At 43.2% G+C, this 72,089-nt stretch overlaps 3 protein-coding genes across 3 annotated transcripts; 2 read left to right on the top strand and 1 right to left on the bottom strand.

Moving 5' to 3' along the window:
- The first annotated feature begins 23,282 nt into the window (after positions 1-23,282).
- LOC127308607 (uncharacterized) lies at positions 23,283-26,410 on the top strand. The gene is made up of 5 exons (XM_051339472.2): positions 23,283-23,490; positions 24,955-25,019; positions 25,324-25,368; positions 25,876-25,973; positions 26,070-26,410. The coding sequence occupies exons 2-5, from the start codon at positions 24,966-24,968 to the stop codon at positions 26,140-26,142; spliced, it is 270 nt and encodes an 89-aa protein (XP_051195432.1). The 5' UTR covers positions 23,283-23,490; positions 24,955-24,965; the 3' UTR covers positions 26,143-26,410.
- Positions 26,411-29,401: 2,991 nt separating this feature from the next.
- Positions 29,402-32,761, top strand: LOC127308608 (eukaryotic translation initiation factor 3 subunit F). The gene is made up of 6 exons (XM_051339473.2): positions 29,402-29,731; positions 29,860-29,939; positions 30,599-30,828; positions 32,095-32,216; positions 32,302-32,415; positions 32,499-32,761. Exons 1-6 carry the CDS (start codon positions 29,486-29,488, stop codon positions 32,586-32,588), a joined length of 882 nt encoding a protein of 293 aa, XP_051195433.1. The 5' UTR covers positions 29,402-29,485; the 3' UTR covers positions 32,589-32,761.
- Positions 32,762-41,725: 8,964 nt separating this feature from the next.
- Positions 41,726-43,832, bottom strand: LOC127310679 (E3 ubiquitin-protein ligase SINA-like 10). Its single transcript, XM_051341330.1, has 2 exons — positions 43,764-43,832; positions 41,726-42,310 (listed from the first exon to the last, which is right to left on the bottom strand). Exons 1-2 carry the CDS (start codon positions 43,830-43,832, stop codon positions 41,726-41,728), a joined length of 654 nt encoding a protein of 217 aa, XP_051197290.1.
- Positions 43,833-72,089: the final 28,257 nt, after the last annotated feature.

Here is a 72,089-nt window from a genome sequence, read left to right as displayed (position 1 = left end):
TTTCTTCATGCGTTTCACTCCAATATGACCAAGACGACAGTGCCACATATAAGTAGAATTATCATTAAGTTTAATTCGCTTAGCATCAATGTTATGTATGTGCGTATCACTACTATCGAGATCTAATAGAAATAAGCCATTCTTTTGTGGTGCTCGACCATAAAAGATATTATTCATAAAAATAGAACAACCATTATTCTCAGACTTGAATGAATAACCGTCTTGCATTAAACAAGATCCAGATATAATGTTCATGCTCAACGCAGGTACATAATAGCAATTATTTAGGCTTAAAACTAATCCCGAAGGTAGATGTAGAGGAAGTGTGTCCGATTGCGATCACATTGACCTTGGATCCATTTCCAACGCGCATCGTCACTTCATCTTTCAGCAGCTTGTCGTTTATTCTTTAGTTCTGTTTCGAGTTACAAATATGAGCAACCGAACCAAGATCAAATACCCAGGTACTAGAACGAGAACTAGTGAGATAAACATCTATAACATGTATATCAGATATACCTTCTTTCTTCTTCTTGACAAGGCCGCTCTTCAGATCTGCCAAATACTTGGAGCAATTACGCTTCCAGTGTCCCTTCTCCTTGCAGTAATAGCACTCAAGATCGGGCTTAGGGCCGTTCTTAGGTTTCATAGGAGGCGTGGCAGCTTTCTTGCCACCCTTCTTGAATTTTCCCTTAGACTTGCCCTGTTTCTTGAAATTGGTGGTCTTGTTGACCATCAACACTTGGTGCTCTTTCTTGATCTCAATCTCAGCAGCTTTTAGCATGCCAAAGAGTTCAGGTAACTCCTTGTTCATGTTCTGCATATTGTAGTTCATCACAAAGTTCTTGTAACTTGGTGGCAGTGATTGAAGGACACGATTAATCCCCAGTCTGTTAGGAATCACTATTCCCAAGTCACTGAGTTTCTTCGCATGCCCGGTCATGGCGAGCATGTGCTCACTAACGGAGCTGCCTTCTTCCATCATACAGCTGAAGAAATGTTTCGATGCTTCATAGCATTCCACTGCCGCATGAGTCTCGAATATAGCTTTCAGCTCATTCATCAACTCGTGAGGATCATGGTGCTCAAAACGTTTTTGAAGATCGGATTCCAGACTGCACAGGATGGCACACTGAACTTGAGAGTACCGAGTTTTCCGAGTCGCGTAAACAGCTTTTACTTCATCGGATTCATCTTCTGCAGGAGGGTCACCTAGCGGTGCATCAAGCACAAATTGCAGATTTCCGCCAGAGAGGAAGATCCTCACATGACGGAACCAGTCGGTGAAGTTGCTACCGTTGCTCTTAAGTTTCTCTTTCTCTAGGAACTGATTAAAAATGATTGGGGACGCCATCTCTACAACATATATTTGCAATAGTTTAGACTAAGTTTATGACATATTGAGTTCAAATTTTAATTCAACATAATTAAAAACCTAAGTGAACTCCCACTCAAAACAATATCCCTCGCATTGTCTTAGTGATCACACGAACCAAATCCACCGCACCTAAACCCGATCATCACGAGAAAAAGGTGTGATTTCAATGGCGAACACTCAAAGTGTTCATCATATCAACCATATGATTCATGCTCTACCTTTCGGTATCACGTGTTCCGAGACCATGTCTGTACATGCTAGGCTCGTCAAGGCCACCTTAGTATCCGCATGTGCAAAACTGTCTTGCACCCGTTGTATGTACTTATCGAATCTATCACATCCGATCATCACGAGATGCTTCAAACGATAAGACTTGATAACGGTGCTACTAAGGATGAACACTTTATTATCTTGAGATTTTAGTGAGGGATCATCTTATAATGCTACCGTCGCGATCTAAGCAAAATAAGATGCATAAAAGGATTAACATCACATGCAGTTCATATGTGATATGATATGGCCCTTTTGTTCTTGCGCCTTTGATCTTCATCTCCAAAGCACGGATATGATCTCCATCATCTTCGGGCATGATCTCCATCATCGTCGGCGTAGCGTCAAGGTCAATGGCGCCGTCTTCATGATTGTCGTCCATGTAGCAACTATTACAACTACTTTGAAATACTACTCAACATGAAATTTAAAGACAACCATAAGGCTTCGCCAAGTTGCCACAATACAATAATGATCATCTCATACATATTCATCATCACATTATGGCCATATCACATCACCAAACCCTGCAAAAACAAGTTAGACGTCTCTAATTTGGTTTGCATATTTTACGTGGTTTAGGGTTTTCGAGAGAGATCTAATCTACCTACGAACATGAACCACAACGTTGATACTAATGTTTTCAATAGAAGAGTAAATTGAATCTTTACTATAGTAGGAGAGACAGACACCCGCAACGCCTCGTATGCAATACAAGTTGCATGTCGAACGAGGAACAAGTCTCATGAACGCGGTCATGTAAAGTTAGTCCGAGCCGCTTCATCCCACTATGCCATAAAGATGCAAAGTACTCAAACTAAAGATAACAAGAGCATCAACGCCCACAAACCATTGTGTTCTACTCGTGCAACCATCTATGCATAGACACGGCTCTGATACCACTGTTGGATAACGTTGCATAGAAAACAAAAATTTTCCTACCGCGAACACGCAATCCAAGCCAAGATGCAATCTAGAAGACGGTAGCAACGAGGGGTATCGAGTCTCACCCTTGAAGAGATTCCAAAGCCTACAAGATGAGGCTCTTGTTGCTGCGGTAGACGATCACTTGCCGCTTGCAAAGCGCGTAGAAGATCTTGATCACGATCGGTTCCGGCGCCACGAACGGGCAGCACCTCCGTACTCGGTCACACGTTCGGTTGTTGATGAAGACGACGTCCACCTCCCCGTTCCAGCGGGCAGCGGAAGTAGTAGCTCCTCTTGAATCCGACAGCACGACGGCGTGGTGTCGGTGGCGGTGTAGAAGTCCGGCGGAGCTTCGCTAAGCTACGCGGGAAATATGAAGTGGAGGAGCAAAGCTAGGGTTTGGGAGGGTGGCCGGCCACTCAAGGGGGCGGCCAAGCTATGGTCTTGGGGTGGCCGGCCCCCTCCCTTGGCCCCTCATTATATAGGTGGATCCCAAGTGTTGGTGTCCAAGTCTTCGAATAAGACCCGAAACCAAAACCTTCCATAGGAGGGGCCAAACCTAGCCCAACTAGGACACCCACCCAAAGGTGGGATTCCCACCTCCCATGGGGGGGGTGGCCGGCCCCCTATGGTGGAGTCCCGTTGGGACTCCGCCGCCACTAGGCTGGCCGGCCATGGAGGTGGAGTCCCTTGTGGACTCCACCTTCCTTGGTGGTTTCTTCCGGACTTTTCTAGAACCTTCTAGAACCTTCCATAGAACCTTCCGCGACATTTTATTCACATAAAATGACATCCTATATATGAATCTTATTCTCCGGACCATTCCGGAACTCCTCGTGATGTCCGGGATCTCATCCGGGGACTCCGAACAAATATTCCAACTCCATTCCATATTCAAGAACTACCATTTCAACATCCAACTTTAAGTGTGTCACCCTACGGTTCGAGAACTATGCGGACATGGTTGAGTACTTACTCCGACCAATAACCAATAGCGGGATCTGGAGATCCATAATGGCTCCCACATATTCAACGATGACTTTAGTGATCGAATGAACCATTCACATAAATTACCAATTCCCTTTGTCTCGCGATATTTTACTTGTCCGAGGTTTGATCTTCGGTATCACTCTATACCTTGTTCAACCTCGTCTCCTGACAAGTACTCTTTACTCGTACCGTGGTATGTGGTCTCTTATGAACTCATTCATATGCTTGCAAGACATTAGACGACATTCCACCGAGAGGGCCCAGAGTATATCTATACGTCATCGGGATGGACAAATCCCACTGTTGATCCATATGCCTCAACTCATACTTTCCGGATACTTAATCCCACCTTTATAGCCACCCATTTACGCAGTGGTGTTTGGTGTAATCAAAGTACCTTTCCGGTATAAGTGATTTACATGATCTCATGGTCATAAGGACTAGGTAACTATGTATCAAAAGCTTATAGCAAATAACTTAATGACGAGATCTTATGCTACGCTTAATTGGGTGTGTCCATTATATCATTCACACAATGACATAACCTTGTTATTAATAACATCCAATGTTCATGATTATGAAACTAATCATCTATTAATCAACAAGCTAGTTTAAGAGGCATACTAGGGACTTCTTGTTTGTCTACATATCACACATGTACTAATGTTTCGGTTAATACAATTCTAGCATGATATATAAACATTTATCATAAACATAAAGATATAAATAATAACCACTTTATTATCACCTCTAGGGCATATCTCCTTCAAGAAGTCCCTAGTATGCCTCTTAAACTAGCTTGTTGATTAATGGATGATTAGTTTCATAATCATGAACATTGGATGTTATTAATAACAAGGTTATATCATTGTAAGAATGATGTAATGGACACACCCAATTAAGCGTAGCATAAGATCTCGTCATTAAGTTATTTGCTATAAGCTTTCGATACATAGTTACCTAGTCCTTATGACCATGAGATCATGTAAATCACTTATACCAGAAAGGTACTTTGATTACACCAAACGCCACTGCGTAAATGGGTGGTTATAAAGGTGGGATTAAGTATCCAGAAAGTATGAGTTGAGGCATATGGATCAACAGTGGGATTCGTCCATCCCGATGACGGATAGATATACTCTGGGCCCTCTCGGTGGAATGTCGTCTAATGTCTTGCAAGCATATGAATAAGTTCATAAGAGACCACATACCACGGTACGAGTAAAGAGTACTTGTCAGGAGACCAGGTTGAACAAGGTATAGAGTGATACCGAAGATCAAACCTCGGACAAGTAAAATATCGCGTGACAAAGGGAATTGGTATCGTATGTGAATGGTTCATTCGATCACTAAAGTCATCGTTGAATATGTGGGAGCCATTATGGATCTCCAGATCCCGCTATTGGTTATTGGTCGGAGTGAGTACTCAACCATGTCCGCATAGTTCACGAACCGTAGGGTGACACACTTAAAGTTGGATGTTGAAATGGTAGAACTTGAATATGGAATGGAGTTCGAATATTTGTTCGGAGTCCCGGATGAGATCCCGGACATCACGAGGAGTTCCGGAATGGTCCGGAGAATAAGATTCATATATAGGATGTCATTTTATGTGAATTAAAATGATGCGGAAGGTTCTATGGAAGGTTCTAGAAGGTTCTAGAAAAGTCCGGAAGAAACCACCAAGGAAGGTGGAGTCCCGGTGGGACTCCACCTCCATGGCCGGCCAACCCTAGTGGGGGAGGAGTGTAGGATAACGTTGCATAGAAAACAAAAATTTTCCTACCGCGAACACGCAATCCAAGCCAAGATGCAATCTAGAAGACGGTAGCAACGAGGGGGTATCGAGTCTCACCCTTGAAGAGATTCCAAAGCCTACAAGATGAGGCTCTTGTTGCTGCGGTAGACGATCACTTGCCGCTTGCAAAAGCGCGTAGAAGATCTTGATCACGATCGGTTCCGGCGCCACGAACGGGCAGCACCTCCGTACTCGGTCACACGTTCGGTTGTTGATGAAGACGACGTCCACCTCCCCGTTCCAGCGGGCAGCGGAAGTAGTAGCTCCTCTTGAATCCGACAGCACAACGGCGTGGTGTCGGTGGCGGTGTAGAAGTCCGGCGGAGCTTCGCTAAGCTACGCGGGAAATATGAAGTGGAGGAGCAAAGCTAGGGTTTGGGAGGGGGTGGCCGGCCACTCAAGGGGGGCGGCCAAGCTATGGTCTTGGGGTGGCCGGCCCCCTCCCTTGGCCCCTCATTATATAGGTGGATCCCAAGTGTTGGTGTCCAAGTCTTCGAATAAGACCCGAAACCAAAACCTTTCCATAGGAGGGGGCAAACCTAGCCCAACTAGGACTCCCACCCAAAGGTGGGATTCCCACCTCCCATGTGGGGGGTGGCCGGCCCCCTATGGTGGAGTCCACTTGGGACTCCACCCCCACTAGGGCTGGCCGGCCATGGAGGTGGAGTCCCTTGTGGACTCCACCTTCCTTGGTGGTTTCTTCCGGACTTTTTCTAGAACCTTCTAGAACCTTCCATACAACCTTCCGCGACATTTTATTCACATAAAATGACATCCTATATATGAATCTTATTCTCCGGACCATTCCGGAACTCCTCGTGATGTCCGGGATCTCATCCGGGACTCCGAACAAATATTCCAACTCCATTCCATATTCAAGAACTACCATTTCAACATCCAACTTTAAGTGTGTCACCCTACGGTTCGAGAACTATGCGGACATGGTTGAGTACTTACTCCGACCAATAACCAATAGCGGGATCTGGAGATCCATAATGGCTCCCACATATTCAACGATGACTTTAGTGATCGAATGAACCATTCACATAAATTACCAATTCCCTTTGTCTCGCGATATTTTACTTGTCCGAGGTTTGATCTTCGGTATCACTCTATACCTTGTTCAACCTCGTCTCCTGACAAGTACTCTTTACTCGTACCGTGGTATGTGGTCTCTTATGAACTCATTCATATTCTTGCAAGACATTAGACGACATTCCACCGAGAGGGCCCAGAGTATATCTATCCGTCATCGGGATGGACAAATCCCACTGTTGATCCATATGCCTCAACTCATACTTTCCGGATACTTAATCCCACCTTTATAGCCACCCATTTACGCAGTGGTGTTTGGTGTAATCAAAGTACCTTTCCGGTATAAGTGATTTACATGATCTCATGGTCATAAGGACTAGGTAACTATGTATCAAAAGCTTATAGCAAATAACTTAATGACGAGATCTTATGCTACGCTTAATTGGGTGTGTCCATTATATCATTCACACAATGACATAACCTTGTTATTAATAACATCCAATGTTCATGATTATGAAACTAATCATCTATTAATCAACAAGCTAGTTTAAGAGGCATACTAGGGACTTCTTGTTTGTCTACATATCACACATGTACTAATGTTTCGGTTAATACAATTCTAGCATGATATATAAACATTTATCATAAACATAAAGATATAAATAATAACCACTTTATTATCACCTCTAGGGCATATCTCCTTCAGTCTCCCACTTGCACTAGAGTCAATAATCTAGATTACATTGTAATATACCTAACACCCATGGCATTCTGGTGTTGGTCATGCTTTGCCCTAGGGAGAGCTTTAGTCAACGGATCTGCTACATTCAGATCAGTGTGTACTTTGCAAATCTTTACTTCTCCATCTTCGATGTACTCGCGAATCGAGTGATAACGCAGCTTGATATGCTTCAGCCTCTTGTGTGACCTTGGCTCTTGTGCATTGGCGATGGCACCCATGTTATCACAGTAAATGATTAATGGGTCCAATGCACTAGGAACCACACCGAGCTCTACAATGAACCTCTTCATCCATACCGCTTCTGATGAAGCCTCTGAAGCCGCTATGTACTCTGATTCTGTTGAAGATTTCGCCACCGTGCACTGCTTCGAGCTTGCCCAGCTTACTGCAGCACCATTCAATATAAACACGTACCTGCATTGTGACTTAGAGTCATCAGGATCAGGTGTTCCAACTTGCATCGGTGTAACCGTTTACAACGAGCTCTTGGTCACCTCCATAACAAAGAAACATATCCTTAGTTCTTTTCAAGTACTTCAGGATATTCTTGACCGCTGTCCAGTGTTCCATCCCTGGATCACTTTGATATCTGCTAGTCAAACTAACAAAGCATGTGCTATATCCGGTCTAGTACATAGCATGGCATACATGATAGATCCTCTGCCGAGGCATAGGGGATGTTACACATCCTTTCTTTTTCTTCTCGTAGCCGGTCCTTGAGTTTTACTCAATACCTTGCCTGGTAACATAGGTAAGAACCCTTTCTTACTTTCGTCCATTCTAAACTTCTTTAGAATCTTGTCCAGATATGTACTCTGTGATAGCCCTATTAGGCGTCTTGATCTATCTCTATAAATCTTGATGCCTAATATATATGATGCTTCACCAAGGTCTTTCATTGAAAAACTATTATTCAAATAACCTGTAACATCGCTTAATAGTTCTATATCATTTCCGATCAATAATATGTCATCTACATATAATATCTGGAATGCTACAGAGCTCCCACTCACTTTCTTGTAAATACAGGCCTCTCCATGACACTGTATAAACCCGAAGTCTTTGATCACCTTATCAAAGCGTCGGTTCCAACTTCTTGATGCTTGCTTCAGTCCATAGATTGAACGCTGAAGTTTGCATACTTTGTCAGCATTTTTAGGATCGACAAAACCTTTGGGTTGTACCATATACAACTCTTCCTCAATGTCACCATTAAGGAACGCCGTTTTGACATCCATCTGCCAAATCTCATAATCGAAAAATGCAGCTATTGCTAACAAAATCCTCACAGATTTTAGCTTCGCTACAGGTGAGAAAGTCTCATCGTAGTCAACTCCTTGAATTTGTCGGAAACCCTTTGCGACAAGTCGAGCTTTATAGACAGTAATATTACCATCAGCATCTGTTTTTCTCTTGAAGATCCATTTATTCTCGACAGCCTTACGGCTATCAGGTAAGTCTACCAAAGTCCATACTTTGTTATCATACATGGATCCCATTTCGGATTTTATGGCTTCTTGCCATTTGTTGGAATCTGGGCTCATCATCGCTTCTTCATACGTCGCAGGGTCCTCATCATTGTTATCCACAATCATGACATTTAGACAAGGATCATACCAATCAGGAGTGGCACGTTCCCTTGTCGATCTGCGAGGTTCAGTAGTTTCCTCGTTCGAAGTTTCATGATCATTATCATTAGCTTCCTCTCGTTGCCGGTGTAGGCGGTACAGTACAACTTCGATCGCGCTACTCTGATCAACGAGTATAGATTCATCAATCTCATCGAGTTCTACTTTTCTTCCAGTCACTTCTTTAGTGAGAAATTCTTTCTCAAGAAAGGTTCCGTTCTTAGCAACAAAGATTTTGCCTTCGGATCTGTGATAGAAAGTGTATCCTATAGTTTCCTTAGGATAACCTATGAAGACGCATTTCTCCGCTTTGGGTTCTAGCTTGTCCGGTTGTAACTTCTTTACATAGGCTTCGCAACCCCAAACTTTCAGAACGATGACTTAGGTTTCTTATTAAACCATAATTCATACGGTGTCGTTTCTACGGATTTTGATGGTGCTCTATTTAAAGTGAATGCGGCTGTCTCTAATGCATAACTCCAAAATGACAACGGCAAATCAGTAAGAGACATCATACTACGAACCATATCTAAGAGAGTTCGATTACGACGTTCGGACACACCGTTTCGTTGAGGTGTTCCCGGCGGTGTCAATTGTGAAAGTATTCCGCATTTCTTTAAATGCATGCCAAACTCATAACTCAGATATTCACCTCCACGATCAGATCGTAGAAATTTGATCTTCTTGTTACGTTGATTTTCTACTTCACTTTGAAATTCCTTAAACTTCTCGAAAGTTTCGGATTTATGTTTCATGAAATAGATATACCCATATCTACTCAGATCATCTGTGAAGGTTAGAACATAACGATAACCACCGCGCGATGCTACGCTCATTGGTCCACATACATCAGTATGTATGATTTCTAATAAGTCAGTAGCTCGCTCCATCAAACCAGAAAATGGAGTCTTTGTCATTTTTCCCATTAGACATGCTTCGCATCTGTCAAGTGACTCAAAGTCAAGTGATTCAAGTAATCCATCAGTATGGAGTTTCTTCATGCGTTTCACTCCAATATGACCAAGACGACAGTGCCACATATAAGTAGAATTATCATTAAGTTTAATTCGCTTAGCATCAATGTTATGTATGTGCGTATCACTACTATCGAGATCTAACAGAAATAAGCCATTCTTTTGTGGTGCTCGACCATAAAAGATATTATTCATAAAAATAGAACAACCATTATTCTCAGACTTGAATGAATAACCGTCTTGCATTAAACAAGATCCAGATATAATGTTCATGCTCAACGCAGTACATAATAGCAATTATTTAGGCTTAAAACTAATCCCGAAGGTAGATGTAGAGGAAGTGTGCCGATTGCGATCACATTGACCTTGGATCCATTTCCAACGCGCATCGTCACTTCATCTTTCAGCGAGTTGTCGTTTATTCTTTAGTTCTGTTTCGAGTTACAAATATGAGCAACCGAACCGGTATCAAATACCCGTGTACTAGAACGAGCACTAGTGAGAGAAACATCTCTCACATGTATATCCGCGATACCTTCTTGCGTCTTCGGGACAAGGCCGCTCTGCAGCTCTGCCAAATACTTGGAGCAATTACGCTTCCAGTTGTCCCTTCTCCTTGCTTAATAGCACTCAAGATCGTGCTTAGGGCCGTTCTTAGGTTTCATAGGAGGCGTGGCAGCTTTCTTGCCACCCTTCTTGAATTTTCCCTTAGACTTGCCCCTGTTTCTTGAAACCGGTGGTCTTGTTGACCATCAACACTTGGTGCTCTTTCTTGATCTCAATCTCAAGACTTTTAGCATGCCAAAGAGTTCAGGTAACTCCTTGTTCATGTTCTGCATATTGTAGTTCATCACAAAGTTCTTGTAACTTGGTGGCAGTGATTGAAGGACACGATTAATCCCGATCTGTTAGGAATCACTATTCCCAAGTCATCGAGTTTCTTCGCATGCCCGGTCATGGCGAGCATGTGCTCACTAACGGAGCTGCCTTCTTCCATCATACAGCTGAAGAAATGTTTCGATGCTTCATAGCATTCCATCGCCGCATGAGTCTCGAATATAGCTTTCAGCTCATTCATCAACTCATGAGGATCATGGTGCTCAAAACGTTTTTGAAGATCGGATTCCGCATCGCACAGGATGGCACACTGAACTTGAGAGTACCGAGTTTTCCGAGTTGCGTAAACAGCTTTTACTTCATCGGATTCATCTTCTGCAGGAGGGTCACCTAGCGGTGCATCAAGCACAAATTGCAGATTTCCGCCAGAGAGGAAGATCCTCACATGACGGAACCAGTCGGTGAAGTTGCTACCGTTGCTCTTAAGTTTCTCTTTCTCTAGGAACCGATTAAAATTGATTGGGGACGCCATCTCTACAACATATATTTGCAATAGTTTAGACTAAGTTTATGACATATTGAGTTCAAATTTTAATTCAACATAATTAAAAACCTAAGTGAACTCCCACTCAAAACAATATCCCTCGCATTGTCTTAGTGATCACACGAACCAAATCCACCGCACCTAAACCCGATCATCACGAGAAAAGGTGTGATTTCAATGGCGAACACTCAAAGTGTTCATCATATCAACCATATGATTCATGCTCTACCTTTCGGTATCACGTGTTCCGAGACCATGTCTGTACATGCTAGGCTCGTCAAGGCCACCTTAGTATCCGCATGTGCAAAACTGTCTTGCACCCGTTGTATGTACTTATCGAATCTATCACATCCGATCATCACGAGATGCTTCAAACGATAAGACTTGATAACGGTGCTACTAAGGATGAACACTTTATTATCTTGAGATTTTAGTGAGGGATCATCTTATAATGCTACCGTCGCGATCTAAGCAAAATAAGATGCATAAAAGGATTAACATCACATGCAGTTCATATGTGATATGATATGGCCCTTTTGTTCTTGCGCCTTTGATCTTCATCTCCAAAGCACGGATATGATCTCCATCATCTTCGGGCATGATCTCCATCATCGTCGGCGTAAGGCCAAGGTCAATGGCGCCGTCTTCATGATTGTCGTCCATGTAGCAACTATTACAACTACTTTGAAATACTACTCAACATGAAATTTAAAGACAACCATAAGGCTCCTGCCGGTTGCCACAATACAATAATGATCATCTCATACATATTCATCATCACATTATGGCCATATCACATCACCAAACCCTGCAAAAACAAGTTAGACGTCTCTAATTTGGTTTGCATATTTTACGTGGTTTAGGGTTTTCGAGAGAGATCTAATCTACCTACGAACATGAACCACAACGTTGATACTAATGTTTTCAATAGAAGAGTAAATTGAATCTTTACTATAGTAGGAGAGACAGACACCCGCAAAGCCTCTTATGCAATACAAGTTGCATGTCAAACGAGGAACAAGTCTCATGAACGCGGTCATGTAAAGTTAGTCCGAGCCGCTTCATCCCACTATGCCATAAAGATGCAAAGTACTCAAACTAAAGATAACAAGAGCATCAACGCCCACAAACCATTGTGTTCTACTCGTGCAACCATCTATGCATAGACACGGCTCGATACCACTTTGTAGGATAACGTTGCATAGAAAACAAAAATTTCCTACCGCGAACACGCAATCCAAGCCAAGATGCAATCTAGAAGACGGTAGCAACGAGGGGGTATCGAGTCTCACCCTTGAAGAGATTCCAAAGCCTACAAGATGAGGCTCTTGTTGCTGCGGTAGACGATCACTTGCCGCTTGCAAAAGCGCGTAGAAGATCTTGATCACGATCGGTTCCGGCGCCACGAACGGGCAGCACCTCCGTACTCGGTCACACGTTCGGTTGTTGATGAAGACGACGTCCACCTCCCGTTCCAGCGGGCAGCGGAAGTAGTAGCTCCTCTTGAATCCGACAAAGCACGACGGCGTGGTGTCGGTGGCGGTGTAGAAGTCCGGCGGAGCTTCGCTAAGCTACGCGGGAAATATGAAGTGGAGGAGCAAAGCTAGGGTTTGGGAGGGGGTGGCCGGCCACTCAAGGGGGGCGGCCAAGCTATGGTCTTGGGGTGGCCGGCCCCCTCCCTTGGCCCCTCATTATATAGGTGGATCCCAAGTGTTGGTGTCCAAGTCTTCGAATAAGACCCGAAACCAAAACCTTTCCATAGGAGGGGCAAACCTAGCCCAACTAGGACTCCCACCCAAAGGTGGGATTCCCACCTCCCATGTGGGGGTGGCCGGCCCCTATGGTGGAGTCCACTTGGGACTCCACCCCCACTAGGGCTGGCCGGCCATGGAGGTGGAGTCCCTTGTGGACTCCACCTTAATTGGAGGTTTCTTACGGACTTTTCTAGAACCATCTAGAACCTTCCAAACAGCCATCCCCGACATTTAATGTCACATAAAATGACATCCGATATATGAATCTTATTCTCCGGACCATTCCTGAACTCCTCGTGATGTCCGGGATCTCATCCGGGACTCCGAACAAATATTCCAACTCCATTCCATATTCAAGAACTACCATTTCAACATCCAACTTTAAGTGTGTCACCCTACGGTTCGAGAACTATGCGGACATGGTTGAGTACTTACTCCGACCAATAACCAATAGCGGGATCTGGAGATCCATAATGGCTCCCACATATTCAACGATGACTTTAGTGATCGAATGAACCATTCACATAAATTACCAATTCCCTTTGTCTCGCGATATTTTACTTGTCCGAGGTTTGATCTTCGGTATCACTCTATACCTTGTTCAACCTCGTCTCCTGACAAGTACTCTTTACTCGTACCGTGGTATGTGGTCTCTTATGAACTCATTCATATGCTTGCAAGACATTAGACGACATTCCACCGAGAGGGCCCAGAGTATATCTATCCGTCATCGGGATGGACAAATCCCACTGTTGATCCATATGCCTCAACTCATACTTTCCGGATACTTAATCCCACCTTTATAGCCACCCATTTACGCAGTGGTGTTTGGTGTAATCAAAGTACCTTTCCGGTATAAGTGATTTACATGATCTCATGGTCATAAGGACTAGGTAACTATGTATCAAAAGCTTATAGCAGATAACTTAATGACGAGATCTTATGCTACGCTTAATTGGGTGTGTCCATTATATCATTCACACAATGACATAACCTTGTTATTAATAACATCCAATGTTCATGATTATGAAACTAATCATCTATTAATCAACAAGCTAGTTTAAGAGGCATACTAGGGACTTCTTGTTTGTCTACATATCACACATGTACTAATGTTTCGGTTAATACAATTCTAGCATGATATATAAACATTTATCATAAACATAAAGATATAAATAATAACCACTTTATTATCACCTCTAGGGCATATCTCCTTCAAGGAGTCCCAAGTGGACTCCCCCTTAGGGGGCCGGCCACCCCCCCATATGGAAGGGGGGAATCCCACCCCAAGTGGGATTCCCACCCTAGGTAGGTTTCCTTTTCATATGGAAGGTTTTGGTTTCGGGTCTTATTCGAAGACTTGGAGTCCAACACTTGGGGTTCCACCTATATAATGAGGGGCCAAGGGAGGGGGCCGGCCACCCCAAGACCACAAGCTGGCCGCCCCATTGAAGTGGCCGGCCACCCCCTCCCAAACCCTAGCCGCCCCCCTCTCCTCCACATCTCCCGCGTAGCTTTAGCGAAGCTCCGCCGGAGTTCTCCACCGCCACCGACACCACGGCGTCGTGCTGTCGGATTCAAGAGGAGCTACTACTTCCGCTGCCCGCTGGAACGGGAGGTGGACGTCTTCTTCATCAACAACCGAACGTGTGACCGAGTACGGAGGTGCTGCCCGTTCGTGGCGCCGGAAGCGACCGTGATCAAGATCTTCTACGCGCTTTTGCAAGCGGCAAGTGAACGTCTACCGCAGCAACAAGAGCCTCATCTTGTAGGCTTTGGAATCTCTTCAAGGGTGAGACTCGATACCCCCTCGTTGCTACCGTCTTCTAGATTGCATCTTGGCTTGGATTGCGTGTTCGCGGTAGGAAATTTTTTGTTTTCTATGCAACGTTATCCTACACTATTACCACAACTAGTAATGCTAATGCTTCACATGTTGCTGCACCTCCTACTATCAATGGTAAAATAATTGGTGTTGGCAATGTTTCCACTTCTAATGCAAAGCGTGAAAACTGAAACTGCCCGTGATAAAACTGCTGAATTTTTTTCTAATGTTGGGGATAATGATCCCATTGCTTTAGATCATAATGGTTTAGATTTTGATGATTGTCACATCTCTGAAGTTATAAAGTTCTTACAAAAACTTGCTAAAAGTCCTAATGCTAGTGCTATAAATTTGGCCTTTACAAAACATATTACGAATGCTCTCATAAAAGCTAGAGAAGAGAAACTAAAACTTGAAACTTCTATTCCTAGGAAGTTAGAGGATGGTTGGGAGCCCATCATTAAGATGAAGTTCAATGACTTTGATTGTAATGCTTTATGTGATCTTGGTGCAAATATTTCCGTTATGCCTAGGAAAATCTATAATATGCTTGACTTGCCACCATTGAAAAATTGTTATTTGGATGTTAATCTTGCTGATAACTCTACAAAGAAACCTTTGGGGAGGGTTGATAATGTTCGCATTACGGTTAACAATAACCTTGTCCCCGTTGATTTTGTTGTCTTGGATATTGAATGCAATGCATCTTGTCCCATTATATTGGGAAGACTTTTTCTTCGAACTGTTGGTGCTATTATTGATATGAAGGAAGGTAATATTAAATATCAATTTCCTCTCAAGAAAGGTATGGAACACTTCCCTAGAAAGAGAATGAAGTTACCTTTTGATTCTATCATTAGAACAAATTATGATGTTGATGCTTCGTCTCTTGATGTTACTTGATACACACTTTCTGCGCGTAGCTGAAAGGCGTTAAAGAAAAGCGCTTATGGGAGACAACCCATGATTTTACTACAACACTTTTGTTTTATATTTGAGTCTTGGAAGTTGTTACTACTGTAGCAACCTCTCCTTATATTAATTTTGTTGCATTTTTGTGTCAAGTAAAGTCTTTGATAGTAAGTTTCATACTAGATTTGGATTACTGCGCAGAAACAGATTTCTTGCTGTCACGAATTTGGGTTGAATTCTGTGTAGGTAACTCAGAAAATTCTGCCAATTTACGTGAGTGATCCTCAGATATGTACGCAACTTTCATTCAATTTGAGCATTTTCATCTGAGCAAGTCTGGTGCCTCTTAAAATTTCGTCTTTACGGACTGTTCTGTTTTGATAGATTCTGCCTTTTATTTCACATTGCCTGTTTTGCTATGTTTGATGGATTTCTTTATTCCATTAACTTTCAGTAGCTTTGTGCAATGTCCAGAAGTGTTAAGAATGATTATGTCACCTCTGAACATGTGAATTTTGATTATGCACTAACCCTGTAATGAGTTGTTTTGAGTTTGGTGTGGAGGAAGTTTTCAAGGATCAAGAGAGGAAAATGATACAATATGATCAAGGAGAGTGAAAGCTCTAAGCTTGGGGATGCCCCGGTGGTTCATCCCTGCATATTTCAAGAAGACTCAAGCATCTAAGCTTGGGGATGCCCAAGGCATCCCTTCTTCATCGACAACATTATCAGGTTCCTCTAGTGAAACTACATTTTTATTCCGTCACATCTTATGTGCTTTACTTGGAGCGTCTGTATGTTTTTATTTTTGTTTTGTTTGAATAAAATTGGATCCTAGCATTCATTGTGTGGGAGAGAGACACGCTCCGCTGTTGCATATGAACAAATATGTCCTTAGGCTTTACTCATAATGTTCATGGCGAAGGTTAAAACTGCTTCGTTAATTGTTATATGGTTGGAAACGGGAAATGCTACATGTGGTAATTTGTAAAATGTCTTGAATAATTTGATACTTGGCAATTGTTGTGCTCATAAGGATCATGTTTAAGCTCTTGCATCATATACTTTGCACCTATTAGTGAAGAAATACATAGAGGTTGCTAAAATTTGGTTTGCATGATTGGTCTCTCTAAGGTCTAGATATTTTCTAGTAAGGGTCGAACAACAAGGAAGACAGTGTAGAGTCTTATAATGCTTGCAATATGTTTTTATGTGAGTTTTGCTGTACCGGTTCATACTTGTGTTTGCTTCAAATAACGTTGCTAGCCTAAGCCTTGTATTGAGAGGGATTACTTCTCGTGCATCCAAATCCTTGAGCCAATAACTATGCCATTTGTGTCCACCATACCTACCTACTACATGGTATTTCTCCGCCATTCCAAAGTAAATTGCTTGAGTGCTACCTTTAAATTTCTATCCTTTGTCTTTGCAATATATAGCTCATGGGACAAATAGCCTAAAAACTATTGTAGTATTGAATATGTACTTATGTATCTTATTTCTTATTAAGTTGCTTGTTGTGCGATAACCATGTTCCTGGGGACACCATCAACTACCCTTTGTTGAATATCATGTGAGTTGCTATGCATGTTCGTCTTGTCTGAAGTAAGGGCGATTTACCATGAGTTGAATGGTTTGAGCATGCTGATACGCGTACAGCACGCGTCCGTTGGGAACCCCAAGAGGAAGGTGTGATGCGTACAGCGGCAAGTTTTCCCTCAGTATGAAACCAAGGTTTATCGAACCAGTAGGAGCCAAGAAGCACGTTGAAGGTTGATGGCGGCGAGATGTAGTGCGGCGCAACACCAGGGATTCCGGCGCCAACGTGGAACCTGCACAACACAAACCAAGTACTTTGCCCCAACGAAACAGCGAGGTTGTCAATCTCACCGGCTTGCTGTAACAAAGGATTAGATGTATAGTGTGGAAGATGATTGTTTGCAGAAAACAGTAGAACACTATTGCAGTAGATTGTATTTCAGTAAAGAGAATTGGATCGGGGTCCACAGTTCACTAGAGGTGTCTCTCCCATAAGATAAACAACATGTTGGGTGAACAAATTACAGTTGGGCAATTGACAAATAAAGAGGGCATGACCATGCACATACATATTATGATGAGTATAGTGAGATTTAATTGGGCATTACGACAAAGTACATAGACCGCTATCCAGCATGCATCTATGCCTAAAAAGTCCACCTTCAGGTTATCATCCGAACCCCCTCCAGTATTAAGTTGCTAACAACAGACAATTGCATTAAGTATTGCGCGTAATGTAATCAGTAACTACATCCTCGAACATAGCACCAATGTTTTATCCCTAGTGGCAACAGCACATCCATAATCTTAGAGGTTTCTGTCACTCCCCCAGATTCACGGAGACATGAACCCACTATCGAGCATAAATACTCCCTCTTGGAGTTACAAGCATCTACTTGGCAAGAGCATCTACTAGTAACGGAGAGCATGCAAGATCATAAACAACACATAGACATAACTTTGATAATCAACATAACAAGTATTCTCTATTCATCGGATCCCAACAAACACAACATATAGAATTACAGATAGATGATCTTGATCATGTTCGGCAGCTCACAAGACCCGACAATTAAGCACAATGGGGAGAAGACAACCATCTAGCTACTGCTATGGACCCATAGTCCAGGGGTAGACTACTCACACATCACTCCGGAGGCGACCATGGCGGCGTAGAGTCCTCCGGGAGATGATTCCCCTCTCCGGCAGGGTGCCGGAGGCGATCTCCTGAATCCCCCGAGATGGGATTGGCGGCGGCGGCGTCTCTGGAAGGTTTTCCGTATCGTGGCTCTCGGTACTGGGGGTTTCGCGACGAAGACTATTTGTAGGCGGAAGGGCAGGTCAAGGGGCCACACGAGGGGCCCACACCACAGGTCGGCGCGGCCAAGACCTGGGTCGCGCCGCCCTATGGTCTGGCCACCTCGTGGCCCCACTTCGTTGACTCTTCGGTCTTCTGGAAGCTTCGTGGCAAAATAGGACCCTGGGCGTTGATTTCGTCCAATTCCGAGAATATTTCCTTACTAGGATTTCTGAAACCAAAAACAGCAGAAACAAAGAATCGGCACTTCGGCATCTTGTTAATAGGTTAGTTCCAGAAAATACACAAATATGACATAAAGTGTGCATTAAACATGTAGATATCATCAATAATGTGGCATGGAACATAAGAAATTATCGATACGTCGGAGACGTATCACATGCATATTGTTAGAGAAGAACATTGGGCCGCTAACTAAAGCCATGATCCATGGTGGAAGTTTCAGTTTTGGACAACAATCCTCAATCTCTTATGAGAATATTATTTTGTTGCTAAATGCTTATGCATTAAAGAGGAGTCCATTATCTGTTGTCTATGTTGTCCCGGTATGGATGTCTAAGTTGAGAATAATCAAAAGCGAGAAATCCAATGCGAGCTTTCTCCTTAGACCTTTGTACAGGCGGCATAGAGGTACCCCTTTGTGATACTTGGTTAAAACATATGTATTGCAGTGATAATCCAGGTAATCCGAGCTAATTAGGACAAGGTGCAGGCACTATTGGTAATCTATGCATGAGGCTTGCAACTTGTAGGATATAATTTACATAACACATATGCTTTATTACTACCGTTGACAAAATTGTTTCTTGTTTTCAAAATAAAAGCTCTAGCACAAATATAGCAATCGATGCTTCCCTCTGCGAAGGGCCTTTCTTCTACTTTTATGTTGAGTCAGTCTACCTACTTCCTCCCATCTCAAGAAGCAAACACTTGTGTTAATTGTGCATTGATTCTTACATACTTGCATATTTGCATTCATCATATTACTTTATGTTGACAACTATCCATGAGATATACATGTTACAAGTTGAAAGCAACCGCTGAAACTTAATCTTCCTTTGTGTTGCTTCAATACCTTTACTTTGAATTTATTGCTTTATGAGTTAACTCTTATGCAAAACTTATTGATGCTTGTCTTGAAAGTACTATTCATGAAAAGTCTTTGCTATATGAGTCAGTTGTTTACTCATTGTCTTTACCATTGCTTTGGATCGCTGCATTCATTACATGTGCTTACAATAGTATTGATCAAGATTATGATAGCATGTCACTTCAGAAATTATCTTTGTTATCGTTTACCTACTCGGGACGAGTAGGAACTAAGCTTGGGGATGCTTGATACGTCTCAAACGTATCTATAATTTCTTATGTTCCATGCTACTTTATTGATGATACCTACATGTTTTATACATACTTTATGTCATATTTATGCATTTTCCGGCACTAACCTATTAACAAGATGCCGAAGAGCCAGTTGCTGTTTTCTGCTGTTTTTGGTTTCAGAAATCCTAGTAAGGAAATATTCTCGGAATTGGACGAAATCAACGCACAGGGGCCTATTTTTCCACGAAGCTTCCAGAACACCGAAAGGGAACCGAAGTGGGGCGACGAGGCGCCGCCACACTAGGGCGGCGCGGCCCAGGGGGGCCCGCGCGGCCATAGCGTGTGGGGCCCCCGTCAGCCCTCCGACTCCGCCCTTCCGCCTACTTAAAGTCTTCGTCGCGAATACCCAGTACCGAGAGCCACGATACGGAAAACCTTCCAGAGACGCCGCCGCCGCCAATCCCATCTCGGGGGATTCAGGAGATCGCCTCCGGCACCCTGCCGGAGAGGGGAATCATCTCCCGGAGGACTCTTCACCGCCATGGTCGCCTCCGGAGTGATGTGTGAGTAGTTCACCCCTGGACTATGGGTCCATAGCAGTAGCTAGATGGTCGTCTTCTCCTAATTGTGCTATCATTGTTGGATCTTGTGAGCTGCCTAACATGATCAAGATCATCTATCTGTAATGCTACATGTTGCGTTTGTTGGGATCCGATGAATAATGAATGCTATGTTATGTTGATTATCAATCTATCATCTATGTGTTGTTTATGATCTTGCATGCTCTCCGTTGCTAGTAGAGGCTCTGGCCAAGTCATTACTTGTAACTCCAAGAGGGAGTATTTATGCTCGATAGTGGGTTCATGCCTCCATTAAATCTGGGACAGTGACATAAAGTTCTAAGGTTGTGGATGTGCTGTTGCCACTAGGGATAAAACATCAATGCTATGTCTAAGGATGTATTTATTGATTATATTACGCACCATACTTAATGCAATTGTCTGTTGTTTGCAACTTAATACTGGAGGGGGTTCGGATGATAACCTGAAGGTGGACTTTTTAGGCATAGATGCATGCTGGATAGCGGTCTATGTACTTTGGCGTAATGCCCAATTGAATCTCACACTACTCATCATAACATGTATGTGCATGGTCATGCCCTCTTTATTTGTCAATTGCCCAACTGTAATTTGTTCACCCAACATGCTCATTCTTATGGGAGAGACACCACTAGTGAACTGTGGACCCCAGTCCATTCTTTACATCGAATACAATCTACTGCAATACTCGTTCTACTGTTTTCTGCAAACATCATCATCCACACTATACATCTAATCCTTTGTTACAGCAAGCCGGTGAGATTGACAACCTCACTGTCACGTTGGGGCAAAGTAATTTGGTTGTGTTGTGCAGGTTCCACGTTGGCGCCGGAATCCCTGGTGTTGCGCCGCACTACACTCCGCCGCCATCAACCTTCAACGTGCTTCTTGGCTCCTACTGGTTCGATAAACCTTGGTTTCTTACTGAGGGAAAACTTGTCGCTGTACGCATCACACCTTTCTCTTGGGGTTCCCAACGGACGCGTGCTGTACGCGTATCAAATACCATTCAATGGCGTGTCGAATGTGTACACGGAAAGGAGCAAATTGACCTCTTCGTGTAGGTCTTTGGCCCGAGCTCGTTTCATTGGGCCATGAGGAGGGCTTGTCGGTCTTGAGGCGGAGGTGTCCAAAAGCCACCCTGTATCAGAATGAAATTTCGCTGAATTTCCGAATACAAGGAATCAATCCATCTCATCTCTCTCGATCGACGACTGCGCACACCCAACTAAGTCGTCGGTCGCCGGCAGTGGTGGCAGCCAAGCCCTCAGCCGGAGAAGCTTCTCGCGCGCTGCCTCGTTGAAGAGCTCCTTCTCGTCCTCCTCCCAAAAAATCTTATGCTCTGACGTGCCTATTTAGTGTCATCCGAGCTCTCTCCATGTCGGGTACATGCCTCGCAATCTCGCACCTCACATACATCATACATGAGAGGGAGAGGTTTTGTCACTCCATGGTGCTGTCGTATAAGACAGAATGAGGGAGAGAAGATGGGCGATTCTAGTTCAGGTTAGGAAGGACCGAAGGACGGCGTTCCTGGACAGGGGGAGAGGATGAGGATTTGGAATCAGGTTGTTAAGGATGTTTCACGCAATTTAGAGGCACGTTGAGGCTCTTTTTGCAATTCTTCCATCGTCCCGGGTCAAATATTGCATCTTGTCCTTCCCTTTCACATCCAATGGCTCAAGTATGGCCGGTGCAGCTGGTTCACCAGTTAGTTTGTTTCATAGGATACGTTCTCTAAATAGAGGTACTTAAAGATTTACCTTCTACCGAAAAACAAAAATCTTCCTTTTTCGGGAGTGAACCAAAAATGTGCGCAATGATAGAAGTGGGTTTTTCCTTTTTAAATGGTAATAAGGCCTAGAAGGACCTGAGTCTGTATTAAATATAATTATAGGGAGAGAAAGGAAAAAAATATAACTTTATCCTCTTGTTTTACAACCAACGCGCCATCGAGAATCGCAGAACATGGTCAAGTACAAATGTAACACCCATGATCATTGACCCGCTGACGTGGCCGCCGTAGCCTCCACCATGAACAAGGCCACTTGGGGAAGCAACATCAATGATTGCCACACCAAGGTGAAGGAAGATCCTCCAGTGAAGGAGGAAGAAGGAGCTCGTGCACCGAAAGCCGAGCGTAGCAGGGTCACCCCTCTGGTTGGAGATATAGCCACATCGAGAATGTGTCATTGCTTGGAAATTGTTGCGAGGATCACAGACTCCATAGGTCCCCACCACCACCAACCATCACCTCCAAACCACAACGCCAACACAACCAGCCACATCCTCTTTGTTGCCACCATGGCCATCCCAGAGGAGTTGCAGAGGAGCAAGCCACCGCTCTAAAGGTGGTTGCGCTTAATGACAAGGGGGCTCACCACCGAAGGAAACTCCGACACCTTCCTCCATTGAAGCATGTCGGGAAGCTTTGGTAGTGACTTCCCAGCGCCGCGCAGATGCGCTGCAGAAGAAGACCCCCACCCCCCCCCCCCCCCCCCCCCGATCCGTTGATGTCACCGCCGCACCCCCTTCCCCTCACCTCCATGACCTGCCAGAAGGAAGAGGCACATCATAACAACAACCCAGATCGAGAGGCGGCAAAGTTTAACCCTATTGATGGTGATTGCTGTGATGGAAATACTTTATCTTTCCGGCTACACAAAAAAAATGTGATAAATTTTGGGGTTAAAAAATGCGTGTTCACCGTACTAAGATCCACATTTTTATTATTTTTATGTAGCCAAGAATATAAAGTATTCCTATTTAACATTTTCCATTTGCATGTTTGTATGACAGACCATTGATTACGTCCAGAAGTTTTTCAGAATCGTTTGAAACTTTGAAATGGAGTTTTTAAAAATTATCAAAATACCGAGCTATAGCTCCATTTCTAAACCACCACACTCACGTCAAGAGGTCGCCCATCTTCTCCCCTGTGCGGCTGTGCCCGACGAAGCCGCCGCCGGAAAGGGGCTCGCCACCGACTCGTCCTCGACCTCGCATCCCCGCCTCTCTATAGCCGCCGCCGGCCTCCGTACCCTCCCCTCCAGCGACCCCGACTTGTGCCGCCATCAACACCCCCCTCCGTCGGCAACGTGAGGCCAACTCCTCCCTCCCTTTCTCTCTCTATTGGATCTGTTTATGCATATATGTTGGTGTATGCTTCGAGATCATGTGCATACATCGGATCTGTTAAGTTCCACATTTTCTGTATCGGGTGTGGCAAACCGTATGGAGCGGTAATATGCATATATTGGATCTGTTAATGTCTGCAAGGATATTGCCATATTGGATCTGTATGGTGTATAATCGCTATAGTAAACCATCTTAATGTTCGTATGAGATTCCTAAAACCATCAGAATACTAGAGCTAATTAGTCAATTATGTGCAGTGTAGTTGCTTCCAATTTTATCCTAGTGTTCTTTAGACCTGTAACTTCAATGGTCCAAATTATAATGCAAGCCTAGTGGAACATCTATTTCAGTCGCCATTTGCTTTGTGTGTGTGTGTGTGTGTGTGTGTGTGTTATGTGAGATCCTGTGGGGGCATGGGCACTGCAATCTGTCTGCAACTTAGCCACGGGGCCACTAAGCCAAATACTCCAAGCTCATTAGGATTTAGGATGGCTAGTCTGCCTCATATCGTGGATATATATAATGAACTGTTAAGTATCATACCACAACTTTCTCGTGGGGTCGTGCCTGGGACCCCCACCTCTCCCATGTTGTCAAAATAATGGCAGAATTTTTTCACGGTTGGGGAGATATGGGGAGATATGGTGGAATCAGGATCTCTTGTGCTCTTGGAAATCCCCCTAGAGGGTTGGAAATCCTACCTAGCAACCAAACATGCCCTAAATGCCCCACCGTCCCATTTCCCTCAGCCTGGGGTTCTGCTGGAAGAAGCAGGGGCTGCAGTAGCTGCCGAATCTTCTACTGGTACATGGACAACTGTTTCTTCATGAAATGTTTGGGGGTCAGTAGTTAATAGTTATTGTCAGTTTTCAGTGTTCACAAATCGATGGAAATTATTTGAGGAAGAAAGGTATCTTCATTAACAAGTGTCCAGAAGACCTTGTAGTTTTGCTCTTTGTTTCTTAAGTGCAGCCTAGGTAACTGCATAAACGTTTAAATTTGTTGGTCTAGGAGGTTTGTGTTACTCAATAGAGGGGCAACTGAGGCCCGATTACAGTTTGGATGGTCCTTGCATTTGGAATGCTGATACACTCATGCAGTCTTTTACTGTACTTGCTATTGTCCTTAGGGTGATTGTAAGGTTTTATCATATTTGGACAAGTTTTTTCCTTGTATTTTTAGATGAATAGGGACCTCTCCCCGGTTCCCTGGTTCCCTAGTTCATTGTTTTTTTCCCCTTGTTTCAAATAACGTTCTTGATAATTAGGTGTATAATGTGCATGTGTAGGTTCCTGACTTCCTGTCTATACTCTTTTGTGTGCTAGTATGTTATACTTGTGTCCATAGGTTAGGTGTACAATAAGGCATTGGGATTTACATGTTTAAGTAAAGCAATTGATCTTACTGTTCATTGACGATCTCAGAGTAAAGGAAGATGCCTTCACTTCAAAAAGCTTTACCTCCAGAACTTGCTGATAATGCGCTCAGAGTAAGGTTCCTTTCACACCTTTCTAATAGACATGAACTGACCCTCAGTATGACTTGTACTGTTGTTCATGGTAATGAGTAGTTAGTTCTGAAATTTGACCTCTGAAGTCGTAGTAGCTCTATAGGTGACTTCACCCTTTTAGCTTCAGCTTTTGCAAATCATATCTAGTACTCCTAGTGCAGCTCAACTCTTCATTATTATGTTTACAATGAAAAATTATCAAGAAAAGCGGAAAAATTGAGATCATGGCATCTAAGGAAAAAATGTTACATTGCTACTTATCATCTCTTTTGTCGTGCTGTAGTTATACCGCGAGTGCTTAAGGAGGGCTAAGTTCATTGGTAGTCAGGTATGCATGTTTTCTTTTGGAATATCTTGTTATCTTGTATATATATTGTTTCTTAACACGAACCCAGCTTGCTCTGTTCTACTCAGTGGAGGGTACAAACTGGGTATCTTATCTTGAGAATTATCTGGGAGAAATAACAGTCTAATTGCACCGTAGTCAGTTCCTTTGTCATTTAAGTATCTGCAAATAATTTATTGAATTAGTTCTCATTGTTTTCTTTTGATAAAATCTGCTCCAAGGAATCACTGTTTCTCTAGCAGCATTAAGTGTAAGGGGGCTTATTTGTTTTCAGGTAGTTTCTAGTGATCTTACTAAAATACAATGCATCCGGAACATCCAAATTGTGTATTTTTGGGTACATGATGAAGGAGAATCAGTTCCACAGCATGGAATGAGAAGTCATCACAACTACGACTAATTAGTCCTTTTCGCCCTTGATTTTATGTCATATTTGTATAACCGTGTGAACATGCATGTTTGATGGAGCTGTTGTCTTTGTTGACCCAGCAACACAACACCGGGCTTCTTGTTTCTATGGTGAGGCAGCAGTTCAAGAAAAACATGCACGAAACTGATCCAGAGAAGATGCAGAAAATGAAGGATGAGTAAGTTACCGCTCCGCGGGCAACTTCAAGTTTTGGCTATCTCGCCTTTTTATTCTCGTCGCAACAGATGTTCTGAAATTCTTTCTCGGTGTGCAGTGCGGCAAGGGGACTTATCAACCACATTATATACGAGTCCGAGAAGATGACAGGGCGCAAGTTCTCGGGTTAAGAAAGCTGGAAGTAGACTCCCAGAATATGATGTACGAATAATGTAGGACCAGCTAATGATCCGCTTTGTTGCTGTCTTGCTGACTCATTAAACTGTTATTTCCAGTTTACTGTGGTTCTGGGATATAGAGATATAGTTGACACACACCTGCTGAGTACTATCTGGTTTTGTTGCTGGCTCGTTAAAACAGTGATTGGATCATCTGTATTTCACTGTGGTTCTGGATGTAGTTGACCCAGAGATGTTATGCCTTGCATGGTTTGGTTCATCTTTTCCTAGCTTGGATATGGAGATCTTCACCAACATTTTAATGCTTTGAACTGTACGTGTTATTACTTGAGAAACCTTTTCTTCTCATGATGTATTGGGGCAGTTGTAGAACCGCAGATGTTCGTGCCAACGTGTCTTGTTCCCGTGATGATGATGGAAGTCGGTAGTCCGCACTACTTGAAGTTAGGCAGTCCTTTTTGCTGATCTTGCTGTTTGCTATCAGTAGGTGCTATGTGCAGGAGCTGATATAGTTTGAAGAGTTTCAAAATGGGATTGTTCTTTGTAGCAGTTCGTGTAGGGACTTCACCGTTTTCAGTGTTGAATCTTCTTTAGATGAGGGGAGTTTGGTCTCTATGCAGTGATCATCCAAGTCTACTCCAACCGGGTAACAATATGTTTCACTGCTTTTCTTCTAGGACGTGATTCGAACAGATTTTTGGAGGCGTTTTCATAGGCTCGAAACGAGACACGAGATGACTGCTGACGGAGGAGGCATGTCAGAGTAGTTGTCATGAGGTGGGGCCATCGGCGATGTTGGAGTGAAGACGACATCAACGATTAGAGTAAAGAGAGCACGTTTAGGCCGGAGGTGAAGATGGAATCGCAAAAAACAAAAAACGCCGGAGGTGATGATGATACAGATGCAACATTGTCGACAGTGGCAGCCATTTGACCGAAAGAAGAACAATAAGATGATGAACGGAATTCTCAAAAAAAAAAAAAAGATGATAAAGGGACCACCAGATATAAATCCAACGGCTAGACTAAATCGACAATTACCATTTTTAAGTTTACGGTCCCCTATACAACTACAACAAGAGCGTGTTTGGTATATCCTGGGCTTCATTTGGGGCTCAATGGTACAGTAATGCGAGATATTTGCGTGTTCGGGGTTAGAATTGACATGTTGTTTACTTGCTCGGCTGCATGGTTTAGGCCAAAAAGCCTCTTTTGTTTGTTTTCCAGCCGCCAACCCCAAATATCGATGGAGATGGAACGACACATGTTTGATTCCATCCAGGCAAACATAAGGTCACTTCCTTTTTACACGGGTAACCTTATCATACTATCACCTCCCATCATGGAGAAATCACACTTCATCAGTTCATTAATTGCACACTTACGAACCTTAGCATTTCATAAATTCATCCCTAGCTACTACGAATGGTAGTTTATAAAGACATTCCCTAGCTACTACGAATGACAGTTTGCCATTAGAAGGGAGTTCAACAAAGGGGGATCACAGGGTAGTTCAATATACGGAGATCAAAGAGGGATTCAAGAAAGAGGGGATCAGAGGGGCCTTATTCTTCTTCACTTCACTTCTTCACTTGTTCTTCTCTTTCTCACATGGTGGTGTGGTCTCTGGCCTCCAACATTGTGTTTGCCCACTCGAACCTTTTCTCCTTCCAGGCTTTGTCGCCTGCTTCTATGCCATGGCCGGTCTCAACTTCATTAAAAGTGACAACATCTTCAAAGAAGTCATCCTCGTTCCCCAACCTAAGATCCAGTTGTGAAGAATCCAGCAAGCAAGTACCAACTTTACTTGAGTGTCAAAAGTGGGGAAGGGTTTCTGGTCAAGGACCTTGAACCTATTCTTCAATGCAGCAAAGGCCCTCCCAATGGTGAATATAAGGCTTGAGTGTTTCAGATTGAACAACTCTTTCGCATTCTGTGGCCAGTTCCTTGGACTAAACTCATTGAGGTGGTACCTTGTTTTCCTGAAGGGAGGTAGAATACTAGGTTGTCATGCATATCTAGAATCTTCAATGTAGAACTTACCATCAAGGATTTGCAACCCATCATGCCTCAATAAGTTGTCTGGCATGATGTTTGCATCATGAGTTTAACCCTCCCAACCAGCAAGCATCTTTGTGAACCTCAGATCGAAATTCACAGCTGCTAGCACGTTCTGGTTGGTGTAGTGCTTCCTCCCACGGAATGCTGCAGACATTGCTGCGGATACCTTTGCAGTCACATGAGTACCATCAATAGCCCCAATACAATCATGTCAAAGAATGAGTACACATTCATGTTTCTGATAATACCACACATCTGATAAATAGAACGAACATGGTTTTGTACTCACCTTGAAATACATGAACCATTTGTTGATGTTCTCGATCTTGGGCGATGTATTGTTTGATGGTGGCTTGATCATTTCACCTCTAAGCTTCCCAACTGCATACAACACATATTGGAAGTACCGGGAGATAGTCTTCGTGGATCACCTGAATGTGTTATGGATCACTCTGAACCTTTGGTTATGACCAACAACATGAAAACGACTTGTTCTTCGACAGGGGTGTGGATGCTATCAACTAGCAGTCCTCGCCCCTAAACGTTTTCATAAGTGCATAGAAATGGGCTCTTATCATCCGAAGCATCTGGCTAGCCTCTACATCGTTGTAGTTGTAGATGTAGTTTATGTTGGCAATCATATCCTGATCTTGTTATAACATAGGACCACAGGTAAAATATTTACAGCGCGAACTAATTTGCAGCGTCTGCTGGAGCGCGCAAAAGCGCGTTCGGCGCTGTATATTGACGGTTTTTTAGCGCAGGACTAGTTTACAGCCTCTAAAGACCAGCTGACATCCAAACGGCCCAAAAGTTGGGTCCCATGCGAGCCAAGGTACCAGGTACCAAAGGCAGACCTGGCCATGGGAAGCCCGGCCCGAGCGGCCCGGCCCGAAAAACTCGGGCCTGGGCCGAGAAATGTTGGCCCGACACCCGGACCGGGTCGGGCCTGGGTAGCCCGAAAACTGAGTTTAACACTAAGGCCCGCGGCCCGGCAGGCTTGGTGGGTTTTTGGTTGGGCCGGGCCGGGCTTGGGCCGATTTTTTTTTGCGTCGGGCTTACCTCGGGCCAGCCCGAGACCCGGCCCGGCGCGACAGATGCCCAGGTATCGTCCAAAGGCGCCCAAGCACCCGCTCTCCACCCGTCTACCCCCCGAATCTCAAAGACAACAAAACCCTAACCAGCCAAACGAGCGCCAAGCCTTTCTCCCACACCCTTTCTCCTCCTCCTCCTCCTCCTCCTGCCACCACCGCGCGCCGCCCTCAGCAGCACCATGGCGGGCCCGGAGACCACCGCCCGCGGCGCGGGCCCCGCGCTCCTCTTCCCGTCGTCCTCGTCCTCCTCCTCGACGTCCGCGCGGGTCGAGGCCGTCGTCCTTTTCACCATCTGCGACAGCTTCGTGCGCCGCCCCGACCAGGCGGAGCGCGTCATCGGCACCCTCCTCGGCTCCGTCCTCCCCGACGGCACCGTCCACGTCCGCAACTCATACGTCGTCCCCCACAGCGAGTCCGCCGACCAGGTCATCCCCTTACCCACAGTTTGAGCTAGGGCCACTAGATACCATGTTGCGGACTTCTTATCAGAGATCTAGGCTTTGCTAGTTGTGCTTGCGGTTCTCACATGGGTTGGTAATGCGTGTGCCAATAGGTTGCCCTCGACATCGAGTACCACCACAACATGTACGCGTCGCACCAGAAGGTGAACCCCAAGGAAGTCATTGTGGGATGGTATGCTTCTTCATAATGTTGTTCTTGTTAAGTCTGTTTTATATTTGTTAGCGTGTAACATTATAGTTGCTGTAAATGTTGCACGGCCTTACGTGGTTCTCTACCTGTGCCTGTTTAGACTGTTAGGTTATGAGTCAATGAACTTGTCGAGACATGTCAAATGTATAGGACGTCATATCATTCCTAGTTTATTTGTAACCACATATTGCTACTATCATTGTTTATATTCAATTTTTTGGTGGAATAGTCTACTGCTGTGGACAAACCGAGTGACCACTGATGGAAGTACCTATTTCGTATGCTATTTATCCTGTTGCTGACTTCAACACTGATTTCTATGATAGCTCAACTTTACAGATGTTGCAAATTCAGTTTAATTTGAAAGATATTAAACAGAAGTAGATGAACCCATTAAATCATATCGAATTCACAGCACGTGTTTATGTTATGTTCAATGGTTTTGTTATTACATCATGATTCATCTAGTGCTGTAGACAGAATTCCTCTATCCAACAATTAATGGTAGCAGCAAAAGCACATCTAGGAGGGTTACTAGGCTTTAATTTCTTGAGAGCAAAGCAAACATATATTCATAGCTGCTATGGAATCAACAAGTACTCCACCTTGCTCTCATTGTGATGGCGTGTGTCTGCTTGCAGGTTCTCCACTGGCTTTGGTGTTTCAGGGGGTAGTACGCTTATCCACGAATTTTATTCAAGAGAAGTGACAAGCCCTATTCATCTTACTGTTGATACTGGCTTCACTATGGGGGAGGCTTCCATCAAAGCCTATGTCTCATCCAACCTGTCTCTAGGAGATAGGCACCTTGCCGCACAATTTCAGGAAATTCCTCTGGACCTAAAGATGCTTGATGCAGAAAAAGTTGGATGTAAGTTTCACATTTAGGATAGTTCGGCGTACTTATTTAAATTGACTCTCTTGATATACTAGCTTACATTTGGCTTTTCAGAACTGAAACTCTTTGTAACATATAATAAATTGCTTAAAATGACCAATTGATTACATTGAACTAAATGAGGTATTCTATTACTAAGAGTCTCTCTATGAGCAACAAAAACCTGATGAGAAGTTCAGTGACTATGCTGCCAGCAGTAAATACTTAATCCATTGAACTCACCCATGTTTCTTTATCTATATCTGAATAGTGGTTAGAAGCAGTATTAGTGCAAGGTTTTTATACTCTTGTTAGAATATTATTCACTTTTGCATTTGAATTTTATATTAAATTACATGGTTCAAAAAAGCGTTCCTGAGCGTACGCTTAAGCGTAGATTAGAGCTAAGCGGAGCCCTTCCGCTCAGCTTTCGGCCTGAGCGAGAGAAAAAGCGAGGAGGAGCTGTGGAGGCGGGCTCTCACGCATTGTCGAGGCAGAAGCAAGAGGGTTAGGGTTAGGAATTCCGTACGCATCCCAATTCTACTCCCGCGTCGAGGCAGAAGCAAGAGGCGACAACACTGGAGCTCCTCCGCGCCACTGGTCAAGCTCCTCTTTCGTGCCGCCCTCTAGATCTTCCTCAAGGCCGCCTAGACAGGGTCCCCTTCCTCCAGCAGCTCGTTCCCCTCGCCCCCTTCTAGTCCAGATCAAGGGGATCAAAGTGAGAGAGGCAGGCGTGCGTGAGTGGTGGCTATGACCTGGGATCTGGGAGGCTGGGAAGCACGAGGGGATCGATTTATTTGCAGTGCGTGAGGTTATTGGGCCTTTTGGAGGGGGTCATGTGTTTGGCTACGACCTGAGAAGCAAGAGGCATCATGTTGGGCCTTTTGTTGGACCAGAAATAACACAGAACTAAGTGAGATTATTCAATATTTTCTATTTTAGATTTACATATGTCTGTTTTGCCATGCACTCTTAAGCGGCGCTTAAGCTCGCTTAAGCAGTAGTTCCTCTAGGCAGAGCCTCACCGCTCGCTTAGCGCTTTTTTGAACCTTGTTAAATTATCATATGGAATGCATTTGAACTTCTCATCAGGTTTTTATATTAATGTTCAGATGTCTTAAGAAATAGTATCTTTTCAACAAGGAAAGTTATTTTTTGACTGTTAATATTGCTTTTATGACATTCAGATGTCTTAAGAAATAGTATCTGTTATACAAGTAAAACCTTTTTAAACTGATGTTATTATTGCTTTTGACATAGTTGAAATGCTGAAGTCTACGGTCGTGGATAAGCTCCCCAACGATTTGGAGGGAATGGAGTCCTCAATGCAAAAGCTATATGCTCTTATTGATGAGATCTACAAATATTCTGATGATGTTGTGGTAAGATAACTGTCCTGCAAATTGTGTCCATTTCATCTGAATATTGACAGATACTTAAGTATGTTTTTCTATGAATCATTTGTAGGAAGGCCGTGTGGCAGCGGACAACAAGATAGGCAGGTTCATTGCTGACGCTGTTTCCTCCATGCCAAAGCTGTCTCCATCATCGTTTGACAGGCTTTTCAATGACAGGATTCAGGTACCTTTTCCTTTGATACCTCTGGAAAATGGTTATTATGTTCTGTCTGCGAATGGATGGTCATATTACCTTTTACGTTGCAGGACAACCTTGCGCTGGTCTACCTGTCAAGCATCACACGGACTCAGATCGCGGTGGCTGAGAAGCTGAACACAGCTGCCCAAGTCCTGTGATTTCCATGCGTTGTCTGAGTGGCCGACTTCATGCTGTCTGTGCTTGATTTTCGTTTGCTTGAACGAGAAATCAGAATATGCATTTTTGTACCTGTTATCTAAGTTTTGAAGAAAAGAATTCACCATGTTTCAGATCCTAATGTTTGCACTAATGGCCTGAGACCTTTCCGTCAGATTAGTATAGTCGTACTTTGTTTCTAGCTGAATATTTATAACGCCTGATAGTTTTATTTCTGAGAAAAAAAAGAATGTTCGTGTTGTTTTTCTTTTGTGCTAGATGAATGAATGACTATGGCAAATAGACATAGGCACGGCTCCCCTACCGGAGATTGTGCAGATTCATGCAGAAATTTGGTGCTGATGGGTGGTTGATGTTTGTGACTGCCTGACTGGATTGCAGAGCTAACTTCTGAAAGTTAGTTTCAAGATTGAATAAAGTTGATGGTCAACCAGAAAATCTCATGCGTAATTTAGAACTAGCCACTGTGCCACTAGCTAGGTTGGCCACTCGCACAGCCGCACTATCCACGTGGCAGTTTTCTACTCTAGCTACAGGCATGATTTTCCAGCCCCTGGATTGGCTGCCATCCACTAGGAAGCTTCATTGGTCTCTTGGTGGTGTACCCTCTCTCCCTCCTCCTGACCACCTCCTCACTAGTTTGTCCTCCACGATGATGCTATCATTGTCGGCCATCGATGAGCGGTGTAGGTCAAGGAAAGAGGGGATGCATTGGTGTCGCCATCCTTGGCCGGTGCCGGCAGGTTGGCTTCGGTGTCAGGGTCCGACGCTAGCCTCCCTTATTATGCCACTGGTTTGTCCTCCACCACGATGATGCTATCATTGTTGGCCACCGATGAACGGTGTAGGTAAGGAAAGAGGGGATGCATTGGTGTCGTCATCCTTGGCCGGTGCCGGTAGGTTGGCTTCGGTGTCAGGGTCCGACGCTAGCCTCCCTTATTATGCCGCTCGCGTGTGCAACATGGAGTGCTACATGTATGCATCTAGCTATCCCAAATCCATGTCGGGCGTGAGGTCGACGTCTGCACGGGTGCGGTGGTGCCCCTCCTCCGTCCATGCGACTTGACTAACTTCTGAGGAGGAAACCCCCATGAGGAACATGATCACTATGATTTATATGGGGGTTTCTTGTTTTGTGATGCGCGAAGCAGTTATTTGTTCCAAAACCAGCACCATAAAGTAAGGAATTTGTCCAATTCATGTGTGTAGTTCTGAGATGACCAAGGAACAGGAGGTACCCATTGATGAATGAAAACATTGGAATTTATATGCTAAATTTGAAAGTAGATCAAGTACTAGATGCATATTGGCATTCACGGACTTCTTTGAGCTTACATGTTGTGAATTAAATGATGTGATTCTTGGTGATTTCATTTGTGATTGATCCTTTGCCGTCTACTATAAGCGCTCTTGTTTGCTCCTGTTATTAGAGCATCTCCAACAGGCGCGCTAAATCTTAGCGCTGTAAAAGGGCTTTACAGCACGCTCTATCCATGTTTTGTGCGTGAGGGCATATTCACCTCCAGCAGAAGCTCTAAACCTTGGAGCTGTAAAAATCTGTACCTGTTTCTGCGCGCGACGGATACAGCGCGCTCTTTCCGGCGCGGTAGATATAGTGCACGACATAACGCTTTTGCCCCAAGCTGTATTTTACAGCGCGGGATAGAGCGCCTGTTGGAGCATAATTTTACGCCCGCGCGCTAAACCAGCCGTTTTTTTGGATACAGCGCGGGATAGAGCGGCTGTTGGAGATGCTCTATGCTCATTTAAGAATTGAGCGGGGTCTTGGCGCGCCCCAGCTGCCAGTTCATTCATTCAAAATAGGAAGGACTCGACTCCCATCTGCCGTCCCCGATTCCCCCACCCAGCCGCCGCACATCTCTCGCGGTCCCGCGAGCGGGCACGATGAGTCGACGTGAGCGCCGCCGAAGTGGAGGCGGGCAACGGCAGTCTTCCCGGGGCTACCAAATAGGTGAGCCAGCCTCAACCTCTATCCCAGTGTACCGCGCAGCCATGTCGGAGAAATTATTCGGGAATCGCGAGGATACCTAGATCGGAGCAGTTGCCTTGCCGTACGCGCGACGAGGAGAAGGGCTAAGCTCCGGCGAGGCAATTTAGGAAACGCATTCCCGCGATCTCCGGCCGGTGGATAGGGCAACCGCTGTCTCTCTTCGCAGCCCCTCAAAAACCCTAAACCCTCAGCCTCCGTGGTGGAACCCAAACCCCGTAGACTAGTTCCGCAGCGAGGCCGGCTTTGGTCGCAGCCTCAGATCATCCGCCTGGCTTCACTCTTATTAATGTGTTTCTTGATTTATCCACAGAATACGTCCACGACAATCCTGGCGTAATCAAGCTGCTATTCGAGACGCCCTCTGGCTTTGCGATGTTCGCTATCGATGAGATGTACCTCAAGAAACATATCGAGGTACACTACTTGATCTGCTCTTTTTTTCTTAGGTGTTGATGATCTCACCTTATCTTTTTCACTGACGGAGAGTGTCCAACATCGGTCATTCGATTAATTTCTCTGTTCTTTATTTCTGCAGCACATATGGACATACTTCATCGGTGACTTTTACTGCAACAATGTTAGTAGCCCCACCATTTTCCTCTTCCTTGCTCATCCTATTCCAATTTGAGTATTGCCTGCAGAATAGACTGCAATGCTTCAACCTTATTTCCTTCATTAGCTTTTAATTCTGACTAGAGTGACAACCAATAAGAAATGCATCACACTACAAGTGTAGCAGGATGTTGGGGATTGTGGTTTACTAAATTAACTCGGAAAATAAATCCACGAATCATCATTTTTGGAGTGTGAACCTTGGTTTGTTGCTGCTGCACATGCATGCACATGTGTGTCTCAGAACTAATTTCGAGCACTGGCTTGCAGTTGTTAACATTGCCACCATGTTTTTTTCCTTTTTCAAAATACTAGTAAGCACTACAATAACACATGAACAGGTTAAGAGTTTCGCTGAATGAACTGGAATAAACATAGACTATATATTTATGGCTGAGACAATCCTACTCTGTCACAGTACGAGTCTTTGACATGCTTTGTCTTTTTGTCTCTGAACATGATTGCTCTCTTGTTCCACAGATCGTTATATGATAGGCTTACTAGGGACTCCGGCTTGTTTATAAAGCACTCATCTAGCTGCATGAATTCCAAAAGTTCGAGGACAGACCCAATGCCATTAACCTCACTACCCGTGAAATAAGTCCCAGACTGATCAAGCTGATCTTTAAGTACATCAAGTTCGAGGAGAAACTAGTTGTTGGAAGGCCCGAATATAAAGAGATAATTGAAGAATTACTGGTTTTTGTAAGCCCCCCTAGCTGTTTATGCCTTTGTGAACACCATTTTCTTTTTCAGGATCTGCCCTGTCTGTACAATGATGCTGTAGAGGAAGTGGTGTGGGGTATGCAGAATCTATTGCGTACTTTAGTGCCTGAGGAACAAGCAGAGATGCCAATGGACGATCGGATCCCCATGAGCAAAGGATTAGATATGGTCTTACGTAGAAATGGTTTTGTTCTCGAGCCAAAAATGGTGAGCTTTAGCGCTTGTCCTCTTTTGTCTGATGTGCGACAATGTTTTCTGTGCACTAGTAACACTTCATTGCTAGTGTTGAAAGGTTTCCGTATAAATATTGTTATTACAGATTGACATTTGAGTATGTCGATTTGTTTTATTCATTTTCTTGAAAATTTGCCTTTTCATGTTTCTTTCAGTGATTAAAAACTGCTCATTTTTGTCCAGATAAACGAACATATTATTGAGATTGCTAACACCATGTATGACATCGATTTACGTGAAAGGGTGCATTCAAAGTACTTGCACAATCGTCTCGGTGAGGCGTTTATGGAGATTTCTGGAGTTGATATTGAGGATTGGCCTTTACTCAAACTTGCAACAGCTGTGAAGAAGATGTGTTATCCCGACGAAGGAATTTTAGTCGGTGATCCTTATGAGGTGAATCTTAACCTTATTGTGCAAGTGTTTTGGTATGCATTTGATGGAAAGTTTAATTTTTAGCTATGGACTGAAGTTTATCTGTTTCAGATGTTCTCACGCAGGGATTTTGAAGTGATAGAATGGGATGCAGCTAAATATCGAGATAAGATGGACGAGAACGTTATCTTGAAAATATACAGGGATGTTGTCTATCTTGGTGAAGACAAGAGAACAGCGCGGAACCAACTGAGGCGCTTGGTTCGGGCGGCTAAAGAAGCACTAGAAGCTGATCAAGTGCTGGAGGAGCCTGCAACAGCTGGTGTTAACTCCAAGCACCAAGTCAACCAGACATGTTTGACGGTGAATCCGCCAGAAGTACCCAATCAAATTTGCACTGGTGAAGAGCAACACTCTATAACAGGTGCGAATTCTAGATTTGTTGTGTTTCCGATAAAGATGGTGTAATTTTTCAGGTTGTATATTTTAATTGTTTTAATGTTCTCACTTAATTACCGAAGACCAGCAAGTTCAAAACATGTGCTCTATAGTGAACATCTTTTTGTATATTTTCTTTTGCATGCTGCTATGTAAGTTATCTAACTTTGGTAGTGCTCCAAGGTCAAGTGGTGCAATACCTTATTAAACTTTAAAAGTCTATGAACATAAGAAATTAATCTTAATCTCTGCTCCTAAATTTTTGCATCATTGCATCAATTGCCCGAAGAATATGCAGAGTGCGTTAGTAATGATAGTTCACATACCTTGATGATGGCAGAAGTATATGTAGAGTGCATTAGTAATAACACACTACTAGAGCATTCCTTATTCCATATTTGCACAATTATTTCAGTTCTTGCTGTTGCAGTGTTACTCTATAAGTTACTGAAAAAATTCTCGCAGATGCGGTTGGTATAGAATTCTTACAAGCCAGTAATATTATAGATGATATGAAGAACATTTATTTGCATGATACCTCAGCAAATCACAACATGCGGGAAGGCCAAGTACATGCAAGTCGTATCTTTCCTGAAAGAGTTCTCGCAGAGTTAACCATGTCGCTTACTTCCAAGGTGATCAATGCAATTAGCTCATACGTAGTAGAAGGGAAGGTGCCAGAAAAGGAAGATGAAAACACTAGTGTGGAGCAGACGGGGGAAACTCCAGATGGAGTTAATGTTGGAAAGAATACTGTTGCCGTGAAGGAGCAGGCAGGCAAGAAACCTGTACTGAAACCGAAGCCATAGTTTGCCAGGAGGACTCTAAGAAGACCCAAGACAGTGCTGCCCCTCGCCCGAGCATGAGTTTAGGAACCCAGGAGAGGAAAAAGCGATAGACGTTGTTTAGTTGCTTCCACTGATTACATTGATAATGCCTTTCTGCTATGGCCGCTAAGTGTTGTCTAGATATATATCATCTGTATTATCTTGATAAAATTACGACACTTACTTTGGAACGGACAGGGTATATATGGCCCTTACGTTGACGTTTTATTGCATTGCGTTGATACGAAATGCTTTTGGTTATCTCAATTGGTGCTTATACTAACTAATCCGCACTGTGTGGAGAGGAGAAAACAAAGTTTATGTAGCCTACAAAATCATTCAAGACTGAAACTTACGTTGTGATTCTGCGTTATGAGAGCAACTATAAAATTATTTTAAAGATAACGAGAGATTTTAGATCATGTAAAACTGCGCCAGGTCTGGGCGAGAGACACCGATGCCTTACTCCATACAACATACAAACAACCGAAAAACCTAATCCTACGCCTATATCCTACCCGACGCCTCCCCTTCGCCATCTCCGGCCGGCAAAGCCGCTGGAGGGGGGTTACGATCGGCCAGGTTTTCTGTTGCCAAGTATTCGATTTGTTTAGCTAATTTTTTTAGATTAATCTTTTTACCTTTTTTAAGGACTCACACCTTTATTGAACTTAAACCTATAAAGGAATACAAATGCCACCTAGAGCCGCACCCAGCCAGACATGGCGACCATGCTCAAAGAGTACTCTACTTCTAGCTTGGGCGTGAGCTCCTTTGTTCTTACGCCTACACTCATGGATAAAATCATAGTCTATCGTAAGCATGATATTGTGGTAAATGTTATGAGTTTAATCCCGTTAAATATTGATTTTTCGAAGAAGGCTGATTAGTGATAAACAGAATCAATGGGTACAGCTATGCCAAAGATTAATGGACATAACTCTAAATGATGATCAAGATAACACTGGTGAAAAAAGGGCCATTAGTCGCGGTTTGCAACGGCCATTAATACCGGTTGCACAACCGGTATTAAATAAGCGGGACTAAAGCCCCCCCCCCCCCCCCCCCCCTCTAGTCGCGGTTGATTACGAACCGCGACTAAAGGCCCGTCCACGTGGGCGCCAGGCGACCGTCGGGGCGGAGGACCTTTAGTCGCGGTTGGCCAGTTTTAGCCCCCCCTAAATCTGGTTTCTTTTTAATTTGTACTGTTTTATTTTTTGTGTGTTTTATTTTAGTTTTATTTCTTTTGTGTTTTATTTTAATTTTGAAGGAGTTTCACATATTCTACGGTAGTACATACATGCATATGAATGTACAATTTCAAACAAATTTGAAATTAGAACCAAAAAGAATTCAAGAGGAATATACAATATATATTCAATATCGGATGACCATATACAATTTTGAACAAGTTTCCATACATAATTTACTGCATCAGAAGTTCTACGTCCTCGTAATAGTGTTCTCCTTTAGGATGGAGGACTTCCCTCATGAACCATCCAGCTAGCTCCTCTTGAAGTGGTCGGAAGCGAGCTTCTGGACTAAGCATCTTCCGGAGGTTATTCCTCTTCACATTGTTATCAGACGGAATCCGCTCAGAGGTGTATCTCCGGATCATCTCACAAACATAGTATCCACATAGATTGGTCCCCGGTGGCTGAGTATCCCCAGTCCCAGTCACTGACCTTGTAAATTGTAGCTCTTTTTTGAATTCACCGACCATTTCATCTGTGAACCGTCTCCAAACCCTACGAGGCAAAGAAAATTAAATGAACAAGAGAGTTATTAGTTACTTGATTTAGGAAATGAACGAAATAGGCCGATCGATATAGAGCGCAAATGAATGAAAATAATTACTTCTGCATCATTTTTCTCATGTCGGCCCAAAGCTTTGCATCCAGATTCAGAGAGTCGATGACGAGAACTGTGGAGGTGTGAAATTGAATTACTAGCAAAATCCAGTGGAACCTGCGGACACGATACCTGCACAGTCATGCATAACTCATCGATTAGCCACATACCATGCATGGAGTAAACAAAAGAGAAATGTGCTCAAGACAGAAACACTCACCCAAAATGGTAAGGAAATAGAATATCACTTTTGAGTTCCTGCTTTTTAAGAAACCGCCACAGGTCTTGCTCCACGTCGGCGGGGTGTTTTTCTAACACATATCCATTAACGATGTGTGGGTCAATGAACCCAACATCATGGATGTTCCTTATTCTGCATTCCTTAATCTATACATATATCGACGCGGATTTTCTACCTAGGGTGATAGCTGTGCATAGCCTACCAACCGTTGGATAGTGTGGCTCCAATTCTTCCCAGGTTCACATCAAACTGATCCGGTAGTCTTGTAGTTTAACGGCCGTTTGCACTTCCCCCATGCGTGGTTGAATTATTTTTCCCAGCGTAGCAACAATGCCGTCCCACCTAGGTGGTGTAGGGACAGTTTAGTTGTCATTTTGGAAATGAAACAACGTTTTTTTGCTTGACGGTAGGGACGGTTTAGTTGTCATTTTGAAAATGAAACAACACTTTTTTGCTTGACGGTGCAGATGGGTGCATGTTCCATTATTAAATTTAGTTTTCGTTTATTCTTTTCCAAATCTTTAACCTACATTCGTTGTGGCTGCACCAAGCAATCCCAAAAACTTCCAATTTAACTTTTTTTTGCATGCGATATAGAATTTATCGCATAATGTTCATTGCTAGCCTAGACTAACATGTATAAATTAAAAACTTTCACAGTGAACCATTATTTAAACCACAAAATCGAATGGTCGACGGGTTAGATTTTTTTTACGAGCTATCGACCGTGACACATCATGCTTGTCGTTTTGGAAAAAAATAAACAAGCAGTTTGCTACACCGTCATCCGTGGAGATATTTGGTTGTTGTTTACATTTTTTTTGACAAGTTAGCGTGGTGACGGTTAACCAAAAAAAAAATCGGCGCCATGGTGCCGTACCGATGATGGTTTGTTGTTTTGGGATTGTAATGACAATTTTTTGTCCGACGGCGCATATCTTTGCTTGTCGTTTTTCTTCCAAAATGACAAAATGCCACGGTACATATCTTTGCTTGTCGTTTTTCTTCCAAAATGACAAAATACCACGGTATGGTTTGGTACCTGTTCGCATGTAGCTATCAGGAAGAGACTCAACATGATATCCGGTCAATGTTAACTTGAAGTTTTGTATTTTTTTCGACACTTTAAGTCTTTGATGGTCGTGTGGAGGCTGCCTCAGTTTCAGCCAAGATTTTTTTTCACTTCAATGCTGTTTTGACAATCAATGTCTGGTTCAGAGTGACAACCTTGGTTCAGAGTGGCAGCCATGCATGCCGTAGAGTTTTGTCATTTTGGAAAACAAATGACAGAACTAAAATCTGCACTACACTTGAATTCTTCCCAGTATAAATCCCAGTGCGCCATTGAATTCTTCCCAGTATGTTACTTTGAAATATCATTTTTTAGAATTTTTCAAAATAGGATGCACATGCACGGTGCAAATCGTCCGCGTCTGTATAGTGATAGATTGATTGGCAACACTTAGCATGATGGACAAAATCAAAGGATAGCCAAAATAGAATAGATACTCCGTACTACTCCTTCATCCGTGGCAGTTGTACTCACTAAACGGCTGTCCATGTTTAATATGGTGACTAAACTAATCTGTGCTAACAAGAATGGGAGCTCGGACTTGTAATCGGCTGCTGATGAGCACGCGCTTAGTATGGTTACTAAACTTATCAGCTGCTAGAAGAACGGGAGCTCGGACTTCTAGCTTGTCGATGCGCACGAGCAGGACGATCCCTTCAGCGGCCGGTGGCGTGTCGGACGGCACATGCAAGCACCAGCCACCGACCTCCATGATCGCATCCTCGGAGGGCTTAGCACAGCTCCTCACCTTGGCCTCCAGCATGAGGACATCCTTGCATCCCGTCTCCGCGTCCACGGGCGCGTGCGTCCAGACCTTGCACGTACCTGTACCACGTCGGTCCTTCCTCCGCGCTGGCCCGGACGCACACCACCTTGACGTGGAGCTCTCCGACGCCACGGCGCTCGCTCGCGACGACGACAAAGACGTTGTCCCATTCCTCGGCGGCCAGCAGGCGCCGCCGCTCCGCGAGCTGCATCTCGACCACGATGCACTTGCCGCAGGTGATGGGTGTGACGACCCAATTGTGGTGCGAGGCGAGGTGGTCTCGGAGCGTCGGTGGCGAGCCGAGGAAGATGCAGCCGGGCTTCGGGCAGCAGCAAGGCGCGTGCGCGCACACCAGCTGGTGGTCGCCGGCCAAGCAGTAGGGGACCGAGCACCGGCAGCCGTAGGCCTCGTTGTTGGGGCACCTGACCTTAGCCGCCAGGACATAGGTGTCCAGCCAGTGGATGTGCTCGTACACGCCGTCGACGCAGGACGCACACTTGGTCGAGCGGCTCGCACCGCAGTCGGCGCATGCCGCGTGCTTTGCCAGGCACTGCATCGATCCACACAAGTCAAATGTACCACAGATCGATGATGGATTGAAAACAACAAGAATATGTGAAAGCCAGTGGTGATGGATCAAACAAGATGAACCGATACATTCGTACATGGCACATGGGAGGCTTCAATGGCAAGCAGCAGAGCGGATAGAATTGTGTACTGGCCGTGAGGAGATGAATAAAGCACCGATGACTTACACCATGGTAGCGGATAGAAAATCCGACGGGAACCTAGCAGAAACTGCTAATCTGCCGCACATGTGCTTAGGCTGCTCATTGCTATTGGATGAAAACGAGAGAAAATGGGTAAATGGCTATTGAATTGCACAAATCATGTGTGTGTTTTGGGGGCCGACTCCTTTTTTCTTCTTACCATTCAAAACCTTGGCCTAATGAGCAACCATGGATTTTCTCACTTTGCTAGCTGGACGCTGAATAATAAAAACCGACCATACCATGGCAAATTGTTGTTTTGTAACGGACCGTACCGTTCCTCCGTTATCAAATTGGTTCGGAATGTGTGTCTCATTTTGGTTGTCATTTTGGTTGTCATTTTGGTACGAAATGTGGTAGAAAAGTTCCATGGTCAGGTGCGTACGTGTTTTCCTTCCAGCGCATATGCCTTGTTGTTTTGGTATCAAAATGTGGTAGAAACGTTCCATGGTCAGGTGCGTACGTGTTTTCCTTCCAGCGCATATGCCTTGTTGTTTTGGTATCAAAATGTGGTAGAAACGTTCCATGGATGTACTTATTTTATTAGGTTTCTTTACAAATGGCTTGTTGTTTCGGTATCAAAAGGGAAGTGAAATTGTCATCGGCAGCCTATGCCAGCTATGGGATGGTCTCAATAAAAAATAATATTGTAATCATGAATCAAATGGATGGAAGTGATTTGAATATAACGGAGGATCATGCCATGCATGTGTAATGGACTAACACCGTGTGCTCTCTTTGTGCTCCCTATAGATGATCTAACGGTTGGATTGGTGTGCATAGCTATGCACCATGGTAGCCCACTATTTCCCATATATATATATAGGGTTGCACTATTTTGCAACCGGTGCTCAGAATATTATTCTGAGCACCAACCGGACCTATAGAGGACCGTGCAAAGGACCGACCGGTCCAACCCAAAATCCCCACCCCCACCAGCGAACCACCTCACGTGCTGTCCACCTCCACCATCTCCCACCTCCTGACTCCCCACGCCAGCCCCCTAATCCTCGCCCGCCGGCGAGCCTGCTGCTCCTCCCGATGAGAACCGAGCTCCTCCTCCACCCGCCGGCGCGAAGCGCACCCCACCCCTGCCGGTGATCCTGCTGCTTCCCCGACGCCGGCGAGCTTCCTGATTCCCCGACCGCCCGCCACCCTGCACCCGCTCTGGATCCCGCCGGCGAGCCGCCCCCTACAACCTTCAGCGCGCAGAACCGCTCACGCCGGCCTCACCTGAACCTCCTCCGGCGACCCGTGCGGGGCCCGTCCACCCTCCTCCAGCGACCACGCGGCCGGGCACATCGATTCCCCGCCACCGGTCTCGCCCGATTCCCCCCGCCGTCGACCTGCCCCGATTCCCCCCCGTCGCTGGCCTCCCGCGATTCAACCCGCCGCCGGCCTCGCCCGCTTCCCCCCACCGTCGACCTGCCCCGATTCCCCCCGCCGCTGGCCTCCCGCGATTCAACCCGCCACCGGCCTCCCTCGATTCCTGCTGGTTGTCACAGCGCCGCGCCTCCTCGAGTAGCCCCGCCGCCGTCCATGATGCACTTCCACGCAGAGCCTCCCGCCGGCGATTGTCGCCCCTGCACCTTCGCTTCCCGCGGACGTCGCAGATCCCATGCGCCTCCCGCCGACGGTGCACGGCCGCTACATCTCCCGCGGAAGGCCTACTGCTAAACTTTCTTGCCGCGAGGCATGTCCTGTTTTGCCAGAGCGGTTGTACTTCCTTGCCAGTGCGGTTGTTCTCCCGGCTCCGGCTAGACCAGGGTCAGTTAGCTAGTTCTCTATTTTTTGTTGGCATGCAGCAGCAACACTAGTGTAGTGCTCGATGCTTGCAAGGTTACTGCCCAAATTCAGATTTATGACTACTGTGACTAAAACGATTACTACAGTACTAGTTTCCAGAAGTGCAGCTGGTAACCACCGGAAGAACATGCCTAGTTTTCATGAAGTGCAGACACATGTGTGTCATTCTTGTCAATTTACATATTATTTTTAGGTAGCTACGCACAAGTAAGATTGCTACTTTAACCAATCATTTACAGGAAGTACAAGACAGTGTTCCCGGGCAGTACACCTAGGTTCTAAAAAAAAGTACAGTCATTCCGAAGTTGCAAACTCGTTGTGACAAGCTAGCAGTGTTCAGTGCTACTATGAAAAGGAGCCGGAGGATCCGCTATTGTTTTGGGGCATCATTTCTAGCTCACAAATCAAAATGTGTTTGCTTTCTCCGATTGCAGGACAACCATGAGGCTGTAGTGTTTCCCAGGTATTGTATGCTTGGAGTTTGTTTCTAGATCATTTAATGAAACATGATGGTTCAATATTTCCATGCAAAAAAGGTTCAACAGATTAAGTGCGCCGCCAAGCAACACCCACTCGACTGATGCTCCGCTTTGATCCCTCTAAGCGAGCATCGCTGACGCTACTTCTCTTCTTGTAGCGTGCGCTGCTGTTTCCTTTTCTCTATATGCGTGTGCTACTGCTAGTTGTTTTAATCGGCAGCGGCTGCTACTCTTATCACCTCCCTGCAATGCGTTTGTGTGTATGTGTGTGTGTGCGGGTTCTCTGTCCATCAGTACACACAAAAATTTATGGGAAGTACACAATAGTAACCATGATTTTTTTGTCAAAAATTGAACATTGTTTGTATAAATAAAAACAAGGAAGCATAGTTACATCAATCGTTGGCAGTATGAGCACATTATTGGGGCAGTAAAAACGCCTTGGGTGGTGGAGAGATTTTTTTTAATTAGTCAAGTAGCTATTTTGCGCTAGTAAGTAGCTAGGATCTTCTATGTTTATTTTACAAAATCTAATGTGTAAGGATTTCTACAATCAAAAGATAAATACTACTTGTAGTCGGGAAGTACACACCATAGTAGTACTATAAAGGTGTTTTATTGAACACTTTCGTGAAACAACGCCAAAGAAGTACAACCATTTGACATAGGCAGTACACCCACTTAATGTAGGAAGTACAAGAAAACCGACAAAATCCACATGTAGAAAAAACAAAAATAATACCACCACCCGCGAGGAAGTTCAAATACTTGAGTACGATAAGTACAACTATTCTAAATAAGCAGTACACCCACTTAATACAGGAAGTACGAAAAAACAAACAAAATCTAAATGTAGAAAAAACAAAATAATACCACCACCAACAAGGAAGTTCAAACACTTGTTTTCGAGAAGTACAACCATTCGACATAAGAAGTACACCACTTAATATAGGAAGTACAAGAAACCGACAAAATCCTAAGGACAAAAAATAAAAAATAAAAATCCTCATCCGCGGGAAGTACAATCTGTGATTCCGAGAAGTACAAGCGGCGACTGCAGGAAGTACAAGCGGTAACTACGAGAAGTACACAGTGTTCAAATAAAATTTATTAGTTTTTCTGAACAGCTTCATGAAACAGCATCAAGAAGTACAACCGCATTGCCCGAGCAGTACAAGCTCATGTCGGCAGAAGTTCAATGCTCTATTTTTTGCGAGGCGGAAATCTATTGTGAAAATCTCATTGTTTTGTTCACTAACCAACTCAACCATTGCCACCCAAAGCTTTATATGATAGAGTATGAGTCTAATTTCATTACCTACAACATTTTACAACAAATAAATGGATCTAATCCATCAAATTCGAGTCATTATCTCGCAAAGTATACCGGAAACATGATTTCAAAACTTCTACAATTAATTTTAAACCGTTTGGATTTGGAAAAAATGGTAGATACGAAAATGATGCGCCCTTTCGACACCTTTCCAACCGTATATCATTTGCATTGTTTCAATATACCGGATGGAAATCGCGGGCAAAATCATTCGGTGCCCGTCACATAAAATGGGCGGACAGTAATTTGAGATATTCTCTTAAACTGTAAGGAATCAGAGAAAACAATTGGAATAAGAAAGTTGCGCCTAGTTCATAGCTTTCCAACGCCATATCATTTGCATCATTCCGACAAACGGTTGAAACAAATCATCCAAATTACCGTCCGCTCGTTTTTAAGTACGTCCAAATTTCGGTATTTTCAAAATTGTTCAAAAACTGTGAGGATTTTGAAAAAACGTAAAACAAGAAAAAGTTGCGCAATTTCATTATCTATCCAACGGTATATCATTTGTACATTTCCAATAAGTGATTCGAAAATCAAGCTAAAAGTTCGTTTTCTGGCCATATAGAAGCATTTTCGTATTTTCAAAATTAAATTTAAACCGTGCTGAATCTGTGAAAGTTGTGAACATGAAAAAGTTGCGGTTTTTCATTATCTATCCAACGGTATATCATTTGCACATTTCCTCCAAATGGTTGAAAAAGTCGTAGTGTAATCAGTAGCTCTTAAGAAAATGGGAAGTTCAAGTAAGTTCCGACAAAAAGGTCAACCCTGTTATCCAGGAAGTTCAACCTTGTGTCCAGGAAAGTACAAGTCGGTGCTCAGAATATTATTCTGCAACCGGTTGCAGAATAGTGCTGGTATATATATATATATATATGTATATATATATATATATATATATAGTGCAGGCAATGAACGAGATGGGGTAGAAATAAATCACTTACAGAACGTAGCAACTGATGATAGATTTGTCGAGCTCGCGCAGATTGAAAAGCTGGAACAATTCACTCAGATGAACTGTTACATAGTAATGTTTGAAGTGATGCTCATGTCTAACTTCCGCATAAATATATTCTTTGGCGGCTTTATTTTTTATGTAACCCTTGTACCAATTTAGCAGACTTTTCATTTGTGGAGGTAGATCCTCTTCCTGCGCAGGCTCGATGAGAGGCCCATTCGGCACATATGTAATTACTACCTCCCTCACTGGCGCCTCCTCAAGGCCTAACAGTGCACGAAGAGTCATACCGATCAGGGCCGCTTGTTCTCTGGCACCCGTTACGGTCATTCCCTCGTTTCGCCGCAGCCTGCTATGATTGTGGGGTCCATTAGTTCAGCATCCGGACCGGCGGCTTTCACTATGAGCGGGGCGATCGATTGTTTACTTTGTTCCCCGAGCTGGGCAACTCGTTTCCCGCTTTTTTTACTTGCTAATTCTTTCTCGGCCTCCTCCAAGGCTTTCTTCTCCTGCTTCTCCGCCAAGTCTTTCTTCTCCTTTAACATGAGTGCTTGCCTACGAAGTTCACTGCATAGTCGTCAGGCAGATTCTTCGCGGCTTGGGACGGTGTGCTCAAAAATGACTTAGCCCACTTCTTTTCCTTGTCAGAATATACTGGCTTGGGCTCGGGCTCTCCTTTCGCCTTCGATTCCGCCCTTCATTTCTCATGGTGAGCAGCCGCGGCCGCGTCGACTTCCTCGGCACTACGTTCCCAAGGCCTTGTGGGGAGAGGCTTCAGTGATGGCTCCGGTACCTTTGTGGTCTTAGGTACATAAGGGTCCAGGTTAATAGTCCAGGACTGCTTCTGCTTCTTCGCCGGAGGTGGATTGGGGGGCGGCGTCTACTTACCCGCCCGAGGCGGACTGGGGGGCGGCGGCTGCTTACCCGCCGGAGGTGAATTGGGGGGCGGCGTCGGCTGACGTGAAGGAGGTGTAGGTGAAGCACCACCACCACCACCACTGCCACCGCCACCACCACCGTAGGGGGGTGGACTTGTTGGCCTTGGCGCCTCGCCTGGAAACTTGATAAACTTCTTTTGCCATAGAATGAACTGGCGCTTGACATCTCCAAGTCTTCTCTCCCCTTCAGGTGTAGCAATGTCAATCTCCAGGTCCTCGAACCCTTGTACTATGTCCTCCACCGTGACACGAGCATAGCCATCTTGAATGGGGTTGTTGTGGTGGAGTGCTCCAGGTTCACATGGTAAAGCACTGCCGATGGCTACCTTCATGGACATGTTCCCCATTGGATAATACAGATGACATTCTTGCATCTCCTTTACATCGTCCACGGGGTAGCGAGGAGGCTCCGGTGCAGTAATATCGATCGTCGGTGCATGTGCATTAGCACCAGCCGGTGGGGCCTCCGTGGAAGCCACGCTGCTTCTCCGTTGCTGGTTTCCGACATCCGCTGGATGATCTTCATGCGTCCGAGCTGCCTCTCTTTCTTGTACTAGTACATTCAGGGTTTTCTTCATCTCATTGAATTCCGATGCCAACCGCGCCACAACATCTTTTTCCCGATCCTCCCGATCCGCCTTTCTCTTACGGCTTCTGTAACTGTAGGGGTCATTTTCCTGGGAAAACCCTTCTTTTCACGAAATGACGCCTTTGCCTCGTACACGTCCTCCGTGTTCAGGATTCCCGAGGGCTTTTGTCAGCGCGTCATTCTCTCTGTTGAACTTGATCTTCCCCTCTTGAGCATCCCTCATTGCGTCAATAAGGGCTTGGGTGGGTTTAAACTTTGTGTCTCGGTGGGTACATGATACGTCTCCGACGTATCGATAATTTCTTATGTTCCATGCCACATTATTGATGATATCTACATGTTTTATGCATACTTTATGTCATATTTATGCGTTTTCTGGAACTAACCTATTGACGAGATGCCGAAGGGCCAGTTGCTGTTTTCTGCTGTTTTTGGTTTCAGAAATCCTAGTAAGGAAATATTCTCGGAATTGGACGAAATCAACGCCCAGCATCTTAGAATCCCCGGGAGCTTCCAGAACACTCGAGAGCCGCCAGAGAGGGGCCATGATGTCTACTTCCCCCTCCTTTTCCTGTAGACAGTGTTGGGCCTCCAAGAGCAGAGGTTTGTAGAACAGCAGCAAGTTTTCCCTTAAGTGGATCACCCAAGGTTTATCGAACTCAGGGAGGAAGAGGTCAAAGATATCCCTCTCATGCAACCCTGCAACCACAAAGCAAGAAGTCTCTTGTGTCCCCAACACACCTAATAGGTGCACTAGTTCGGCGAAGAGATAGTGAAATACAGGTGGTATGAATATATATGAGCAGTAGCAACGGTGCCAGAAAATAGCTTGCTGGCGTGTAGTTGATGGTGGTAGTATTGCAGCAGTAGTAACACAAGAAACAAGAAACAAGCAGTAGTAACGCAGCAGTATTTAGGAACAAGGCCTAGGGATTAGACTTTCACTAGTGGACACTCTCAACATTGATCACATAACAGAATAGATAAATGCATACTCTACACTTTTGTTGGATGATGAACGCATTGCGTAGGATTACACGAACCCTCAATGCCGGAGTTAACAAGCTCCACAATTTGTTCATATTTAAGTAACCTTATAGTGTAAGATAGATCAAAAGACTAAACCAAGTACTAACATAGCATGCACACTGTCACCTTCATGCATATGTAGGAGGAATAGATCATATCAATATTATCATAGCAATAGTTAACTTCGCAATCTACAAGAGATCATGATCATAGCATAAACCAAGTACTAACACGGTGCACACACTGTCACCTTTACACACGTGCAGGAGGAATAGAACTACTTTAATAACTTTGCTAGAGTAGCACATAGATAAATTGTGATACAAACTCATATGAATCTCAATCATGTAAAGCAGCTCATGAGATTATTGTATTGAGGTACATGGGAGAGAGATGAACCACATAGCTACAGCGGAGCCCTCAGCCTCGGAGGTGGATTACTCCCTCCTCATCATGGAAGCAGCGATGGCGGTGAAGATGGCGGTGAAGACGGCGGTGGAGATGGCTCCGGGGGCAATTCCCCGTCCGGCAGGGTGCCGGAACAGAGAGTTCTGTCCCCCGAATTGGAGTTTTGCGACGGTGGCGGCGCCCCTGGAGTCTTTCTGGAGTTTCGTCAATTGGTACTGCGTTTTTAGGTCGAAAGGGCTTTTATAGGCGAAGAGGCGGCGCAGGGGGCACTGGGGGCGCCACACCCTAGGCCGGCGCGGCCTAGGCCCGGCCCGCGCCGCCATGTGGTGTGGTGGCCCCCGGCCCCTCTCCGACTCTTCTTCGGTGTTACGGACGCTTCCGGGAAAAATAGGAGGTTTGGCGTTGATTTCGTCCAATTCCGAGAATATTGCCCGAACAGCCTTTCTCGGAACCAAAAACAGCAGAAAACAGAACTGCACCGTGGCATCTTGTTAATAGGTTAGTTCCGGAAAATGCATGAAAATGATATAAAGTGTGAACAAAACATGTTGGTATTGTCATAAAACAAGCATGGAACATCGGAAATTATAGATACGTTGGAGACGTATCAGCATCCCCAAGCTTAGTTCCTACTCGTCCTCGAGTAGGTAAACGATAAAAGATAATTTCTGAGGTGACATGCTACCAACATAATCTTAATCATACCATTGTAAAGCATATGAGATGAATGCAGCGATTCGAAACAATGTAAATGCAATGAGTAAACAAGTGAATCATATAGCAAAGACTTTTCATGAATAGTACTTTCGAGACAAGCATCAATAAGTCTTGCATAAGAGTTACTCATAAAGCAATAAATTCATAGTAGAGACATTGAAGCAACACAATGGAAGATTAAGTTTCAGCGGTTGCTTTCAACTTGTAACATGTATATCTCATGGATAGTTGTCAATGCAAAGCAATATAACAAATGCAATAAGCAAGTATATAAGAATCAATGCACAGTTCACACAAATGTTTGCTTCTTGAGGTGGAGAAAGATAGGTGAACTGACTCAACAATAAAAGTAAAAGAATGGTCCTTCAAAGAGGAAAGCATCGATTGATATATTTGTGCTAGAGCTTTTATTTTGAAAACATGAAACAATTTTTGTCAACGGTAGTAATAAAGCATATGTATCATGTAAATTATATCTTACAAGTTGCAAGCCTCATGCATAGTATACTAATAGTGCCCGCACCTTGTCCTAATTAGCTTGGACTACCGGATCATCACAATGCACATGTTTTAACCAAGTGTCACAAAGGGGTACCTCTATGCCGCCTGTACAAAGGTCTAAGGAGAAAGCTCGCATTGGATTTCTCGCTATTGATTATTCTCAACTTAGACATCCATACCGGGACAACATAGACAACAGATAATGGACTCCTCTTTTATGCATAAGCATGTAACAACAATTAATAATTTTCTCATATGAGATTGAGGATATATGTCCAAAACTGAAACTTCCACCATGGATCATGGCTTTAGTTAGCGGCCCAATGTTCTTCTCTAACAATATGCATGCTTAACCATAGGGTGGTAGATCTCTCTTACTTCAGACAAGACGGACATGCATAGCAACTCACATGAAATTCAACAATGAATAGTTGATGGCGTCCCCAGTGAACATGGTTATCGCACAACAAGCAACTTAATAAGAGATAAAGTGCATAATTACATATTCAATACCACAATAGTTTTTAAGCTATTTGTCCCATGAGCTATATATTGCAAAGGTGAATGATGGAATTTTAAAGGTAGCACTCAAGCAATTTACTTTGGAATGGCGGAAAATACCATGTAGTAGGTAGGTATGGTGGACACAAATGGCATAGTGTTGTTTGGCTCAAGGATTTGGATGCATGAGAAGTATTCCCTCTCGATACAAGGTTTAGGCTAGCAAGGTTGTTTGAAGCAAACACAAGCACGAACTAGTACAGCAAAACTCACATAAAAGACATATTACAAGCATTATAAAACTATACATCGTCTTCCTTGTTGTTCAAACATCTTACTAGAAAATATCTAGACTCTAGAGAAACCACTCATGCAAACCCAAATTTTAACAAGCTCTATGTATTTCCTCACTAATGGGTGCAAGGTATATGATGCAAGAGCTTAAACAAGAGCACAACAATTGCCAAGTATCACATTATTCAAGACATCACACCAATTTCTACATGTAGCATTTTCCAATTCCAACCATATAATAATTTAACGAAGCGCTTTCAACCTTCGCCATGAATATTATGAGCTAAGAACACATGTGTTCATACGAACCAGCGGAGCGTGTCTCTCTCCCACACAAGCATTTATTCAAACACAAACAAAAACAAAAGCATACAGACGCTCCAAGTAAAGCACATAAGATGTGACCGAATAAAAATATAGTTTCAAGAGAAGGAACCTGATAATTTGTCGATGAAGAAGGGGATGCCTTGGGCATCCCCAAGCTTAGATGCTTGAGTCTTCTTGAAATATGCAGGGATGAACCACCGGGGCATCCCCAAGCTTAGAGCTTTCACTCTTCTTGATCATAGTATATCATCCTCCTTTCTTGACCCTTGAAAACTTCCTCCACACCAAACTCGAAACAACTCATTAGAGGGTTAGTGCACAATAAAAATTAACATATTCAGAGGTGACACAATCATTCTTAACACTTCTGGACATTGCATAATGCTACTGGACATTAGTGGATCAAAGAAATTCATCCAACATAGCAAAAGAGGCAATGCGAAATAAAAGGCAGAATCTGTCAAAACAGAACAGTTCGTATTGACAAATTTTAAAATGGCACCAGACTTGCTCAAATGAAAATGCTCAAATTGAATGAAAGTTGCGTACATATCTGAGGATCATGCACGTAAATTGGCTTAATTTTCTGAGCTACCTACAGGGAGGTGGACCCAGATTCGTGACAGCAAAGAAATCTGGAACTGCGCAGTAATCCAAATCTAGTACTTACTTTTCTATCAACGGCTTTACTTGGCACAACAAAACACAAAACTAAGATAAGGAGAGGTTGCTACAGTAGTAAACAACTTCCAAGACACAAATATAAAACAAAGTACTGTAGCAAAATAACACATGGGTTATCTCCCAAGAAGTTCTTTCTTTATAGCCATTAAGATGGGCTCAGTAGTTTTAATAATCCATTCGCGGGAAATAGTATTTGAAGCAAAAGAGAGCTTCAAGAGGCAAATTCAAAACAAATTTAAGTCTAACATGCTTCCTATGAAGAGGAATCTTGTACACAAATGAATTCATGAAGAACAAAGTGACAAGCATAAGAGGATAAAACACGAGTAACTTCAAGATTCTCAACATAAAGAGGGGAAACTTAATATTATTAAGATGCATATAACCATATTTCCCTCTCTCATAATAACTTTCAGTAGCATCATTGATGAAATCCACAATATACCCATCACTTAAAACATTCTTATCATGGTTCATATGCATAGAAGTATCATTAATTTTGGCATAAGAAGAGTTATTCTCATTATTAGTAATTGGAGCAAGATTATTATCAAGAATTTGAACATGGTAAACAAGTTGCATATTAAAAGAATTGTTTTTGGTAATCCAATCATGACTATGACAAGTTTCATAAGGATAATTATAACCTATATCATAGCATTCTTTATAATAATCATCAAAGATCGGAGGCACAGTGTCATCATAAGAAATAGAATAGTTATCTTTCACAATGGTTTATCTATAACCATACCATCATTGTTATTAGAAGGAGATGTATCAAACACATAATGATCAGTAGCAAAAGGATTTTCAAACACCTCTTCCCCAAGCTTACAGCTTTCTATATTATTATGGGAGGAAGCATGGATAGCACTGACACTATGGCAATTATTATCATCATTTTCAGAATTAGTTTCCCAGTAGATTTGCAATATCAAAAGTAGTGTGTTCATTCAAATCATGATTGCTAATGTATGTAAAGGGCATAGGAAGATCATCGTATTCAGATTCATTATCACAATAATCATTAGGAGCAACATACTTACGGTTACCTAGCGTTATCTCATTCACGCGGGGATACGCCGTTACCTCTTTCTTTTTATTCTCCTTCTTCTTCTTCTTCTTCGTTCCCTTCTTCTTCTTCTTCTTCTTCTTCTCTTCCTTCTCCTCGTTCCCTTCTTTAGGAGGAAGAGGCTTGAAGGGTGGCTCGTCCGCATAACCTGATTTACTTTTAGAAACAATAGAAGAAACTTGGGAGGATCCCTCCTTTTCATTAATTAGTTGGAAACACACAGCGGTCCTATCATATTTTGGCAAGGTGTCATCTTCTAAAATATTTTGTATGTAAGTATTTGTATGGCTATTATCAATGCAATAAGAAAAACACCCATGCAGGACATCATCAATATCAAGATCACTCATATGTAACAAAGAGATTTTTCTCGACAGTTCTTCACACCCCAAAAATAAAGTAAGTTCATCATGCTGATTAGGAGTAATTTCATCATCACAATACAAATTTGCAGCACTCATTGGGTTCAAATTATCATTGGAGGAGCATTGAAAATTAAAATGACCCACTTCATGGCAAACTTCACAAATAAAAGGATAGAGGGCACAAACTTTTTTACCAAGATCATCTAGAGCCCTAAACCACTTTCTAGTTTTTTCATTAATATGATGGATGCAATATTCATCTTTGACTTGATTAATTCCGCAAGGCCTATGCATTCCACAAAAATTAACATGCTTATAAGAAATAGCATTTTTAGGAGTTTGAGCATGCTTATTGCAATAATTAACAACAATTTCATTCTTCATGCAAGCCTCTTTAAAAGGTTCATGATACTTATCAAAATTATTTTTAGGCAATTCAAAATGAGAAGCAAAGGCTTTATAAAGATTTGCAGCAACTTGAGAGTCAAGACCATAAGTAGCACTCATATTTCGAAATTTATCGGTATCCATAAAAGCTTCAATGCATTCATAATCATAATTTATACCTGACTCTTTACCTTTGTCGTTCTCCCATCCTTCAGCGTTGTCCTCAATCCGATCAAGAAGATCCCACCTAGCTTCAACCTCTTTGCTTGTGAAAGATCCTTCCGAACACGCGTCCAGATAGTCCTTGTGTTGTCCTGAAAGCCTCGCATAAAAATTATTAACAATAACATTACGGGGAGCTCATGAATGGGACATTTGAGCATTAGTGACTTCAATCTCCCCACGCTTGAGAAATACTCTCTCCATCACGAGGATAAAAGTTATAAATATAATTCCTATCAATATGCACTTCATGAGGAGGATAAAATTTAGAATAAAAGAGAGATGCAATTTCCTCCCAACCAAGAGAATGTCTATTCTCCAACAATTTATACCAATGTGCCGCTTTACTGCACAAATAAACGGAGAATAGCTTCTTCTTCACTTCATCCATAGAGATACTCGCACACTTGAATAACCCGCATAATTCGTGCAAAAACAAGAATGATCTCTAGGATGGACAGTTCCATCCCCTTTATAGTGGTTGTCCATAACACGTTCAATAATTTTCATAGGTATTTTATACTGAATACTTTCAGCAGGTGGATTCAAAATATCAGAAGCATCATTAGAGTTATCGCATATGGGAGATAAAGCATTATCAGAACAAATTTTCTCCCCTAAAGATGGGAAGCTAAAAAGATCACAAAAACTAGCTTCCCCAAGCTTAGACTTCTCCATAGCATTAGCAGTAATTGCATTCATACTAATAACATCACTACTAGCATGCAAATAAGGTTCCATAGGTTTTTTAATTTTTGCATCAAACAATTCTAAATCAGGAAAAAGACTAAAAAGCTCACCAATTTTTTTGTTGTTTTCCATTATGCCTAACTAGTGTAAACAAGAAACAAAAAGTTGCAATTGCAGGATCTAAAGGAAATAGCTTCGAGTACTTACAATGGCGGAAAATAGCTTGGTAGCCGAGGTCCGGAGTGTGAGTACCTTTTACCTTTCCTCCCCGGCAACGGCGCCTTTAAAAGTGCTTGATGTCTACTTCCCTCCTTTTCTCAGAGACGGTGTTGGGCCTCCAAGAGCAGAGGTTTGTAGAACAGCAGCAAGTTTTCCCTTAAGTGGATCACCCAAGGTTTATCGAACTCAGGGAGGAAGAGGTCAAAGATATCCCTCTCATGCAACCCTGCAACCACAAAGCAAGAAGTCTCTTGTGTCCCCAACACACCTAATAGGTGCACTAGTTCGGCGAAGAGATAGTGAAATACAGGTGGTATGAATATATATGAGCAGTAGCAACGGTGCCAGAAAATAGCTTGCTGGCGTGTAGTTGATGGTGGTAGTATTGCAGCAGTAGTAACACAAGAAACAAAGAAACAAGCAAAGAGTAACGCAGCAGTATTTAGGAACAAGGCCTAGGGATTAGACTTTCACTAGTGGACACTCTCAACATTGATCACATAACAGAATAGATAAATGCATACTCTACACTTTTGTTGGATGATGAACGCATTGCGTAGGATTACACGAACCCTCAATGCCGGAGTTAACAAGCTCCACAATTTGTTCATATTTAAGTAACCTTATAGTGTAAGATAGATCAAAAGACTAAACCAAGTACTAACATAGCATGCACACTGTCACCTTCATGCATATGTAGGAGGAATAGATCACATCAATATTATCATAGCAATAGTTAACTTCGCAATCTACAAGAGATCATGATCATAGCATAAACCAAGTACTAACACGGTGCACACACTGTCACCTTTACACACGTGCAGGAGGAATAGAACTACTTTAATAACTTTGCTAGAGTAGCACATAGATAAATTGTGATACAAACTCATATGAATCTCAATCATGTAAAGCAGCTCATGAGATTATTGTATTGAGGTACATGGGAGAGAGATGAACCACATAGCTACAGCGGAGCCCTCAGCCTCGGAGGTGGATTACTCCCTCCTCATCATGGAAGCAGCGATGGCGGTGAAGATGGCGGTGAAGACGGCGGTGGAGATGGCTCCGGGGGCAATTCCCCGTCCGGCAGGGTGCCGGAACAGAGAGTTCTGTCCCCCGAATTGGAGTTTCGCGACGGTGGCGGCGCCCCTGGAGTCTTTCTGGAGTTTCGTCAATTGGTACTGCGTTTTTAGGTCGAAAGGGCTTTTATAGGCGAAGAGGCGGCGCAGGGGGGCACCTGGGGGCGCCACACCCTAGGCCGGCGCGGCCTAGGCCTGGCCCGCGCCGCCATGTGGTGTGGTGGCCCCCTGGCCCCTCTCCGACTCTTCTTCGGTGTTCTGGACGCTTCCGGGAAAAATAGGAGGTTTGGCGTTGATTTCGTCCAATTCCGAGAATATTGCCCGAACAGCCTTTCTGGAACCAAAAACAGCAGAAAACAGGAACTGGCACTGTGGCATCTTGTTAATAGGTTAGTTCCGGAAAATGCATGAAAATGATATAAAGTGTGAACAAAACATGTTGGTATTGTCATAAAACAAGCATGGAACATCGGAAATTATAGATACGTTGGAGACGTATCAGGCCACAGGGGGGCCACACATGGGGCTGGCGCGGCCCAGGCCCTGGCCGCGCCGCCCTAGTGTCTGGTGGCCCCAGACCCCTTCTGACGCCGCCTCTTCGCCTATTTAAGCCTCCTCGACCTAAATCTTCGATACGGAAAAGCCACGGTACGAGAAACCATCCAGAGCCGCCGCCATCGCGAAGCCAAGATCTGGGGGACAGGAGTCTCTGTTCCGGCACGCCGCCGGGACGGGGAAGTGCCCCTGGAAGGCTTCTCCATCGACACCACCGCCATCTTCATCACCGCTGCTGTCTCCCATGAGGAGGGAGTAGTTCTCCATCGAGGCTCGGGGCTGTACCGGTAGCTATGTGGTTAATCTCTCTCCTATGTACTTCAATACAATAATATCATGAGCTGCCTTACATGATTGAGATTCATATGATGATGCTTGTAATCTAGATGTCATTGTGCTAGTCAAGTGGATTTTACTTATGTGATCTCCGGAGACTCCTTGTCCCACGTGTGTAAAGGTGACAGTGTGTGCACCGTGTGGGTCTCTTAGGCTATATTTCACAGAATACTTATTCACTGTTATGAATGGCATAGTGAAGTGCTTATTTATATCTCTTTATGATTGCAATGTGTTTTGTATCACAATTTATCTGTGTGCTACTCTAGTGATGTTATTAAAGTAGTTTATTCCTCCTGCACGGTGTAATGGTGATAGTGTGTGCATCGTGTAGTACTTGGCATACGCTATGATTGTGATCTCTTGTAGATTATGAAGTTAACTATTGCTATGATGGTATTGATGTGATCTATGCCTCCTTTCGTAGCGTGAAGGTGACAGTGTGCATGCTATGTTAGTACTTGGTTTGGTTATGTTGATCTGTCATGCACTCTAAGGTTATTTAAACATGAACATTGAATATTGTGGAGCTTGTTAACTCCGGCATTGAGGGTTCGTGTAATCCTACACAGTTAGTGGTGTTCATCATCCAACAACAGAGTGTAGAGTCTAGCATCTATCTATTTATTCTGTTATGTGATCAATGTTGAGAGTGTCCACTAGTGAAAGTATGATCCCTAGGCCTTGTTTCCAATACTGCTATCGCTGCTTGTTTACTGTTTTACTGCATCCGTACTTCCTGCAATATTACCATCATCAACCACACGCCAGTCCTGGGCAAAGCACTTTTCTGGCACTGTTACTACTGCTCATATATATTCATACCACCTGTATTTCACTATCTCTTCGCCGAACTAGTGCACCTATTAGGTGTGTTGGGGACACAAGAGACTTCTTGCTTTGTGGTTGCAGGGTTGCTTGAGAGGGATATCTTTGACCTCTTCCTCCCTGAGTTCGATAAACCTTGGGTGATCCACTTAAGGGAAACTTGCTGCTGTTCTACAAACCTCTGCTCTTGGAGGCCCAACACTGTCTACAAGAATAGAAGCTCCCGTAGACATCAAGCACTTTTCTGGCGCCGTTGCCGGGGAACGAAGGAAAGCTACACCATTTCCTCCCTCGTCAACTACGCGCCAAGCACTTTTCTGGCGCCGTTGCCGGGGAGGAAAGGTAAAAGGCACTCATACTTCGGTTCCAGTGTAATGATTACTTTTCTCGCGCCATTGTGTTTGTGCTCGAAGCTATTTCCTTTAGATCCTGCAATTGCATCTTTTTGTTTCTTGTTTACACTAGTTAGGCATAATGGACAACAATGAGCTTCTTATTCTATTTCCTGATTTAAGACATGGATGGTTTGATCCGAAAATTAAAAAACCCATGGAACATATTAGCATGAACACATTGAACACCATTGTTGCTAATGCTATGGAAAATTCTAAGCTTGGGGAAGCTGGCTTTGATGAGCATGATATTTTTAGTCCCCCAAGCATTGAGGAGAAAATTTACTTTGATGATACTTTACCTCCTATTTATGATGATTATAATGATAGTAGTCTTTTGTTACCACCTGTTATGGAGGATAAATTTGATTATGAATACAATATGCCTCCTATATTTGATGATGAGAATAATAATGATAGCTACTTTGTTAAATTTGCTCCCACTACAACTAATAAAAATGACTATGCTTATGTGGAGAGTAATAATTTTATGCATGAGACTCATGATAAGAGTGTTTCATTTGATAGTTATATTGTTGAGTTTGCTCATGATGCTACTGAAAGTTATTATGAGAGAGGGAAATATGGTTGTAGAAATTTTCATGTTACTAAAACACCTCTCTTTTTGCTAAAAATCTTGAAGCTGCACTTGTTTTATCTTTCTATGCTTGTTGCATTATGCTTCTTGAACTTGTTTATTTACAAGATTCCTTTTCATAGGAAGCATGTTAGACTTAAATGAGTTTTGAATTTGCCTCTTCATGCTCTCTTTTTTCTTCAAATACTATTTCTTATGAGTGCATCATTAAAACTGCTGAGCCCATCTTAATGGCTATAAAGAAAGAACTTCTTGGGAGATAACCCATGTGTTTATTTTGCTACAGTACCTCTATTTTATATTTGTGTCTTGGAAGTTGCTACTACTGTAGCAACCTCTCCTTATCTTAGTTTTGTTGCATTGTTGTGCCAAGTAAAGTCTTTGATAGTAAGGTTCATACTAGATTTGGATTACTGCGCAGAAACAGATTTCTTGCTGTCATGAATCTAGGCCTAATTCTCTGTAGATAACTCAGAAAATTATGCCAATTTACGTGAGTGATCCTCAGATATGTACGCAACTTTCATTCAATTTGAGAATTTTCATTTGAGCAAGTCTGGTGCCTCAATAAAATTCGTCTTTACGGACTGTTCTGTTTTGACACATTCTGCCTTTTATTTCGCATTGCCTCTTTTGCTATGTGGGATGGATTTCTTTGTTCCATTGACTTCCAGTAGCTTTGTGCAATGTCCAGAAGTGTTAAGAATGATTGTGTCACCTCTGAACATGTGAATTTTTGATTATGCACTAACCCTCTAATGAGTTTGTTTTGAGTTTGGTGTGGAGGAAGTTTTCAAGGGTCAAGAGAGGAGGATGATACACTATGATCAAGAAGAGTGAAAGCTCTAAGCTTGGGGATGCCCCGGTGGTTCATCCCAGCATATTTCAAGAAGACTCAAGCATCTAAGCTTGGGGATGCCCAAGGCATCCCCTTCTTCATCGACAAATTATCAGGTTCCTTCTCTTGAAATTATATTTTTTATTCGGTCACATCTTATGTACTTTACTTGGAGCGTCTGTGTGCTTTTGTTTTTGTTTTTGTTTGAATAAATAAATGCTTGTGTGGGAGAGAGACACGCCCCGCTGGTTCATATGAACACATGTGTTCTTAGCTTTTAATTTTCATGGCGAAGGTTGAAACTGCTTCGTTAATTTGTTATATGGTTGGAATCGGGAAATGCTACATGTAGTAATTGGTATAATATCTTGAATAATGTGATACTTGGCAATTGTTGTGCTCATATTTAAGCTCTTGCATCATATACTTTGCACCTATTAATGAAGAAATACATAGAGCATGCTAAAATTTGGTTTGCACAATTGGTCTCTCTAAGGTCTAGATAATTTCTAGTATTGAGTTTGAACAACAAGGAAGACGGTGTAGAGTCTTATAATGTTTACAATATGTCTTTTATGTGAGTTTTGCTGCACCGCTTCATCCTTGTGTTTGTTTCAAATAACCTTGCTAGCCTAAACCTTGTATCGAGAGGGAATACTTCTCATGCATCCAAATCCTTGAGCCAATAACTATGCCATTTGTGTCCACCATACCTACCTACTACATGGTATTTCTCTGCCATTCCAAGTAAATACTTCATGTGCTACCTTTAAACAATTCAAAAGCTATTATCTCTTATTTGTGTCAATGTTTTATAGCTCATGAGGAAGTATGTGGTGTTTTATCTTTCGATCTTGTCATTTACTTTTGACAGACTTTCACAATGGACTAGTGGTTTCATCCGCTTATCCAATAATTTTGCAAAAAGAGCTGGCAATGGGGTTCCCAGCCCCAATTAATTACAACTTGCATTAATAATTCTCTTCACATGTTTTGCTCTGATTCATCAGTAAGCAACTTAATTTTGCAAATAGACACTCCTTCATGGTATGTGAATGTTGGAAGGCACCCGAGGATTCGGTTAGCCATGGCTTGGGTAAGCAAAAGGTTGGGAGGAGTGTCACCCATAAATAAAAACTAAAGTACATGTGTAAACAAAAGAGAAGAGGGATGATCTACCTTGCTGGTAGAGATAACATCCTTCATGGGAGCCGCTCTTGAAAGTCTGGTTGATAAGGTAGTTAGAGTACCCATTACCATTCGTTGACAACAACAAACACCTCTCAAAACTTTACTTTTATACTCTCTATATGATTTCAAAACTTGAAAAGCTCTAGCACATGATTTATCCCTGCTTCCCTCTGCGAAGGGCCATTCTTTTACTTTTATGTTGAGTCAGTTTACCTATTTCTCTCCATCTCAAGAAGCAAACACTTGTGTGAACTGTGCATTGATTCCTACATACTTGCATATTGCACTTGTTATATTACTTTGCATTGACAACTATCCATGAGATATACATGTTACAAGTTGAAAGCAACCGCTGAAACTTCATCTTCCTTTATGTTGCTTCAATACCTTTACTTTGAATTATTGCTTTATGAGTTAACTCTTATGCAAGACTTATTGATGCTTGTCTTGAAAGTACTATTCATGAAAAGTCTTTGCTATATGATTCATTTGTTTACTCATGTAATTACCATTGTTTTGATCGCTGCATTCATTACATATGCTTACAATAGTATGATCAAGATTATGATGGCATGTCACTCCAGAAATTATCTTTGTTATCGTTTACCTGCTCGGGACGAGCAGAAACTAAGCTTGGGGATGCTGATACGTCTCCGACGTATCGATAATTTCTTATGTTCCATGCCACATTATTGATGATATCTACATGTTTTATGCATACTTTATGTCATATTTATGCGTTTTCCGGAACTAACCTATTGACGAGATGCCGAAGGGCCAGCTTGTCTGTTTTCTCGCTGTTTTTGGTTTCAGAAATCCTAGTAAGGAAATATTCTCGGAATTGGACGAAATCAACGCCCAGCATCTTAGTATCCCCGGGAGCTTCCAGAACACTCGAGAGCCGCCAGAGAGGGGCCACAGGGGGGCCACACATGGGGCTGGCGCGGCCCAGGCCCTGGCCGCGCCGCCCTAGTGTCTGGTGGCCCCAGACCCCTTCTGACGCCGCCTCTTCGCCTATTTAAGCCTCCTCGACCTAAATCTTCGATACGGAAAAGCCACGGTACGAGAAACCATCTAGAGCCGCCGCCATCGTGAAGCCAAGATCTGGGGGACAGGAGTCTCTGTTCCGGCACGCCGCCGGGACGGGGAAGTGCCCCTGGAAGGCTTCTCCATCGACACACCGCCATCTTCATCACCGCTGCTGTCTCCCATGAGGAGGGAGTAGTTCTCCATCGAGGCTCGGGGCTGTACCGGTAGCTATGTGGTTAATCTCTCTCCTATGTACTTCAATACAATAATCTCATGAGCTGCCTTACATGATTGAGATTCATATGATGATGCTTGTAATCTAGATGTCATTGTGCTAGTCAAGTGGATTTTACTTATGTGATCTCCAGAGACTCCTTGTCCCACGTGTGTAAAGGTGACAGTGTGTGCACCGTGTGGGTCTCTTAGGCTATATTTCACAGAATACTTATTCACTGTTATGAATGGCATAGTGAAGTGCTTATTTATATCTCTTTATGATTGCAATGTGTTTTGTATCACAATTTATCTGTGTGCTACTCTAGTGATGTTATTAAAGTAGTTTATTCCTCCTGCACGGTGTAATGGTGACAGTGTGTGCATCGTGTAGTACTTGGCGTAGGCTATGATTGTGATCTCTTGTAGATTATGAAGTTAACTATTGCTATGATGGTATTGATGTGATCTATGCCTCCTTTCGTAGCGTGAAGGTGACAGTGTGCATGCTATGTTAGTACTTGGTTTGGTTATGTTGATCTGTCATGCACTCTAAGGTTATTTAAACATGAACATTGAATATTGTGGAGCTTGTTAACTCCGGCATTGAGGGTTCGTGTAATCCTACACAGTTAGTGGTGTTCATCATCCAACAACAGAGTGTAGAGTCTAGCATCTATCTATTTATTCTGTTATGTGATCAATGTTGAGAGTGTCCACTAGTGAAAGTATGATCCCTAGGCCTTGTTTCCAATACTGCTATCGCTGCTTGTTTACTGTTTTACTGCATCCGTACTTCCTGCAATATTACCATCATCAACCACACGCCAGTCCTGGGCAAAGCACTTTTCTGGCACTGTTACTACTGCTCATATATATTCATACCACCTGTATTTCACTATCTCTTCGCCGAACTAGTGCACCTATTAGGTGTGTTGGGGACACAAGAGACTTCTTGCTTTGTGGTTGCAGGGTTGCTTGAGAGGGATATCTTTGACCTCTTCCTCCCTGAGTTCGATAAACCTTGGGTGATCCACTTAAGGGAAACTTGCTGCTGTTCTACAAACCTCTGCTCTTGGAGGCCCAACACTGTCTACAAGAATAGAAGCTCCCGTAGACATCAAGCACTTTTCTGGCGCCGTTGCCGGGGAACGAAGGAAAGCTACACCATTTCCTCCCTCGTCAACTACGCGCCAAGCACTTTTCTGGCGCCGTTGCCGGGGAGGAAAGGTAAAAGGCACTCATACTTCGGTTCCAGGTAACAGTACTTTTCTGGCGCCATTGTGTTTGTGCTCGAAGCTATTTCCTTTAGATCCTGCAATTGCATCTTTTTGTTTCTTGTTTACACTAGTTAGGCATAATGGACAACAATGAGCTTCTTATTCTATTTCCTGATTTAAGACATGGATGGTTTGATCCGAAAATTAAAAAACCCATGGAACATATTAGCATGAACACATTGAACACCATTGTTGCTAATGCTATGGAAAATTCTAAGCTTGGGGAAGCTGGCTTTGATGAGCATGATATTTTTAGTCCCCCAAGCATTGAGGAGAAAATTTACTTTGATGATACTTTACCTCCTATTTATGATGATTATAATGATAGTAGTCTTTTGTTACCACCTGTTATGGAGGATAAATTTGATTATGAATACAATATGCCTCCTATATTTGATGATGAGAATAATAATGATAGCTACTTTGTTAAATTTGCTCCCACTACAACTAATAAAAATGACTATGCTTATGTGGAGAGTAATAATTTTATGCATGAGACTCATGATAAGAGTGTTTCATTTGATAGTTATATTGTTGAGTTTGCTCATGATGCTACTGAAAGTTATTATGAGAGAGGGAAATATGGTTGTAGAAATTTTCATGTTACTAAAACACCTCTCTTTTTGCTAAAAATCTTGAAGCTGCACTTGTTTTATCTTTCTATGCTTGTTGCATTATGCTTCTTGAACTTGTTTATTTACAAGATTCCTTTTCATAGGAAGCATGTTAGACTTAAATGAGTTTTGAATTTGCCTCTTCATGCTCTCTTTTTTCTTCAAATACTATTTCTTATGAGTGCATCATTAAAACTGCTGAGCCCATCTTAATGGCTATAAAGAAAGAACTTCTTGGGAGATAACCCATGTGTTTATTTTGCTACAGTACCTCTATTTTATATTTGTGTCTTGGAAGTTGCTACTACTGTAGCAACCTCTCCTTATCTTAGTTTTGTTGCATTGTTGTGCCAAGTAAAGTCTTTGATAGTAAGGTTCATACTAGATTTGGATTACTGCGCAGAAACAGATTTCTTGCTGTCATGAATCTAGGCCTAATTCTCTGTAGGTAACTCAGAAAATTATGCCAATTTACGTGAGTGATCCTCAGATATGTACGCAACTTTCATTCAATTTGAGAATTTTCATTTGAGCAAGTCTGGTGCCTCAATAAAATTCGTCTTTACGGACTGTTCTGTTTTGACACATTCTGCCTTTTATTTCGCATTGCCTCTTTTGCTATGTGGGATGGATTTCTTTGTTCCATTGACTTCCAGTAGCTTTGTGCAATGTCCAGAAGTGTTAAGAATGATTGTGTCACCTCTGAACATGTGAATTTTTGATTATGCACTAACCCTCTAATGAGTTTGTTTTGAGTTTGGTGTGGAGGAAGTTTTCAAGGGTCAAGAGAGGAGGATGATACACTATGATCAAGAAGAGTGAAAGCTCTAAGCTTGGGGATGCCCCGGTGGTTCATCCCAGCATATTTCAAGAAGACTCAAGCATCTAAGCTTGGGGATGCCCAAGGCATCCCCTTCTTCATCGACAAATTATCAGGTTCCTTCTCTTGAAATTATATTTTTTATTCGGTCACATCTTATGTACTTTACTTGGAGAGTCTGTGTGCTTTTGTTTTTGTTTTTGTTTGAATAAATAAATGCTTGTGTGGGAGAGAGACACGCCCCGCTGGTTCATATGAACACATGTGTTCTTAGCTTTTAATTTTCATGGCGAAGGTTGAAACTGCTTCGTTAATTTGTTATATGGTTGGAATCGGGAAATGCTACATGTAGTAATTGGTATAATATCTTGAATAATGTGATACTTGGCAATTGTTGTGCTCATATTTAAGCTCTTGCATCATATACTTTGCACCTATTAATGAAGAAATACATAGAGCATGCTAAAATTTGGTTTGCATAATTGGTCTCTCTAAGGTCTAGATAATTTCTAGTATTGAGTTTGAACAACAAGGAAGACGGTGTAGAGTCTTATAATGTTTACAATATGTCTTTTATGTGAGTTTTGCTGCACCGCTTCATCCTTGTGTTTGTTTCAAATAACCTTGCTAGCCTAAACCTTGTATCGAGAGGGAATACTTCTCATGCATCCAAATCCTTGAGCCAATAACTATGCCATTTGTGTCCACCATACCTACCTACTACATGGTATTTCTCTGCCATTCCAAGTAAATACTTCATGTGCTACCTTTAAACAATTCAAAAGCTATTATCTCTTATTTGTGTCAATGTTTTATAGCTCATGAGGAAGTATGTGGTGTTTTATCTTTCGATCTTGTCATTTACTTTTGACAGACTTTCACAATGGACTAGTGGTTTCATCCGCTTATCCAATAATTTTGCAAAAAGAGCTGGCAATGGGGTTCCCAGCCCCAATTAATTACAACTTGCATTAATAATTCTCTTCACATGTTTTGCTCTGATTCATCAGTAAGCAACTTAATTTTGCAAATAGACACTCCTTCATGGTATGTGAATGTTGGAAGGCACCCGAGGATTCGGTTAGCCATGGCTTGGGTAAGCAAAAGGTTGGGAGGAGTGTCACCCATAAATAAAAACTAAAGTACATGTGTAAACAAAAGAGAAGAGGGATGATCTACCTTGCTGGTAGAGATAACATCCTTCATGGGAGCCGCTCTTGAAAGTCTGGTTGATAAGGTAGTTAGAGTACCCATTACCATTCGTTGACAACAACAAACACCTCTCAAAACTTTACTTTTATACTCTCTATATGATTTCAAAACTTGAAAAGCTCTAGCACATGATTTATCCCTGCTTCCCTCTGCGAAGGGCCATTCTTTTACTTTTATGTTGAGTCAGTTTACCTATTTCTCTCCATCTCAAGAAGCAAACACTTGTGTGAACTGTGCATTGATTCCTACATACTTGCATATTGCACTTGTTATATTACTTTGCATTGACAACTATCCATGAGATATACATGTTACAAGTTGAAAGCAACCGCTGAAACTTCATCTTCCTTTATGTTGCTTCAATACCTTTACTTTGAATTATTGCTTTATGAGTTAACTCTTATGCAAGACTTATTGATGCTTGTCTTGAAAGTACTATTCATGAAAAGTCTTTGCTATATGATTCATTTGTTTACTCATGTAATTACCATTGTTTTGATCGCTGCATTCATTACATATGCTTACAATAGTATGATCAAGATTATGATGGCATGTCACTCCAGAAATTATCTTTGTTATCGTTTACCTGCTCGGGACGAGCAGAAACTAAGCTTGGGGATGCTGATACGTCTCCGATGTATCGATAATTTCTTATGTTCCATGCCACATTATTGATGATATCTACATGTTTTATGCATACTTTATGTCATATTTATGCGTTTTCCGGAACTAACCTATTGACGAGATGCCGAAGGGCCAGTTGCTGTTTTCTGCTGTTTTTGGTTTCAGAAATCCTAGTAAGGAAATATTCTCGGAATTGGACGAAATCAACGCCCAGCATCTTAGTATCCCCGGGAGCTTCCAGAACACTCGAGAGCCGCCAGAGAGGGGCCACAGGGGGGCCACACATGGGGCTGGCGCGGCCCAGGCCCTGGCCGCGCCGCCTAGTGTCTCGGTGGCCCTGCACCTTCTGACGCCGCCTCTTCGCCTATTTAAGCCTCCTCGACCTAAATCTTCGATACGGAAAAGCCACGGTACGAGAAACCATCCAGAGCCGCCGCCATCGTGAAGCCAAGATCTGGGGGACAGGAGTCTCTGTTCCGGCACGCCGCCGGGACGGGGAAGTGCCCCTGGAAGGCTTCTCCATCGACACACCGCCATCTTCATCACCGCTGCTGTCTCCCATGAGGAGGGAGTAGTTCTCCATCGAGGCTCGGGGCTGTACCGGTAGCTATGTGGTTAATCTCTCTCCTATGTACTTCAATACAATAATCTCATGAGCTGCCTTACATGATTGAGATTCATATGATGATGCTTGTAATCTAGATGTCATTGTGCTAGTCAAGTGGATTTTACTTATGTGATCTCCAGAGACTCCTTGTCCCACGTGTGTAAAGGTGACAGTGTGTGCACCGTGTGGGTCTCTTAGGCTATATTTCACAGAATACTTATTCACTGTTATGAATGGCATAGTGAAGTGCTTATTTATATCTCTTTATGATTGCAATGTGTTTTGTATCACAATTTATCTGTGTGATACTCTAGTGATGTTATTAAAGTAGTTTATTCCTCCTGCACGGTGTAATGGTGACAGTGTGTGCATCGTGTAGTACTTGGCGTAGGCTATGATTGTGATCTCTTGTAGATTATGAAGTTAACTATTGCTATGATGGAATTGATGTGATCTATGCCTCCTTTCGTAGCGTGAAGGTGACAGTGTGCATGCTATGTTAGTACTTGGTTTGGTTATGTTGATCTGTCATGCACTCTAAGGTTATTTAAACATGAACATTGAATATTGTGGAGCTTGTTAACTCCGGCATTGAGGGTTCGTGTAATCCTACACAGTTAGTGGTGTTCATCATCCAACAACAGAGTGTAGAGTCTAGCATCTATCTATTTATTCTGTTATGTGATCAATGTTGAGAGTGTCCACTAGTGAAAGTATGATCCCTAGGCCTTGTTTCCAATACTGCTATCGCTGCTTGTTTACTGTTTTACTGCATCCGTACTTCCTGCAATATTACCATCATCAACCACACGCCAGTCCTGGGCAAAGCACTTTTCTGGCACTGTTACTACTGCTCATATATATTCATACCACCTGTATTTCACTATCTCTTCGCCGAACTAGTGCACCTATTAGGTGTGTTGGGGACACAAGAGACTTCTTGCTTTGTGGTTGCAGGGTTGCTTGAGAGGGATATCTTTGACCTCTTCCTCCCTGAGTTCGATAAACCTTGGGTGATCCACTTAAGGGAAACTTGCTGCTGTTCTACAAACCTCTGCTCTTGGAGGCCCAACACTGTCTACAAGAATAGAAGCTCCCGTAGACATCAGTACACTCCCCTGTCACCGGGTCTAGCGTTCCCCCATGCCCGTACCACCAGCTTTTGGCCCTAGGGTCCCATCCCTCTGTACCTAGAGGGATTCCTCGCGCCCTCAGGTCATCCTCCATCTTCTGCCACTTAGGCTCCGAAAGGCGGTATCCTCCTGGCCCCATAATATGAGTGTACACCTTCTTAGCCGCATTTGCCTTATTTTTATCCGATATGGCCTTGAATTCCTCTGATTTATTTTGCCTCACAAATTCGGGCCAATTATCTTTCAGCTTCTCGTACTGTCCGCTGAAATCCGGAGTCTTCCCCTTTGATGGCGTGTAACTCACACGTTCGTTGGGAACCCCAAGAGGAAGGTATGATGCGCACAGCAGCAAGTTTTCCCTCAGAAAGAAACCAAGGTTTATCGAACCAGGAGGAGCCAAGAAGCACGTTGAAGGTTGATGGCGGCGGGATGTAGTGCGGCGCAACACCAGAGATTCCGGCGCCAACGTGGAACCTGCACAACACAACCAAAGTACTTTGCCCCAACGAAACAGTGAGGTTGTCAATCTCACCGGCTTGCTGTAACAAAGGATTAACCGTATTGTGTGGAAGATGATTGTTTGCAGAAAACAGTAGAACAAGTATTGCAGTAGATTGTATGCGATGTAAAGAATAGGACCGGGGTCCACAGTTCACTAGAGGTGTCTCTCCCATAAGATAAACAGCATGTTGGGTGAACAAATTACAGTTGGGCAATTGACAAATAAAGAGGGCATGACCATGCACATACATATTATGATGAGTATAGTGAGATTTAATTGGGCATTACGACAAAGTACATAGACCGCCATCCAACTGCATCTATGCCTAAAAAGTCCACCTTCAGGTTATCATCCGAACCCCCTCCAGTATTAAGTTGCTAACAACAGACAATTGCATTAAGTATTGCGCGTAATGTAACTAGTAACTACATCCTTGAACATAGCACTAATGTTTTATCCCTAGTGGCAACAGCACATCCACAACCTTAGAACTTTCTGTCACTGTCCCAGATATCAATGGAGGCATGAACCCACTATCGAGCATAAATACTCCCTCTTGGAGTTACAAGCATCTACTTGGCCAGAGCATCTACTAGTAACGGAGAGCATGCAAGATCATAAACAACACATAGACATAACTTTGATAATCAACATAACAAGTATTCTCTATTCATCGGATCCCAACAAACGCAACATATAGAATTACAGATAGATGATCTTGATCATGTTAGGCAGCTCACAAGATCCGACAATGATAGCACAACGGGGAGAAGACAACCATCTAGCTACTGCTATGGACCCATAGTCCAGGGGTAGACTACTCACACATCACTCCGGAGGCGACCATGGTGGCGTAGAGTCCTCCGGGAGATGATTCCCCTCTCCGGCAGGGTGCCGGAGGCGATCTCCTGGATCCCCCGAGATGGGATCGGCGGCGGCGGCGTCTCAGTAAGGTTTTCCGTATCGTGGCTCTCGGTACTGGGGGTTTCGCAACGGAGGCTTTAAGTAGGCGGAAGGGCAGGTCAGGAGGCGGCACGAGGGCCCCACACCACAGGGCCGCGCGGCCAAGGGGGGGCCGCGCCGCCCTAGGGTTTGGGCACCTCGTGGCCCCACTTCGTCTCCTCTTCGGTCTTCTGGAAGCTTCGTGGCAAAATAAGACCCTGGGCGTTGATTTCGTCCAATTCCGAGAATATTTCGTTACTAGGATTTCTGAAACCAAAAACAGCAGAAAACAGCAACTGGCACTTCGGCATCTTGTTAATAGGTTAGTTCCAGAAAATGCACGAATATGACATAAAGTGTGCATAGAACATGTAGATAACATCAATAATGTGGCATGGAACATAAGAAATTATCGATACGTTGGAGACGTATCAGCATCCCCAAGCTTAGTTCTGCTCGTCCCGAGGTGTAAAACGATAACAAAGATAATTTCTGGAGTGACATGCCATCATAACCTTGATCATACTATTTGTAAAGCATATGTAGTGAATGCAGCGATCAAAACAATGTATATGACATGAGTAAACAAGTGAATCATAAAGCAAAGACTTTTCATGAATAGCACTTCAAGACAAGCATCAATAAATCTTGCATAAGAGTTAACTCATAAAGCAATAATTCATAGTAAAAGCATTGAAGCAACACAAAGGAAGATTAAGTTTCAGCGGTTGCTTTCAACTTGTAACATGTATATCTCATGGATATTGTCAACATAGAGTAATATAATAAGTGCAATATGCAAGTATGCAGGAATCAATGCACAGTTCACACAAGTGTTTGCTTCTTGAGGTGGAGAGAAATAGGTGAACTGACTCAACAATGAAAGTAAAAGAATGGTCCTCCATAGAGGAAAAGCATCGATTGCTATATTTGTGCTAGAGCTTTGATTTTGAAAACATGAAACAATTTTGTCAACGGTAGTAATAAAGCATATGTATCATGTAAATTATATCTTACAAGTTGCAAGCCTCATGCATAGTATACTAATACTGCCCGCACCTTGTCCTAATTAGCTTGGACTACCGGATCATCACAATGCACATGTTTTAACCAAGTGTCACAAAGGGGTACCTCTATGCCGCCTGTACAAAGGTCTAAGGAGAAAGCTCGCATTGGATTTCTCGCTGTTGATTATTCTCAACTTAGACATCCATACCGGGACAACATAGACAACAGATAAT

This window comes from Lolium perenne, chromosome 6 (genome assembly GCF_019359855.2).
Source record: "Lolium perenne isolate Kyuss_39 chromosome 6, Kyuss_2.0, whole genome shotgun sequence".
In the NCBI taxonomy this organism is placed as follows: domain Eukaryota; kingdom Viridiplantae; phylum Streptophyta; class Magnoliopsida; order Poales; family Poaceae; genus Lolium; species Lolium perenne.
The sequence above is the reverse complement of the archived record's forward strand: the minus strand, read 5'-3'. Positions and strand labels throughout refer to the sequence as shown.

Excerpts from the sequence above, each read along its gene's own strand:
- LOC127308607 (XM_051339472.2), top strand. The coding sequence starts at position 24,966 with ATGCCTTCACTTCAAAAAGCTTTACCTCCAGAACTTGCTGATAATGCG. Across the intron at positions 25,020-25,323 it reads TTGCTGATAATGCGCTCAGA|TTATACCGCGAGTGCTTAAG; the intron begins GTAAGGTTCCTT and ends GTCGTGCTGTAG. Across the intron at positions 25,369-25,875 it reads CTAAGTTCATTGGTAGTCAG|CAACACAACACCGGGCTTCT; the intron begins GTATGCATGTTT and ends TTGTTGACCCAG.
- LOC127310679 (XM_051341330.1), bottom strand. The coding sequence starts at position 43,832 with ATGTGCCCGGCCGCGTGGTCGCTGGAGGAGGGTGGACGGGCCCCGCAC. Across the intron at positions 42,311-43,763 it reads GGTCGCCGGAGGAGGTTCAG|TGCCTGGCAAAGCACGCGGC; the intron begins GTGAGGCCGGCG and ends GGATCGATGCAG.
- LOC127308608 (XM_051339473.2), top strand. The coding sequence starts at position 29,486 with ATGGCGGGCCCGGAGACCACCGCCCGCGGCGCGGGCCCCGCGCTCCTC. Across the intron at positions 29,732-29,859 it reads ACAGCGAGTCCGCCGACCAG|GTTGCCCTCGACATCGAGTA; the intron begins GTCATCCCCTTA and ends GTGTGCCAATAG. Across the intron at positions 30,829-32,094 it reads TGATGCAGAAAAAGTTGGAT|TTGAAATGCTGAAGTCTACG; the intron begins GTAAGTTTCACA and ends CTTTTGACATAG.